Source organism: Linepithema humile, chromosome 3 (assembly GCF_040581485.1).
Source record: "Linepithema humile isolate Giens D197 chromosome 3, Lhum_UNIL_v1.0, whole genome shotgun sequence".
Taxonomy (NCBI): Eukaryota; Metazoa; Arthropoda; class Insecta; order Hymenoptera; family Formicidae; genus Linepithema; species Linepithema humile.
In genome coordinates this window covers 13,552,821-13,624,909 of record NC_090130.1, presented here as the reverse complement: position 1 = coordinate 13,624,909, position 72,089 = coordinate 13,552,821, and the positions used below count along the sequence as shown (strand labels likewise).

Below are 72,089 nucleotides of genomic sequence, written 5' to 3'. Positions count from 1 at the left end.
CCCCTTTTTCTTCAGAGAGGCTCCCTCCTCCGGGCGGCAGGTGAAGCGTTTTGCGGGAGGATGCGAGAGCCATTTTGGGGTTTTGGTCTCCCAGCCCGGCCCGATTAACGGGCATCGGACTTGGGTAAGACTCTCGGGTCAGTCCTAAACGACTGACCCGACTTTTGAGAGGCTCCAGGGAGCGTGGGGGAAAAGGATAATTCCCCCCCCCCTCCATGCAACCTCTGTGAGCCGACCCTCACAGCCCCCCCGAAAATTCCTGGGACGAATCGGGAACGGGGGGCAACAAGACAAAAGGGAGTTTTTGATCCTCTGCGGGCGGGATGTCAAGCGGCGCCCGCTCCCCCGCCTGTAGGCGGGATCGCCGGGCGCAAGCCCGGAGCTGAGTTGCGCTGAGGGTTGGAGGGGAACCTTTGTTCCCCCCACTATTAGACTTTCGCCGGAAAACCGGCCCGCCGGGGGAGATTGCTGGATTGGGAGTATGCCGATTGGCGATTCCCGGCATCCCCCCAATCCGGCCGCTGACGGCACAGCAACGAGGGTGGGGTTTAGTTGGTAGGCGTCTGGGGGAGCAGTGGTGTCGCAAACCACTCCCCCAGACGAATCCAACACTACCCTCTGGCAGTGGGTTTCCTGTTAGAAACTCACATTGCACGCCAGAGGGTGTCTTTTGGAAGATTCCCCACCCTCGGTGAGGAGCTCGCCCCTCCCGCAAAAAAAAAAAAAAAAGCACTTTAATTATCCGGGCAGGACGGGCTCGTTAGTTTTGGTCGACAACCGTCCTAGTGAAAAAAAACCACGATAAATACACCCGGAGAAAACAACTCCGTGAAAAAATAACAAGATGATTGAAGGGGGAGAGGTAGGGGCTTGTCCCTGCTCCCCCTTCACCGGTTTTTAAAAGAGGCTCCCCCTTCCGGCGCGGCGGGGCTTCTGCGCATTGTGCGAACCCTGCCGCTGATTCCGGGGGAAGAGAGCCACCAAATGGTTACGGGTCCCCCGAGCCCGGCCCGATCTGTACCGGGCAACAAACGGGCTTGGGGGGGACCCCCGGGTCAGCATGGGGCTCACCCGACGACCCCCTAGGTTTATGGGGATGATCCTTTGCGGGCGGTTATGGCACGACGAAGGGACGCGGGCCGCCCGCAGTAAGGATCGCCGGGCCGCCCGCAGTGAGGATCTCCGGGCCTCGGCCCGGAGCAGGAGAGCGACAGCGGGTGAGGGGAGAACACTTTGGTTCTCCCCACCTTTGAGATTAGCGCCGGGAAACCGGCATCCGGGGGAATGGCTGGATGTCATGCGATGCAGTTCCCAGCTATCCCCCACAAACGGCAGCTTATGGCCAAGCAACGGGGGTGGAGTTTAGTGGGTAGGCGTTTGGGGGTGTATATGGTGTCGCAAACCATACCCCCAGACAAATCCCACACTACCTTCTGGCAGTGGGTTTCTAGTTACGAACTCACATTGCACGCCAGAGGGTGCGTTTGAAAGATTCTCCACCCCCGGGGGGGGGGGGGGGCTATCGTCCCCCCACAAAAAAGCACTTTGATTAACCTCCTCGTTGTGCGCCACCTTGTTGTGGTGAGGAAGCTCACCGTGGGGTGGCCCGCTGGGGTCATTCTGCGGTGCTAAGAGCGCAGTTTTCTCTATGAGGGGAACGGGAGCCCGGCGACTCCCTTAGGGATTTGTCCCAATCGCCGGTAAGGGTTGGCGGCCCTGACTTCAATCGCCCGGGTGCCTAGACCCGTTAGGAGTGTTTTTCACTCTACCGGGATAGAGGAGTAAACCTCGATAAAAAAATCCGGGACCTAGCCAGTTTTATTAGCACGCCGGTGTTCCGGCATAACGACTGGCTTCCCATTGCACGTGGGGAGGCGGAGCGTCTCATACCGTAACCGCAGCTGTGAGGCCGGGGGCCGGTGCTTGCATTGAGCTTGCACGGGCCGCGAGGGTGGCAAAACCTCTATAAAAAGACCCGGGTTGGTCGGACTCGTTAGCCATGGTAGGCAACCGGCCTAGGAGAGGGAAACTCCGAGAACAAACCAGGATTAGGGAGGGGAGGGGAAGGTGCGCTGCTCTCCTCCCCCGTTGTACCCGGACTCTACGCATTCGGCCGGGGGTCGTCCTTCCCCCGGGCGAGCGCGATTTATCACACACACTCATACACACACACACACTCTTGGTCCCCGCACTTTCTGGGCGCCTTCGTTGCTGCAAAGCTGCTCGGAAGTCGGGGACCATGCATGCATTCGGCGGGGGGCCCCCGCGCATCGTTATGATGCGTGGGATGCCACTTCCCGCATGCATACACTCACACATTCATTCATTAGTCATACACATACACACACCATTCTTTCACACACACAATCTCACCACATCCACACCCGCCCGGGTGGGGACCTGTGGTCCGCCCCCGAGTCTGGGGAGCCCGGGCCGGCATGTGATGAGTGGGCGGCGGCTGTGTCGGGACACGTTTCTCGGGGGAATCCGCATTCTACCCGGGGGCGCGCTTTCGAGGTACGTCGTCGCCCGTGATCCGCTGCATGTCGGGCCTCATGCAGGCGGGTGGTAGGGCGGGTCTTCCCCTGGCCGGTCGGTGGCGTGCGCCGAGCGGGCCAGTCGCTTTTTTGGAGGTCCGTGAGGCGTGCGCGCCGATTGATGCTATGAGTCCGGGACAACAGCGCGGAAGTCTCAAGCCAAGGTGGAAGGCATCGTGCCGAGGTCTGAATGGCCGCAGAAACTCTAAAAATGTGTGGTCGCAAACGATCCCTGTGGGGCACCTGGCGCAACCCCACAGTATATTAGTCGCCTTATCCCGGCAAGCTTTGCCGGGATGGACTGATTGTTTTCTACCAAATTCGTGAGATCAGAAATGGAAACAAATACACAAAACAAAAATAAATACAAGGGACGGACAAAACGCTAACAACATGGCAATTCACGAGGTCGTTGAAAGGACACTGACGGAAACAAGAGAGGGAAGGGGCGAAACAGCAGGCCAGTTCAAGGTGGCCGACAAATCTAATGTCGACCGACTAAGGAAGGACTCAAGAGTAGGGCTAACGGGGATTCTTCCCCCGCTTCACAGGTATATTGTGATCGAGGCCTCGATCACCCCCACCGGACAGCTCGGCCGTCGTCGGCGTAGCACCCGACGGAAAGGTTGGGTCCTCCGGAAGATAGAGGACGACGTCCTGATGGCGGTTGTTCTGGCGGAGTCCTGGCCGATGCCATCCGGCCAGACCGTGGCTTGGAGGAAAAAGCCACGAGGGTCGTGAGCATGGTTGAGGACGCGTGTGAGGCGTCCAAGCTACGATCTAGATGGTCCCCCGGTAAGACAATGCACTGGTAGACCGAGGAAATCGCCCAGCTTAGGCGTCTCTCCTCGGCCGTCAGGCGCATATTCCTGCGTATGTGCAAAAGGGGGGATCAGCTGGAACAGCTATAGCTCTGAAGAGGTTTCGTGCCGCGCGAGACGCCCTCCGAGCCGCCATTAGGACAGCGAAGGCCAGGGCGTGGGAGGAGCTTACCTCCACCCTGGACCGGGATCCGTGGGGGCGACCCTTCAAGATAGTTTTTAGGAAGCTGAGACCAAGGGAGCCCCCTACTGCGGAGAGACTGAAGTCGGAACTCCTCGAAAACATTGTTAACACATTGTTCCCTGTGGTGGGATCTGTCACCCCCCCCCCCCACGGTAGATGTGGCCCGAGGAGCCGGCAGTCTCGGCAGAGGAGATGTCCGCAGTGCGGGCCAGGCTTGGCGGTGCAGCCAAGGCGCCTGGACCCGACGGAATTCCCGGCAGGGCATGGGCCCTGGCGGCGAGGGTGTTGAGTGACCGGCTGGGGCGACTATTTACCGCTTGCCTTAGGTCCGGCACCTTCCCCTTGCGGTGGAGGAGAGCAAATCTGATCATCCTCCACAAAGATGGCAAGCTGCCAGAGCAACCTTCCGCATACCGGCCTATATGCTTGCTGGACGAGGCGGGTAAGCTCTATGAGCGTATCATCGTAGGGCGCCTCGTTCAGCACCTGTCTCGGGGGGTTCCCACATTGAGTGAGAGGCAGTACGGTTTTCGGGAGGGGCGGTCTACTGTGGATGCAATACGCCACGTCCGCTCCTTCTCGGAGGCCGTAGTGGGAAGTGGGGAGAAGGCACTAGCGGTATCGCTAGATATAGTGAACGCCTTCAATTCTCTCCCCTGGGACTGTCTGGGGGCAGCGTTTGAACATCTCCAGCTGCCCCCATACCTCCGGGCGGTCCTATGGGACTATCTTCGGGGCAGGACTTTCTCATATAGGAATGGGAACGGCGAGGTATGCGAAAGGCTGATGTACCGCGGGGTTCCACAGAGGTCTGTTTTGGGCCCGACACTGTGGAATCTCGGGTACGATATAGTGCTCCAGTCGGCCCTTCCCCCGGGCTGTGACGTCGTCTGTTACGCCGACAACACTCTTGACTCGGGGGAAGGATTGGAGAGAGGCCGCGGCTGTAGCAACCGCAGCCGTGGCCAGCGTAGTGCGCGCTATACGGAGCCTAGGGCTACAGGTAGCTCCTCAGAAGATAGAGGCCCTGTTCTTCTATGAGAAGGCAGGAGGGAGACCACCCCGACATATATCAACGTCGGAAGGTCCCGTCTCCCTGTGGGGTCCAAGATGAAATATCTGGGCCTCACCCTGGATGGACTCTGGGAGTTCACACAGCATTTTGATGCTCTCGCTCCCAGAGTGGACAGGATGGCAAACGCGTTGTGTCGCCTCCTGCTCAATCTCGGCGGTCCAGGTGCCACAGTTAGGCACCTCTACACGAACACCGTCCGGTCAGTGTCTCTTTATGGGGCACCGATTTGGGGAAATGACCTGATGGCCAACAAACGCGCCAGTGCCTTGGCACGCAAGGCCAACAGGCGTATGGCCATCAGAGTCGCCCGTTGTTATCGGATGATGTTGTACGTGGCGTCCACGACCCTGGCGGGGGTGCTCCCGTTTGACCTAGTCGCTGCCTCGCGCGCTGAAGCCTATCAGTGAGGTCGGACGGAGTGGTATTCCCCCGGAAAACATCCTGAGGAAAGTGGAGAGGGAAAAGACGAGGGCCCGGAGATGGGCGCTCAGGGAGTGGAAACACCGACTGGGCGAACACAATACTCCGGGTCTTCCAGGACTGAGGACCGTCGAGGCCATTCAGCTCTGCTGGAGTGGGTAGGCAGGAGGAGAGGAGGAATTTCGTTCCGCATGGCGCAGGTTTTCACCGGGCATGGTTGCTTTGGTGACTACCTATGCCGGATCGGAAAGGAACGCACCACGCGATGCCACCATTGCGCGGCCGACCGGGACTCAGCGCAGCACACGCTCGAGGAGTGCTCGGCGTAAGCTGTGGAGCGTCGGGTCCTGATCGAGATGGTGGACGAAAACCTCTCTCTCCCTTCCCTTGTTAAGAAAATGTTGGAGGGGGAGGGTGTGTGGAAGGTAATCTCCTCCTTTTGCGAGACGGTTATGTCTCGGAAGGAGGAGGCCGAGAGAGAGAGAGAGGAGAGGGGAAGGAGGGTTGACCTCTTCCCAGAGAAGGAGGAGGAGGGGCCGGGGGGGCGGCCGGTCTAGGACACGCCCTCCGCGCTTTGGCGCTAACAACGCGCCAAGGTAGCGACGGAGAGGAAAGATAGGGAAGCTTAGCAACCTCTCCCATCTCTCACTCCGGCAGGCTCCGAGGGGTGGTCCGCTGGAATCCCCCTTCAGAGTCTGTTGTGTACGGTTCCCTCGCTGGAGGGAACGCGTGGAGCTCAGCGACTTCATCAGGGACTTGTCCCAATTGCTGCTAGGAGACGGGAACTCTGATTCCAAACCCCCGGGTGCCTGGACCCGTTAGGCGTGTTATTCACGGCACTAGGATAGAGGAGTAAATCTCGAGAAAAAATCCAGGTCTTAGCCAGTTTCGTTAGCATGCCGGTGCTCCGGCATGACGGCTGGCTCCCCATTGCACGAGAGAGAGCGTGGCGACTTACACCGTAACCCCAAGTATGGGGCCGGAGGCCGGTGCTTGCATTGAGCTTGCACAGGCCGCAAGGGTGAGAAACCTCTATAAAAAGATCGGGGCAGAACGGGCAGAACGGGCTCGTCAGTCTTGGTCGACAACTGTCCTAGTGGAAGAAAAACCACGATAAATACACCTGAAGAAGACAACTCCGTGAAAAAATTACATTATATGAAACGGCATGTCGAATCACGATTCAAACTTACCGCAGCAGGGGGTAACCCAGCTGCCGGCGCGGATGGGGGTATTGTCCCTGCCTCCGTCGCGTCGTCATCTGACGAAGGGCCAGCCGTGAGGTCTACCCCGAGCCTCGCGGTGGAAACCACGATCGATGGTTTCTCCTCTGGAAAGGAGATAGACGTAGGGGGGAGGTAGCCCCTCCTACTGTGGAGGGCCTCCCTTTGGAGGGTTTGATGGGGGATAGGAGCAGAGGACGCCTCTCTAGAGAAACTCGCAGAAAGGTTAGGCCAGGGATCAGCCCGCCCTCTCCAGAGGGATGCGGGCGATAGGCAGCGGCTGCTCTGCAAGGGGCGGGGCAGGCCGCGAAAAGATGGGTCAGGCCCTTTCAGCCCCCCCCCCCCGGTGCTCCCGTCGGATTCCGACTCCGACGGAGAGGAGGGGGCCACCGCGGGGACATCGACGACGGGCAGTGCAGCGGAAGGCACTGCACTGTCCGGAGCCGGCAACTCTGGGGAGGGGGATTCAACTCCCGGAAATCATCCCGCCGGCATTTACCGGCCCTCAAAAAAGGAGGGCCGACGGGCCATTAGCCTAATAGAAAGAGGCACCTCGGAGGAGATGTTTGTTAGCATCGACCGGGTGCTCCTCTCCATAGAGGAGGTTCGCCAGAAGGTCGCTGGCTTAAAAGGCGAGCTGAGTGGGAAGTTAAAGTTTGGGGTCTACGTCCTCAGAGAGGCCGTCCGGACACTTGCCGGGCGGGCCTCTGAGGGCGGGGACCCCGGCCTCTGGCACGAGCGGGTCCTGGCGCTGGAGAGAGACATGGAGACCCAAAGGTCAGAGAATGGCCGTCTCCAGCGCCGGATCCGTAAGCTACAGGCCGAGATGACTAATTGGTAGGCCGGAGAGAAGCCATCCTCGCCGGTGGTTAAAAGTTTTCCCCCTAGTTCTGGGCTGGCAGGGGGAACAACTAGGGAGGTGGAGGTGGGCGGGAACTGCTCTTCCCGCCCCCCGTCAGGCAACCCGCACGTCGCGGCAAGCCTGGCGGGAATCGCCGAGACCCTGAGAGGGTTCGGCGATTGCCTCAAAAGGCTGGAGAAGAGGGCGGCGATGCCCCCTCCTCCTCCGCCAGCAGCCCCTACCCCCACCCGCCCTCGAAAACCCCCCGCTGGGGGGTAACACAGGACAAGAGGAGGAGAGGAAGGAGAAAGGGGGGAGCCATTGGGGTTGTGGTGCCTCGGGGGGCGGGGGATGTTTTCCGTCCCTGTCGGAGGTTCCCACGGGCTCTGCCGCCCCCTCCCCTCCATCTAAGGCGTCGAGTGCGCCGGAAGCGGTAAAACCCGCGTTGTGGTCCACCGTTGTCCGGCGCAAGAGAAGAACTGGTAAGGCCGGTGGAGGGCCTTGTCTCTCCTCTGTCGCGCCCCCAGCCAGGTCGGTCCCCGCGAAGGCGGCCCCCAAGGGGGTGGCACCGAGGGAGAAAGCGGCGGCGGCCAGCAAGGGCCAAAAGCGCCTCCCGCGCACGGCGGCGGTCTTGCTGACCGGCCATGGTAACCTGGCCGGAGCAATGGCCGCCGCGAGGCAAAAGATCCGCGAGGCAAAAAATCGAGGATCTTGGCCGGTTTACCGGAATGAGGCGCGGAGGGCCTTCAACGGGGGTCTCTTTTTGGAGATCCCCGGCGGCCAAAACGCGGAGGTCGAGACAAGTCGCCTGGCCTCCGCGATGCAGGTGGCCCTGGAGGGCTTTGAGGAGGTCACGGTCTCCCGACCTTCCAAAAAGCTCGACCTCCGTCTCACGAGGGTCGAAGAATCTGTCTTCGGGGAAGAGATCCGCCGAACTATTGCTAGCATAGGCGGATGCTCTGAACCGGAGATTCGATTGGGCCCGATGCGACCGGCTGTCAGACGGGTGCGGACAGTTTGGGCGCAGTGCCCTGCAAGGGCTGCAATAAAGGCATCGGAAGCTGAGGCCATCCAGATCGGATGGACCTCCGTACGGATGGAGCTGCTTAAAAGCAGGCCCACCCGATGATTCCAGTGCCTAGCACGGGGCCACGTGCAGCAGAGGTGCCCGTCCAAGGTGGACAGGGCCCTCTGCTGTTACAACTGCGGGGAAAGCAGGTACAAGGGGGGGGAGCATGTCAGCGCCCCTCCCTATGCTCAATTTGCACGGTGGTGGGGAGAGAGGCGAGTCACAGGGTGGGGTCGGAGAAGTGCCCTCCAGTCCCCCCTGCGCCTCCGGGCTCCCCCCCACAACTCCTCTCCCAGGGCATGGTAAGGCCACCACGAGAGTTCCGTGACTGGTCCTCACCAATATCGGGGGAGTGGAGCCACCGCGGGCGACATCCCCGGAACCGGGCCCCTCCAACAGGGCCGATTCGAGCAAGGGGGCAGGGTAACGAGGGCGCAGTTATCGCGGACCCTGGGAGAGAAACGCCCTCGGGGTAGTGGGGGGAGAGAAGGCAAGCTCTCTCTCCTCCAGCCCCAGAAGGTGCGGGCCCTCTCCGCACCTCGATTACCCACGGGTAAACCGGGCCCGAGGTGTCGGAAGGGTGAGGGAGGGTCTCCTACGGGTTGGGCAGTATCTGACCACCCCCCCTCGGATTGAGGGGGGACTTCGGTCGCTGTCCGTCCCCGTAGGCGGGACAACCGGGCGTTGACCCGACGAGTTTTTACGCGGAGGATGGGGAGGAACGTGGGACTTTCCCCCACACATTTTTGATGACGCCGGGCAACCGGCAGTCGGGGGGATGGCCGGATGTAATGCGTTGCGGTTCCCGGCCATCCCTCATCAACGGCGGCTGACGACTACGCAACGGGGGTGGAGTTTAGTGGGTCGGCGCCTGGGGGGTCTCTCGGCTTCGTATCCGAGTCCCAGGCGAATCCCACACAATTCTTTGGCAGGGGATATTTTTTCACATTGCACGCCAGAGGGTGTCTTTGGAAGATTCTCCATCCCCGGGGGGGGGGGGAAGCTATCGCCCCCCCGCAAAAAAAGCACTTTGATTAACATAATAGATACCCAATAAACATTTGATATCCTATGTATATACATGAAATATCCATAATGTGAAAAAAATATACTGTATATATACATACTATGTACATACATATGATATACGCTGATGCAGATACATTTGTGGATATACATAAGATATCTTATAGATATACATAGAATGTATATTCAAACGAGATCGCTGCCTATATATACATAGAATATACCTCGTGTACATTTAATGTATATACATGTAACGAACATACATACAATATACGTTGAGGTAGATACATTTATGGATATACATAGGATATCGTATGGATATACATACAATGTATATTCGAATGAGATCGCTGCCTGTATATACATAGAATATACCTCGTGTATATTCCATGTATATTGTTGTGTGTCGAAAGACTACAACGAGATATTTTAATTTAGCAATACTATTGTTTAAAGAATTAGCAAATAAAACTTTCAACTCGAAGCACGTTCTTAGAAAGACGAATAAGGTATTTAAAATTAACAAAGATATTGACCAATGCTATTCTTTAGACAAGTAACAATCGATTATAATTAAACGCTGAGGCGTTAACCGCATGAGGAAACGATCGGCGGATTGCCTCACAAACAAGCGAAGTAGATCAGCATTCACGGAAAGCAGACGTTGCTAACCTAGATACTGATCCGTATAAAAGAAGGTGACTCGATCGTCACCACGGGTTTTAAGTTTGATCTAAGCACGAGCTGCACGTCGGTATCGCGAACTCCGAGTTTGTATCTTGCGCGATCGTAACGACTGTGAGGAAGCCGTTAAATAAAGTGTACGCGAGTGTTAAGTGAATAAAGATATTTTATTTCTAATTGAACATCGTTCAATAATTATCTCCCTTGGATCAACCCCCTTGGCCCTACACGACGGATCCCGAATCCTGCGTTGGCCCGCGACGAGATCTTTGAGTCACGGGCACGGCGTAACAAATTTGGTGGCAGCGGTGGGATCCGTCTTCTTCACCGTAGTCCGGCTGTTGGTGGACACCCTGGTGGCCTGGGCACGGCAGCAGGACCAAGACGATCAACCCGAGGGAACAGCGTGGCCGAAAACAACGCAGAAACTAGAAGTGCGAAAAGTGAAAGTGAGAAGAGAAAATAAAACCTCCACGAGGAAGCGGTCCAGTCAAGGCAGTTCGAGCAATAAGCAGCTGAGAAAGTCCCACGGAGCACAACGACCAAGCAGAGTCAGCGAAATCCGAGCAAGGGCCACTGCACAGCGAGAACGGGACGTGACCTACCTCACCACGAAGCACTGGGCAGCGAGCAACGCAACACCATGCGAGCGAGCGTATTAATGTAAGTCGAAATAAAGACACATTAGTAAAATAAGAGCGAATGTCCGAAAGACGCGAAGGACACGGTTTTTCATATTGGCTAGGCAGTAATCCGAGTCAAAACGACCCCGGTTTACAACCGAATCAATCCTGGTTGTTAAGCGACCAAGGACGACGCGCAATAAACGTTTTGAATAACCCCGAGAGGGAACCGCGCGAAACACCGCGAGAATTCGTAGTAAACGATAGAGACGAAAGCGTCGCGAACGTCGACGAAAACGTTGAAACAACGCGAGAATATTCTTTCCGCGAATTAGATAACAGCTTAATATCCGGAGTAAGCGAGGATTCGCGCCAAGATAGGCCTACAACCACGAGGCCATTGAGTAGAATATCGGAGCGCACTGAGACTGCATCGACTACGTACGATAGTAGTATCTTTGATCCGCGAGAGTTAAACTACGAAATAACAATGGCACAACCGTCAAACGACGTTACCGCACGAATTGAGGACAGAGAGCCTCCGCGGCGACAGATCAACATAGACGGGGATGTGACCAATGCCACAAACGACATACAAGAGAATTTAATAGAGACACAGATCGGAGTACTAGCAGACGCGATAAGCGAGATGCGAACGCAAACGCAAGTGCTGCAAGAACATTTACATGAACAGATACTTAACTTGCACGAACGATTTAACGCACAAATATACGGTATACAAGGGCAGCAACAGGGACCAACTAGTAACCGTGAATTAAATAACGCGTCACGGGGAACGATGAACGCACCAGAAATAAACGTATCGTACGGCCAAGGCCCCGCTGACGTAAGGAATAGGCCAACCCATTCTAACAACTATATGCAGTTGAAAGAAGCCCGAAGCCTAATACCGGAAATCGACGGAACAGCATCAAATAGAATACAGGAGTTTTTAAGTGCTAGTACCTACGCGATGGAAAGCATAGATCCAACAGAGGAGCTACAATTACTCAAGGCTATACTGTGCACAAAACTGAAAGGGAAAATCTTACTTGATTTCCAAACGAGAAATATCCAATCGTTCGCCCAATTGAAACAGGAAATAGAAAGGGGTTATACTACACATAAGAGTGTTACGCACCTACAATTAGAGTTTAATACCCTGAAGCAAAAACAAGGCGAAAGTGCTCAAAACTTTGGTTCGAGAGTGGACCAACTCGCTATGAAACTCTATGAATCAATGATAGAGGGAAAAACTCACACGATTATGGAGAAAAACACTATTAAAAACACCGTACAAAACTTGGCGTTACAAAATTTCCAGATAGGATTACAAGATAATATTAGAACTATTGTACGCGCAAGGAACTACGGAACGCTACAAGAGGCTATTGCTGTGGCAACGGCTGAGGAAAAAATACAAGGACCAAGCCCAGCGTTAAATAAATATAATGCCTATTATAAAACCACGAATAAAGCGCGGGAAAAGACACCGCAATGTGCAAAGTGCGGAAAATGGGGGCATATCGGGCGTGAGTGCCGTACAAGTCGTTTTGCGAACCGATTCAGTTTACCGAAGGCTGACGGACACAGAGTAAACGCATTAGAAAAATATTGCAAATATTGCAAAAAGCCCGGACACTTTCAGGAGGAGTGCTGGCAATTAAACGGTCGACCCGAAAAAGGGAATGCGAAAGAGAACGCGCAACATAAAACAGTTAAAGAGAATAAGGCAAAGAAGGCCGACAGCGACGAAGAAGATGACGCAGCAAACAAGAAAAAGACACGGCCCATAAAAGCGTTGTTAGCACATACAGATAAGACAGCTAAAATACACGCAAATCTAGATTTAATCGCGTTACCAATAGTGGAAGCGAAAAACGAACACGCAACAATGCTTGTGGATACTGGAGCTACACTAACTCTGATTAAAATAAAAAGTTTATTAGAAGAAACACCCGTATATGACGAAACGGTAACATTAGTCGGTGCCACGGGACAGAAAGCTGACACGTTAGGCGTGATAAAAGCGCATATAACATTAAAAGATAAAACAATAATGCATAAAATGCATGTAGTAAAAGACGACTTTCCGATAGGATACGAAGGTATTCTAGGAGCGGACTTTTTAAACAAATACGTCACGAAATGGGACTATCCCGTAAAGAAATTGACGGTCGAGGGAACGACATTCAAACTATTTCAGCATAACAACATAAAACTAGCTCCCAGAAGCGAGACAATAATTAAAGCATCAACAAGCAAAAATGCGCTGGGAATAGTGCATGCAATGGAAACACAACCAGGGGTGATCATCGGTAGTTGCATAGTGGAAGCAGAGGACTACTGTTGCCCGGTTAGTGTCATTAATACTACGGACAAGGAAATAGACTTACAAACGCCCTTCGTGAACATTGAAAAATTCGAGGAACTAAAAGAGGAAGTACACACGATTGGAACTGTTAAGGAAGAAACAACTCCAAGGTCACGTGAAAACAAGGTCAAGAATCTTTTAAGAATAGACCATTTGAATGAAGAAGAGAAAAAAGCAATACTGGAAATAAGCGAAAATTATTGCGATATTTTTCATCTCGACGGAGAACCACTGTCTAGCACACAGGCGATGAAACATGAGATCGCCACGCGAGCCGGAGCAGCGCCCGCGAATACGAGACCTTATCGGCTGCCGGAGAAACATAAGGAAGAGGTGAGCCGACAAGTGACAGAAATGCTAAATAACAAAATAATAAGGCCAAGCTCGAGTCAGTGGAACGCGCCACTTTTAGTAGTGCCTAAAAAACCAGATGCATCAGGAAAAGCCAAATTACGAGTTGTCGTAGATTTTAGAAAACTGAACGACTTAACGATCGGAGATTCTTTCCCGTTACCAAACATTACTGACATATTAGATCAGTTGGGAAATTCAAAATATTTTACAACGTTAGATTTGGCATCTGGTTACCATCAAATTCCAATGGCGGAAAAAGACAGAGAAAAAACAGCATTTTCGACGCCGTATGGACACTACGAGTTCAACAGAATGCCGTTCGGACTTAAAAATGCTCCAGCGACATTTCAAAGATTAATGAATACAATATTGGCCGGAATTCAAGGTTTACGATGTCTAGTATATTTAGACGATATTGTCATTTACGGCACTAGTCTAGAAGACCATAATCGCCGCTTAACAGAAGTATTCGACAGAATTCGCGAAAATAATTTAAAATTACAGCCGGACAAATGTGAATTTCTTCGAAAAGAAGTAGTTTACTTAGGCCACATAATAACAGAGGGAGGCATTAAACCTGACCCTGGAAAGATCCAAGCGGTAAAAAATTTTCCAACACCGAAAAAAGTAAAAGATATACAGTCATTCATTGGATTAGCCGGATATTATCGAAAATTCATAGAAAATTTTTCTAAAATAGTGAAACCTCTCACTAAATTGACAAAAAAAGGAGTAAAATTTGAATGGACGCAAGAGCAAGAAAACGCGTTCGAAAATCTAAAAAAGCAAGTTAATTACTGCACCGGTATTAAATTACCCTGATTTTAATAATGAATTTATAGTCACGACAGACGCATCTGATTTTGCGATAGGCGCAATATTATCTCAAGGAAAAATAGGACAAGATCGTCCAATAGCGTACGCTAGCCGACTTCTCTCAAAGGCGGAACAAAATTATAATACGACCGAAAAAGAATTACTGGCGATAGTATGGGCGGTCAAACATTTTCGTCCGTATATATATGGTACAAAGTTCAAGATCATAACCGACCATAAACCACTAGTATGGTTATTTAATGTAACCGACCCAGGCTCACGATTAATTCGATGGAGATTAAAATTGGAAGAATACGACTATGAAATCGTACATAAGGCCGGGAAGAGCAATACAAATGCTGACGCGTTAAGTCGCAACGTCGCGCACGGCATACACACGGTCGACGGAGAGAGAGAAAGCGAAGAAGAGGAAGAAGAAGAAGAGGAAGATAAGAAGGAAGAAAGAAAGATATATACAGAGGGAGAGAAACAACAAATATTATATGAATATCACGATGCACCGATCGGCGGGCATCAAGGAATCCAGCGCACTATCAAGCGCATACGATTAACGCATAATTGGAAAGGATTGACGAAAGACGTCGAGAAATACATCGCAAAATGCGAATATTGTCAAAAAAATAAATTAAAGATAAGGAATAAAGCACCCATGATTCTCACAGATACACCGGATAAACCGTTTGAAAAATGCGCATTGGATATAGTAGGGCCAATGACAGAAACGGAAAGCGGAAACAAATACATATTAACCTTCCAAGATCATCTAACGAAATTCAGTAAGGCAATGCCTATAAATAATCAAGAGGCAAGCACGATAGCGCGAGAATTTGTGACAAAAATCGTTTTAGAATATGGAATCCCTGAAAAAATCCTGACTGACCAAGGAACAAATTTTCTCAGCGAAGTATTTAAGGATACATGCAAGTTGTTGAAGATTGAAAAAATTAGAACCAGCGCGTATCACCCAGAGAGCAATGGTGCACTGGAAAGATCACACAGAACATTAGCAGAATATTTACGCAATTATATAAACGAAGATCAAACCGACTGGGATACCTGGTTACCATTCGCCATGTTCGCGTATAATACTACGCCACATACAGCCAAGGGATACACTCCATTCGAGCTGGTATACGGGCACCGCGCAACACTCCCTACGGCTCTGATGCAGCCAGCAAAGAACACGTACACGTACGATGATTACATAGCAGAATTAAAAGAAAAAATGCGCGCGGCACACCAAGTAGCAAAAGCTCATGCACAGGAAGGAAAAATAAAAGCGAAACAAACATACGATAAGAAGACTAAAGAAAATAGTTTTAGGGCAGGAGACAAAGTGCTGCTATACGACGAGGCTTTGCGACGAGGCAGGTCGAAAAAATTAGATGCGTTATGGAGAGGTCCGTACTTAATAATTAAAAAGAATTCGGACGTAAATTATACAATAAAAGCAGCCAGAAAAAGCTTGGTCGTACATGCTAACAGATTAAAATTATTCATAGAAGAATAAACAATACTATTATAACAATGCAGGATAATAATAATAACATATAATAATAAAAACACTCACTTATAAACTACCCCAATCCGCCCACATCTGCACAAAGTCATCCTCCTCAAGTAGCACCAACGGAGGAGATTCCCGTCGAACAATAGGAACTACCGTCGCGACCGGCTTCTCCACAGAGCTGGGAGGCTTGGGATTACTCGTAAAACTAGGGGGCAAATCCCCCTCGAATTGTGCACCACGCAGCCTGAACACGCGAGTTATAGGTGGGAAACGCACGGCCAAAACACGCCGTGTTCCCGAAGCTACGTCTAACGAGACTACGTACGAGCACGAAGGCATGGTCAAACACATAATGAATAACCTTCTTTCGGTAGCTTCGCGACAGGTAGAATAAAAAATGCTGCGCCTGCAGAAGATAATAAAATAAAGAGAATTTCGCTCGTAGGTACCTCGCGTTAAGCGGAACGTTGACTTCAGCGACGCAACCCGAAACGGGCCTGCCGGTGGGAATAATAAAAGATTATATAACTTAGATGCACGAATTTGGAATGACACATTGTTAGTTATTAAGAGCGAAGAAATAACAACGCGACGTACAAGACGCCTATGATTTTATAACGTACGCAGAACACGGAATGTTGAATCCTAGAGTAACCCCAACAGAACAAATTCTTAACGAACTGCGAGCGATTACGCCAAAATTACCTCAGGGAACGCACTTTCCCTTCGTTTTAGAAAATAGCGGTTGGCATCTAATGGAGCAAGTTGTTACTGTAACTGCGTTTGTAGCAAATAATACTGTGTATTGTATAATAAAATTTCCATTGGTATCCTATCCTAGATACAAATTAATAAAGGTAATTCCTCTACCTGAAAACAGTATATTTGTAAGTCAAATAGTCCAGTATATAACATAAATCAGAGAGCACTGTGCGAAGTGCAATTATATGCGAAGCTGGCTAAGAAAAACACGTGCGACATAAGATTCATAAGATCGAATCAAACGATTTGGATTGCTCTAAACACAGAAAACGCGTGGCTATACTCCGCGAATAAAGAACAGGAAATAACGATACAATGCGAGAATCGTGAAAATGTACAAGTAGTAATAAGTCGCACGGGTAGAATAATATTAACAAAAAATTGTAAAATAATTACGACGGACATGACCATTAAAGCCTTTTCGAAAATGCGGGATACAAGCATTCAAGCCTTTTTACCGCAATTTAATTTAACATTAATAAAAGAGACGGCCACAAAGAAAGACAATGAAATAATAATACGGCCGATAAAATTAAAGAAAATTATTCAAAATCCTAGTGAACTTATGGAATTAGGAGAAAAGGCAAAAGATATTTATAACGAACTAAAAGACAGTGAGACGATACAATTTAATAAACCAACGTTTATATATCCTATGGTCACAAGTTCAGTAGCCGTCATAATTATTATAATAAGCGTAACAATAGGCGTAATTATAGTGTTAATTAAGAAAAGAAATAAAAATTAAAAATATAAACTTATAAGAGATGCGAAAACTCCGTTTAAAAACCTTCGTTTTCTTTTCTAACGGGGGGAAGGATGTTGTGTGTCGAAAGACTACAACGAGATATTTTAATTTAGCAATACTATTGTTTAAAGAATTAGCAAATAAAACTTTCAACTCGAAGCACGTTCTTAGAAAGACGAATAAGGTATTTAAAATTAACAAAGATATTGACCAATGCTATTCTTTAGACAAGTAACAATCGATTATAATTAAACGCTGAGGCGTTAACCGCATGAGGAAACGATCGGCGGATTGCCTCACAAACAAGCGAAGTAGATCAGCATTCACGGAAAGCAGACGTTGCTAACCTAGATACTGATCCGTATAAAAGAAGGTGACTCGATCGTCACCACGGGTTTTAAGTTTGATCTAAGCACGAGCTGCACGTCGGTATCGCGAACTCCGAGTTTGTATCTTGCGCGATCGTAACGACTGTGAGGAAGCCGTTAAATAAAGTGTACGCGAGTGTTAAGTGAATAAAGATATTTTATTTCTAATTGAACATCGTTCAATAATTATCTCCCTTGGATCAACCCCCTTGGCCCTACACGACGGATCCCGAATCCTGCGTTGGCCCGCGACGAGATCTTTGAGTCACGGGCACGGCGTAACAATATACATGTAACCAAGGTTGGGAAAGTTACTTTATAAAAGTAACTCGTTACCGTTACCGTTTTTTTTTCTAAAAAGTAACTCGTTATTGTTACTCGTTACCAATTTTAAAAAAGAACTCGTTACCGTTACCGTTACTCAAAAAGTAACGAATTGTTACAATTTCCGTTACTTTTTTTATATATAATACAAATTTTATGCACAATTTTTCTAATACAAGATTAAATTAAACACTACAAATTTAAAGTAAACATTAAAAATTTTTAAACATTATTTTTCATTAAATTAACAAAAATGATATAATTTTAATAATGATATTGTATTAATATTGTATTAATATAAAGTGTAATAATTTTAATAATATATAATAAAAATAATAATTTTGATAATAAGATATTTTAAATAAGAAAAATTTTTAATAAATTGTAAACCAGCTTTTTTAAACATTTTTAAATGCTGTAAATATAAATTAAAAAGTTTTCTTATTGTTAGTTTTTCTATAAATTCGTAGATATATAGAGTAAATTTGAAAAATGTAACGATAAAAATAACTGTTAAATTCGTTATCGAAAAATGTAACAAAGTTACTTTTTTCGTTACAAAAAAAATTTGTAACGCCGTTACAGTCACCGAAAAAAAATAATTGTAACGGTAACGGCGTTACAAGTAACGCGTTACTTTCCAACTCTGCATGTAACATACATATATACGATATACGCTGATGTAGGTACATTTATGGATATACATAGAATATTGTATGGATATATACATAAAATCAGTCATTAGTTCGTTCGCTTGCCGCTATGTGACGCATTATGCGCTATCTATCTTGCATTTAAGTTTTAATCATGAAAACTATATAAAACTTGCAAAAAGCGGGTAATAATATTGAAGTCTTCAATTTGAGGATGTAATAACTTTTTCTATCAGTTTAATATCTGAATCCCAACACAGGGAATTTAGATAAACTAATTGTTCAAAAATTGGGTAGATAAATATCCGAATAAATGAAAATTGTTTATTATTAAAAAACGTACTGCATATACTATGTACATACATAGAATGTACCTCATGTACATGCCACAAATGTGTATTGCACATCCTCGGAATATATCCTATGTACATACTGCAAACGTGCACTGCACATCCTCGGAATATACCCCATGTATATACCACGAATGTACACTGCATATCTTTAAATTATACCTATTTATGTACTATGGACATCCTATGTACATACATGTGGTAATTATTTCACATACATAGGATATGCGCTTTATATACTTTTCACATTCTCTGTATATACATAGAATATACAATATACATATATGTATAGACATAGGACGTACATAGAATGTCCTAATGTTTATTGAGTAGCTATTTTAAAAAAAGAAAGGTCATTATTAAGTCAAAGTTTAGGGAAACAAATAGCTATATGCAAAAAGGTTGTCCACAGGGATCAATAATAGAACTCACAATGTGGAATTTCTGCATGAACGCCCTACTAAATAAATTAGAAAAGGAATTGAATAGTGAAGAGGCAGAAACAATTGCGTACGCGGATGATTTGGTCATATTAGTTAAAGATAATTCTAGAGCGAAATTGAAAAAAATAAGAAATAGAGTAATTGACATCTTAAACGAATGGTGTAAATCACATAAGCTGAAAGCTTTGTCCACTAAAACAACAGCCATACTAATAAAAGAAAAGCTCGATAAGGAAAGAATGCCTAAACTAAGATTAGAAGGAAAAAATATAAAGTTCTCCACGGAAGTTAAATATTTGGAAGTAATAATCGATGAAAAATTCAACTTTATAGCATATACAAAATATTTAAGGGAAAAATTGGTCAAATTTATTATGTTAATTAAAAAATTAGTTAGAGATGAGAGGGGATTAAAGAAGAGCATATTAAAGACATTATACAAGGCCGTAGTAATACCAATAGTTACTTATGCAGCAGTATTTTAATACGATGGTCTTCCATAGCTCCGTAAAATCTGTTGGCGGCACAAAAAATGATTTTGCTGATTATGATCAAGGCATGTAGAACCACTTTGACCAGCTCTATGCAGGTAATCAGTGGCATTATGCCACTGGTATAATGCCACTGATCGCTCAAGGGCTCGGTGGTGGCCTCCGTTTCTTTGAAAGCGCCTCACCGAACTGTGCCCAAGCGGGTTTGCGTTGGACGCGGCGGGGCATAGTCCCAGGGTTGCAGTCTTCGCACTGTCCGCATTGTAGTAGGAAGATGTAATAGGATAGCGCGTGTAATAGGAAGTCGTACAGCCCACGTAACATTAGAAAAGTGCGATAGGCTTATAGAGATTAATAGTATGTTAGGAAATGTTAGGCCACGCGAGACAAAACAAGTAGGTAAAAAGAAACGCGTTAGATTCGCGGATTCTATCCAGATCCACCTGGAAGACTCATCAAATAATGTTAGCTCGTCTAATTCAGCGGAGAACTTAGTAGTGGCCACGGAGCCAGCGGTAGTTTGCGCGTGGTCCACGGGAATTAGGATACTACAGTTGAACATGCGTCATTCACAAGTAGTATCAGGTGAGGTTCGTCAACTGGCCTTTGAGAAGCGACTTGACGTCTGGTTATTGCAGGAATTATACGTCAGGAAGCAGAATTTAAGCCATGTATTCTATGGGCTAGATAAGCAAATTAAGGTGGTTGCTGTTCGTTCGCAACGCCCGTGAGAGGCAATAGCCATAAGTAATTCAAATCTAGAAATGTTATTTGTCTCGCGGTTTAGTACTACGCATTGCGTTTGAGCGGAAGTGCAAGCTTCCAATTTTTCGTTCTCCGTCGTGTCGTGCTACTTCCAGTACAGCGACGAGATCGAGAAACACCTCAGACACCTCGGAATGGTGTGTCATTCGCTGAGGGGGAAGAGAATGCTAGTTGCGGTAGATGCCAATGCGCAGATGTCTCACCCCTCTGAAGTTAGCCCCCCATTCTTTAAAAAATTTATTTTTTTTTTAGAGTTCTGTATAGATTTCCAATAGTTCCAGAGTTATTGATAGTTTTAAGAAATAGGTCTGACCATTAAAGGCGCGAAAATGCGTTTTAAAGAATGGGGGGCTAACTTTACGCAGCTCTCCATTCTCGAAAAAAATTATTTTTTATTAGAGTTTCAGATAGATTTCATATAGTATCAGAGTTCTTGATACATTTTAGAAATAGTTTCGTTTGAGAAAATTAAAAAAATCAGGATTGAATATTCGAAAGTGGTACAAAAATAACGGTATTAAAATAGTCACAACTTTAAAACTATCAGTTTAATGCAATTTCTTCATTAAGATTTTTGATAGAACTTTGCGAAGGCTATCCAGAACTCTCAACAAAACTCCCAGAACTTTTCAAAAATTTTTTCGAACTTTAAAACTACCCAATAAACATTAAGACATTCTATGTACGTCCTATGTATATAGGTACAAATATGTATATACATTGTATATTCACATGTATATACATTGTATATTCTATGTATATACAAAGAATAAGAAAAGTATATAAAGCGCATATCCTATGTATGTGAAATAATTACCACATGTATGTACATAGGATGCCCATAGTACATACATAGGTATATTCCAAAGATATGCAGTGTACATTCGTGGTATATACATAAGGTATATTCTGAGGATGTGCAGTGCACGTTTGCAGTATGTACATAGGATATATTCCGAGGATGTGCAATACACATTTGTGGCATGTACATGAGGTACATTCTATGTATGTACATAGTATACGCAGTACGTTTTTTAATAATAAACAATTTTCATTAATTCGGATATTTATCTACCCAATTTTTGAACAATTAGTTTATCTAAATTCCCTGTGTTGGGATTCAGATATTAAACTGATAGAAAAAGTTATTACATCTTCAATATTATTACCCGCCTTTTGCAAGTTTTATATAGTTTTCATGATTAAAACTTAAATACGAGATAGATAGCGCATAATGCGTCACATAGCGGCAAGCGAACGAACTAATGACTGATTCTATGTATATATGGATATATCCTATGTATGGATATATCCTATGTATATCCATAAATGTACCTGCATCAGCGTATATCGCATGTATGTACACGTACTGGCACGTATGGTGTCCCTCGCCGGCAACGGTATACGTGTGTGAAACAACCGAAGACGTCACACGCATTCACACAAACGCGTATTTGACGTGTCGCTTGAAGCGAGGAGCACAGCGAGCAGCAAGGGGAAAAGTAGTGGGGGATATTTTCATCTTGCATCCTTAGCGCAAATCGGACGATCGAGAAAGAAAGTATTACAAGACGTGATGTCAAGTTAGTGGTGTCCTTATAGCTGTCTTCCTCATGCGACCGTCTAATGAAGGAAGTGCGAGCGAGACAGTTAGAGCAGCTCGGTGTCCCTATCGATGTCTCGTTCGCTTTAACACCTATGTGTCGTGCTTTTCTTTCTTTCCTTTAAGAAACGTAGCTGAGCCGCGTGCACCGACCGCCGGCATTCATTCCATTAATTATTATATCATATAAAGAGGCTTAATTTAATGAAGAATAGAAATTTGTATTGAAATGTTTAATTATACGAATATAAGAATTGTTTGCTTCCGTAACAAAAATACACGCTCGTCCTGATTAATTATTGGTTCGTTTATGATTGCGTAATTAATAACTTCTTTATTATAAGCAAAATTAGTAATAATGGAACAGGATAAGTCGCTAGAACATACTGTCTCCAATAAATGTTCAAATATAAGATTTATTCGAAAATATATATATCATAGAAAAATTGTTTGGTTGCGCGAGAGATATTCTAGACATCCAGGCAGCACAGTTTGTTTCAAGTGGAGGTCTCTTTCCGAGATATGATCACTTCTACTTTTTGAAAGCCGAACCATGGTTTTTTTTTAAGTTAATTCCTTTCATCGTTCTGCGTAGAAAAATAATTAAGTTAGAAGTAAATTCTTTACGAGGTATTTTGCATCTTACCCTAATATTTTGAGTCTTAAATACGAAATATTTGGTAGTCATTTCTCGATGATTTTATTTTTATGCTTTCATACGTAGTATAATGAATAGAATACGCTGATGATAATAATTTTCAGATACATCAACTGTTCAGATATATCAACTGGCGTGCTAATTTCGCGAATATATCATGACCTTTTTTTATTCTAAACTACATTAATTAGCTAAAAATTACGACTTTTGACAATACGTCCCGATTGTTCTACGCAAGCGCTTCATTCTGAAAGTCATTTTTGTGCAGAGTTTCGCAAATTAACTATTTCTAATATCGTAAACAATTTTTAATATCGGTCGCCAATGAAGTAGTACACACACACACACACACACACGCACGCACGCACGCACGCACGCACGCACGCACGCACGCACGCACGCACGCACGCACGCACGCACGCACGCACGCACGCACGCACGCACGCACGCACGCACGCACGCACGCACGCACGCACGCACGCACGCACGCACGCACGCACGCACGCACGCACGCACGCACGCACGCACGCACGCACGCACGCACGCACGCACGCACGCACGCACGCACGCACGCACGCACGCACGCACGCACGCACGCACACACACACACACACACACACCTATAGGCGTTTCTATGTCACACATACACAAACACACACACATACATACATTCATACATACATACATACATATATATATAAAATATATAGAAACACTTGCAGACATCTCACTTGTCCGAATGCGTAAGTAACACGTGAGTGGACTCGTATTCGGCGAGTGAGACGCCTATAGGCGCTTCTATTCGCGGTGTGAAAGTTTTATTGGCCTTAAAAAGGGCCGATCATGTGACTAGCGCGGAAGCATCTTAGTAATCCGTCCAATATCCGAACCGGTCAATAACTTGATTGATTCGACGGGGTATCGAATCAATTAAGTTAGCGAGAAAGTCTGATCAGAACCGAAGTTCTTCCCAGATTTCTCTCGCATGATTAACTAGCGCTGCTGCCGTTCTTTTCCTTCTTGGTTCCCATCGTCGAACTATTTGTGCCTAAACATTTTCGATCAAATTTAGATCTGGTGAACGAGCAGACCAGTTAACCAATTGGATCTTTGGATGATTCCGAAACCATGTTTGTGTTTCATGCGATGTATAGACTGCGGAATTATCTTGCACCAATCGGATTACTGGCATGTCCTCTGCGGAGTAGATTGCGCGTACTGATGGAAGAAGAACATCTTCCAGTATGCGAATATACTCCACAGAGTTTATACGTGTGGGAATTTCCACCAGCTCACCAATTGTAGTGCCGGAAATCCAGCCCCACATTGCGCATGAAATCCTTCCACTTCTGTGGATAGGTACAACATTATTTAGATTAACCGTTCACCTCTTGGTCGCCATATGTGAAGTTGGCGGTCAGCACACGATACAAAAACCTTTTCATCGGTCCAGATCGTGGCCTCCCACTCTTCACGGCTTGTTACCAAGTTTTCCAAAGAAAACGCGATACGCTGTTTTCGATGAACGGGAGTCAGCGAAATTTTGCGGGCTAGACGGCAGCAATGATACCCAGCTTCGTTGAGACGTGGGCAGTCCTCTCGGATATGTGGACGTTCGCCGTGTTGATAGTCTCCTGAACGGTACTGAAGGAGTTATCAGAAACTGCGGCAACGATAGCTTCGTCTTCTTGTGCACTGGTCTTACGAGGACCACGGTTATTTTGACGATGATCATGCAAAGCATGATCACCATCTTCAATAAACCGTTGGATCCATCGTCGGACAGTTTTTACAGAACAAGGAATAGCAGCAGCAATTTCAGCCACTGCTCTTCCTACCTGCCACTGTCCGACAATACGACCTCGTATCTCAGGACACAAGTTCTGAGGCATCGTTATATTTATCACGATTCACGTCCGCTTGATGCTATGACACAACGATAATTAATTTAATAACAAAACAAAACAAAAATTAGAAGCGCGGTCTCCTAGTAATAAATCAAGAAAAAAGAAAAAAGAAAGTGACACATAGGTGAACAAAAGTGCGATATTCTACAACTATTTCATTGGCGGCCGATATTAAAAATTGTTTACGATATTAGAAATAGTTAATTTGCGAAAAATTAAACTCTACACAAAAATGACTTTCAGAATGAAGCGCTCGCGTAGAACAATCGGGACGTATTGCAAAAAGTCGTAATTTTCAGCTAATTAATGTAGTTTAGAATGAAAAAAGTCATGATATATTCGCGAAATTAGCACGCCAGTTGATATATCTGAACAGTTGATGTATCTGAAAATTATTATCATCAGTGTATTCTATTCATTATACTACGTATAAAAGCATAAAAATAAAATCATCGAGAAATGACTACCAGATATTTCGTATTTAAAACTAAAAATATTAGGGTAAGATGCAAAATACCTCGTAAAGAATTCACTTCTAACTTAATTATTTTTCTACGCAGAACGATGAAAGGAATTAACTTAAAAAAAGCCATGGTTCGGCTTTCAAAAAGTAGAAGTGATCATATCTCGGAAAGAGACCTCCACTTGAAACAAACTGTGCTGCCTGGATGTCTAGAATATCTCCCGCGTAACCAAGCAATTTTTCTATGATATATATATTTTCGAATAAATCTTATATTTGAACATTTATTGGAGACAGTATGTTCTAGCGACTTATCCTGTTCCATTATTACTAATTTTGCTTATAATAAAGAAGTTATTAATTACGCAATCATAAACGAACCAATAATTAATCAGGACGAGCGTGTATTTTTGTTACGGAAGCAAACAATTCTTATATTCGTATAATTAAACATTTCAATACAAATTTCTATTCTTCATTAAATTAAGCCTCTTTATATGATATAATAATTAATGGAATGAATGCCGGGCGGTCGGTGCACGCGGCTCAGCTACGTTTCTTAAAGGAAAGAAAGAAAAGCACGACACATAGGTGTTAAAGCGAACGAGACATCGATAGGGACACCGAGCTGCTCTAACTGTCTCGCTTGCACTTCCTTCATTAGACGGTCGCATGAGGAAGACAGCTATAAGGACACCACTAACTTGACATCACGTCTTGTAATACTTTCTTTCTCGTTCGTCCGATTTGCGCTAAGGATGCAAGATGAAAATATCCCCCACTACTTTTCCCCTTGCTGCTCGCTGTGCTCCTCGCTTCAAGCGACACGTTAAATACGCGTTTGTGTGAATGCGTGTGACGTCTTCGGTTGTTTCACACACGTATACCGTTGCCGGCGAGGGACACCATACGTGCCGGTACGTGTACGTTACATGTATATACGCGGAATGTACACGAGGTATATTCTATGTATATACAGGCAGCGATCTCGTTCGATTATACATTGTATGTATATCTATAAAATATCTTATGTATATCCACAAATGTATCTATATCAGCGTATATCATATGTATGTACATAGTATACCCACACGGAACATAATATCCAATGGACGTCCATATAATCTCCATAATTCCATACTACATCTATCTCTACGATGGATATTACCCATACAGCACAAAACATTGCATTTACATTGCAGCAATGTTACAATCTTGCAAGTTACAATGTAATATTGTTGAGAGATTATTGGAACATTGAATTGTAATATTTCATGAGAATGTGACAGCAACATTGCAAAAACATTACAAGAGCAATATTCGGTAATCGCTATCCAGGGAAAAATACAGGTCGAAGAAACGTCTAATAGACATCGTCTATAGACGTCTATAGACGATGTCTATTAGACGTTTCTTTGACCTGTATTTCTCTCTGAGTAGTTCGTTCGTTTACCGTTATGCGACGCGCGTTGCAAAATCTATCTCGTATTTAAGTTTTAGTCATGATGATATAAAACTTCACTCAAAGAGTGACTAGTAAGATTAAAGACCTTAGTAACTATTTTTATCAGTTAAATTTTTCTGATACGACCCTAACACAGGGAATTCAGATATTGAACTGATTGTTCAGAAATCGGACAAATAAATGTCCGAATAAATAAACATATATACAACATTATTCTAAGATTGCAATAACAATGCATTATTGCAAATTCATTACATTGCAATATTACTGTAATATTTCGTTACAATCTTCCTAAAGGCGGACATTTTAACGTTGTTGCAATCCCACAGCAATGATGCAACAACATTTTGCAGTAAATTTGCAATATTGCAACATTGCGATGAAAGATTGATGCAATGTGTATGCAATCTTTGTGTGCTGTATGGGCTTTTTCGTACGAAATATCATAATCATTCGCATCTCCACATAAAATAAATAATAAATTTATTTGACATTCTCTGCGTTGAGAATATTTGCAATTTCTCATATCGATTATATGTAATACACATCAATTATAACTTATTAATAAAGGTTTATTAATAAAATCGAAAAATATTTATTTTTAATAAAAAATTATATATATTAATTCACAGGCAATAATTAAGAAAGAAAACAATTATTTATAAATTGTTGGATATGTTATTTTATTTATTCATTTTCCTGTTTGTATAAATATAATTATATTGAAAACAACTAATATATTTTTTATTTTATAATAGAATCGATTCCTTTTTTTAAAGAATCGATTCTTTTTTATGATTGCGCTATTTTAACACGCAATATAATACAGGATTGACACTGTGCCTGACGATATGACATGCGACTTCCGATATCCAATAAGAAGCTTTCATTTCTAATTTCTAAGCACCAAAATATGAGTGAATTTCCACTGTCTCACTGGGCGCGTCATGTCATCATTTTATATGATGCAATAAAATAGGATGTTTTGATTGGCTAATGGCTCCAGCAGACCAGCGCGATGACGTGACACGCGACGCGCGATAACCCAATTGAGCATACAGCTTTTCGATCGTGGAAGGTGAAAACTATATGTTCATTGGATTATCGCACGTTGCGTGTCGCGTCATCGCGCTGGTCTGCTGAAGCCATAATTCGTGATGCAACGCGTGATGCGCTCAGTGGGAATTCACCCATATGGCCAGAGTCATTAGAAAACAAAAAACAAACTCTCGCATGTCACATAGAATATCGGTCGTCATACATAGAAAAAGGTTAAAGGTTGAATAAGAACAATTATTTAGGATGTAAAGGTGTTTTTGTAAGTTAAATATAAATAATATAGCAATGATAAAATTATGATTAATCTTATTAGCTCAAATAGTTATATTGAAAAGTCTCTAAAGTCTAAAGTTATATTTGAACATATACAAGAAACAAGAACCAAAAATTGGTTATGTAATTAAAAATATCAGTTATATGAGTGAGATTAGAATGTTTCAATGTTTATTACAAAAATTGTTTGCCACAAAAATTGAATTTATTAGATTATTTTATTTTTGATTAACAAAAAGATATACACAAGATATAATTCAGTCAATATAAATCTAGTAAAAGCGTTCATTTTGAGATTGATAATAATTATGCGTCACGTTTGTTGATGATAACCAGCCTTTAAAGTTATATTGTTGTTTTTAGATAAATGCAAATAACATCTATAAACAATGAATAATAAAACATCAAGAAAACGAAAGCAATGTAAGGGGATAAGAGAATACTTTCAAAGGATTGACAGTATATCTTCACGTTGTCGTTTGTGTCATTCCATATACAAACATTATGGAAACACAACCAATTTAATTAATCATATGAAGAGAAAACATGAGGACATAATTACCAAACATCCACTCCAAAAGAAAATTTCTTATTCAGAAAATCGAGATGACAATGACAACATTGATATTGATGATCCAGACTTACACAACGTGCCTTCTACCAGTAACTCAGAAGATATCGATGTAGTATTACCTTCACAATCTTCACTTACGTTAACATCAGACTCAGAACTCAATAACAATGATGTAATTTCTAATCTAATTTCGGACAGTAGAACTAAAAAAAAGCCTGCCCCTGCAGCCTCTATTACTGCAGCTTTCAATAAAATAAATTCATATGCAGGTATTTACAATTTGTACTTGTTTTAATCTACAGGGTGAGGCAAAAGTATGGAAACCCCCGAATAAGTTTTGAGGAAGGCATTTTACGAAAAAATGTTAAATACAAAAGTTTTAGGAAATTTCTCTGGCTTTTCAATGGTGACCTTGGATTTGACCTTGACCGTGACTTTGAAGGTCATATGAAAATCAAGTCCATTTTTTTAAATAGGAACCCCCATTTTTCATCGTAGATTCAGAAAGAGCGGAAAATTTTACATCGGAATATGACCTTGACAGTGACCTTGAAGGTCATATCGAGGTCACGGCCATTTTTTCAAAAAACGAGAACGTCTATTTTTATCGTACATTTGGAAAGTTTTAAGATAAATGTCACATTAAGCTCCCCCCCCCCTCCACAAACGAGAGGAAGATATGTTTTCCTATGTATTTTGACATGCTGATTTCAAATCCGGAGCAATTTTTTGGCACTGTTCAGTAGGTTCCGAGAAAAACGTAAAAAATACCAAAAAAATTGTATATAAGTGAGTTCGTTAACCAGGAATGCCTGTTATCACCGGACACCGCGTGAAGGTGAACTCTTGTCCAGCGCGCGCGCGCGTGTGTGTGTGTGTGTGTGTGAAAATGCGATCGTTTCCGGTCTGAAGCTTTCAAACCCACCACCGTGGCGTGATCGATGCCTTTAAGGACACTCTTAAGGCAAGTGTTCAAAGTGTCTTCCATCGACTATTTGGCAGCGCCCTAGTCGAATATAAAAATTCTTAATAGCACTGAACACCATTTCAGGCGGTATTTGTGTGCAAACATCTACGATTTGCTGTCTCAATTCTGCTAAATCACGAGGTTGGGTTATGTAAACTTTACTTTTTATGTAACCCCAAAGAAAAAAGTCAGGTGGAGCCAGGTCAGGGGACCTTACTGGCCATTCGATTGTTCCTCTCCGACCTATCCACCGATTCGGGAATGTAACATTCAAGTAATCTCTTACAATATTTCGATAATGCGGTGGTGCACCGTCTTGTTGGAACCAAACCTCATTAAAATCATCGCCAGTTATTTCTTGTATAGCTGAAACGATGTCGTTTATGAGCAAATCCAGATATTTTTCTCTATCCAAATTGCCTTGTATGAAAAAAGGCCCAATTATTCGATCTTTTATTAAGCCTGTCCATACATTCAACTTTTGTGGTGTTTGTGTATGAGCTTCAAGTAGCCAATGAGGATTTTCATCGCTCCAATACCTGAAATTATGACGATTAATTTCCCCATTAAGTTGAAATGTGGATTCATCTGTAAAAGCGATAAGGTGCAGAAAATTAGGATCCTGATAAATTCTATCCATCATAATTTCACAAAATTGCACTCGACGGTCAAAATCATCTTCATTTAACTCTTGGTAAAGATAAATTTTGTAAGGATGAAATTTTACGTGTTTTAAATTCCTAAGAACTGAACGTTGGCTCATTCCAAGCTGTCGAGCTCCATTTTTAGTAGATAATCTACGATTTTCAACGAATGATAGGGCTACTTCAAATTGATGTTCTTCGTTTGTTTCGGATTTCGGCCGTCCAGGTTTTGGACGACTTTTATTACTTCCAGTTTCTTCAAATCGCCGAATAGTTTTAGAAACAGTTCCCTTAGAAATACCTGCTTTGCCAACGCGGAACGTCGCATTAAATAAATCCACAACTTTATTGTACGATCTCTGCCTGTCCCCCCAACCTCTCATCATTAAAAGAGAAATTCTTTCTTGCTCTGTTAGAGAAGCCATTTGGAAGTAAACTACCAGAGACAGTGAAACCGTGTGAGCTTCGGCGGACGCGGAGTAGCTCGCCGGAATCCAAGTTCGGTCGGTTGGGGGTATGTCAAATAAACCAAATGCTCGTTTATATAACAAAATAATGAAACAGCGTTTATTCAGAAAGATGTAGATATGGTTTGTCTCGAATGATCTGCTTCAATGCTCGTGTATACATGCGAAGCGTGTGCAAGATGAATTCGAAAGAGCATACAAAATAGCCAAATATCGGTGAAATAATTAACAAATGATAGCGAAATAGTTCTTTAAAGCGGCGTGGAATGAATACAGAGTAGCGTGAAGATAAATGCGAAATATCGTTAATGGTGAAATAATTATTTGAGCGGCGGTGAAATAATTATTTAAGGTGGCGAAAAATAAATGCGAAGTATACGTGAAAATAAATGTGAAGTATCGGCAATAATGAAATAATTATTTGAACGGCGGTGAAATAATTATTTAGTATGACGTGAGGCGTCCTGGTGCGGTCGGCGAGAGCGCAAGCGCGGGCGATTGTGTCGCAACGGTTGGTACAAGACGGAGCGCTTGTCGGTGAGTGCGTTCGTAGTATCGCGAGTCTGTTCGATCGTAGATCGATGCGGACTATTCGGCGGCGCGGATTGGTCGACGCGGTTTTGCTTGCCGGACGGATTACGGTTTTGAAATCCCGGCGAATAAACGCGATAGCAGGACTTAGGCTGCCGATTACGCTCGGCGGGAGTACGAGGATGCTCGTACGAAGGCGGAATCTTAGAACGGCGACTTAGCTTGGTACGCGGAAATGCCCGCAATACGAAGTTCGGTGGCCTAGAGGAGCCAAGTACGCTCGGCGGGTATACGAATAGATTCGTATGCGGGAATCAAGAATACCGAGGACGCTCGGCGGTACACGAGGATACTCGTGTGCTGGAACAGGTATAACGAAAAACCGAGTATGCTCGGTTGAGGATTACGAGGACACTCGTAGAGGGATGTTCGCTGTCTATCAGCGAACGGAGTCTGGTGAGAAGACGTTCAGCCGGGCGTCTTTTATACCCGGCTGGCAGCCGAACGGCTTTGAATCGGCAAGCATCGGCGGTTTCGGCGGCGAGTCCCCCACAAAACGGAATTTCGGAACGGTCGGGTGTGGGGGATTTTCGGCGGTTGACCGCCGCTGTTTTTGACAAAAAGCTTATCGGCGCTCGATGCGCCCTTGGTGGGCTACGGACGATGGACGGTCCGTAGCCGTAACGATGCAGCTTGCGGGCTGCACCGTTACATCAGTAGTAAGGAAACAGAAAATGTCACACTGAAGTGATCTTTTATTAACCCAAAAGGGACCTTACAAAAATTACTGTGTCGTATTCTTCACTAACTATGGTACCCTGACAAGAACTGTTACTCTGCTTTTCGGAGGACTATGCAATTATCGTGAAAATAAATTTTAGAACTTCTTCGCACTTTGCCAATGACCAAAGTACCAATAGATAACCACTTGTCCCAATTCCTAGAAGGCCCCTTGGCATACTAAATTGACATGTAATACAAGGGCCTTCTAGGAATTTTTTTGGTATTTTTTACGTTTTTCTCGGAACCTACTGAACAGTGCCAAAAAATTGCTCCGGATTTGAAATCAGCATGTCAAAATACATAGGAAAACATATCTCCCTCTTGTTTGTGGAGGGAAGGGGAGCTTAACGTGACATTTACCTTAAAATTTTCCAAATGTACGATAAAAATAGACGTTCTCGTTTTTTGAAAAAATGGCCGTGACCTCGATATGACCTTCAAGGTCACTGTCAAGGTCATATTCCGATGTAAAATTTTCCGCTCTTTCTGAATCTACGATGAAAAATGGGGGTTCCTATTTAAAAAAATGGACTTGACCTTCATATGACCTTCAAGGTCACGGTCAAGGTTAAATCCAAGGTCACCATTGAAAAGCCAGAGAAATTTCCTAAAACTTTTGTATTTAACATTTTTTCGTAAAATGCTTCCTCAAAACTTATTCGGGGGTTTCCATACTTTTGCCTCACCCTGTATAATAAACTTAAGTTTTCAAGTGATGGTATTATGCTATCAAATAAATAATACAGGGTTTGTAAACACACGTATGTAGTACGTGGACAATTAGTATTTAATTTACAATTCATAAGCTTAAAATTTAAAATTGTTTTTCTTCAAACAAAATTGGGATATTCTTATTGTTTTTACTCTTTATATACTCATGTTTTTATATTCATATATAAATGTTTATATTCTATTTTATATTCATATATATATGTTTATATATTCATGTGCAATATGTACACATTAATAGGATTCAAAGATGTGGATAAAATTTTATTACAAAAATAAGCATCAACATTAAATTTTCAATTTTTGATTTGCATACGAATGTTGTTAAATTTCAAAAAATTCTTTATTTTTAGATGGAGGAACTATAGCTGCTCAGCTTACTAACAGTATTGTATATATGATTGCTAAAGATCATCAACCCTTCTCAATTGTTGATAATGAAGGTTTTAGAGCAGTTATGAAAGTAGCAGCACCACTATACAAAATTCCTAGCAGAAAAACAATTACAACCCGTTTGGATGATAAATATCATGTTATACAAAGCAAAATTAAAGCTATCTTGTCAAGCATCAAGAATTTGTCTCTTACTTCGGATATATGGACTGATCCATACAATACGAAAGGATTTTTAGGTATAACAGTGCACTGTATTGACTTTGAAAACCTCACTCTAGAATTAATAGATCTTGGAATGCAAGAACTTGAACACCGACACGAGTCAGCCTATATATCTCAAGTTTTCAAAGATATTTGTGAAGAATGGAGTATACAGGATACAAGTATACGTGCTGTAATCACTGATAATGCTGCCAACATGAAAAAAGCTGTGTGCGATACATTTGGAAGTAACAAACATGTTCTATGTTTCGCCCATTCATTGAATTTGATGATACAAGATGCTATATCTTCAACACAGGAATTGAAACCAGTAATTAAAAAGATCAAACAGATCGTTACTTTTTTTAAGCGCAGTGTTAATGCTACAGATGCACTTAAAAAAATGCAAAAACAGGAAGGCAAAACGGATGATAAAATTTTGAATCTAAAACAAGAATGTGAGACCCGATGGAATTCAATGTTTCTGATGCTATCGAGATTTTTGCAGTTAGCAAATCATGTGAGCACGGTACTTATCAATAACTCAATATTGGGAATAGCAAATTCACCAGAAATGATAACTCATGCGGAATTGAAAGTCATTGAAGATGCGTGTAAAATACTTTCTCCAATAGAAGCAGTTACAAGAGAAGTTTTGGGAGAAAAATATATAACATGCAGTAAAATCATCCCAATTGTTAACTGCTTAATGGTGACTTTCAATCGGATAATTCCGAAAACAGAAATATCTACATGTCTCCAACAGAACGTTCTGAATCAAATACAACGCAGATTTTATTCAGAAAAATCAAATATAGAAAAAAATAGTTTTTTTAGCAATATCAACGTTGTTAGATCCACGTTATAAAAAAATGCACTTTCAAAGTATTACCGCAGTTTTATATGCTCAAACAAAAGTAATTGAACTTATGAAAGAGATATTTGAATCCGAAAAAGAAAATACCCCAAAAAATAACAATACTAATCTGAATATCGAAAGCAATATTAAAAAATATGATTTGTGGAATGTACACGACGAACTGATGACATCTAAATCTAAAAATTTAGACGAATTTGGAGAGAGCGGAGGCATACCGGCTGATTTTCAACAATATCTCAACTCTCCAGTAATGGACAGAAAAGAGTGCCCTTTAAAAACTTGGCAGCAATTGAAAGCACTGTATCCACGTCTGTACCAAATAGCTTTAAAATATTTGGTCGTCGTTGGTACCTCCGTACCATGTGAAAGATTATTCAGTAAAGCCGGTGATGTCATTACAGAGAAGCGCAATCGGTTAAAGGGAAAAAGGGCTTCCAAAATTATATTTTTAAGTTCTTTAAACAAAAAGTATTGGTGATCGAACAGAACAACTGTACATAGTTTATTTTATGATTAAAAAAAAGATATTTGTTTCGTTTTTATTGTCAGATTTAAAAAAAATATATATAAGTATATACCTAGCTGTAGGTAATATATTATAATGAACATAATTTTTATGAGAGAAGAGAGAAGCGCAAATTATTGTAAAAATAATATATTATAAATACATACCTAGCTCATTTAGCTGTGATATATTATAACAAATATAATTTTCATTTATGCTGTGATTGTAATAAATACCAAAGTTTAACAATAAAAAGTAATAATTTTATAAACTTATTTTGTAGATCTTTTTTTAACAATAACAACTTTGATTCTCATTTCATATTATTAAATAGAATTTTTGATTTAATTGAACTATTTTAAAATTTTTATAATTTTTCCTTGCTTCATTACATAACTATATTTTTCTCATTTTTCCGAAAAGTGGCAACTCTATGTCAATATGTAATATGTAATATAATTTAAAAAATCGATTTTTTTTGCAATCGATGCATCGATTCTAAAAATCAATTCGATAAAAATAAATGAATCGATTTTTAGAATCAATTCTTTCAAATTTTCACATCACTACCCCACATTAGTCACGACATACGCTCCGACTACCGTGTAAAGAAATAGTTATGTTTATAAACAGATCATCCAGTTTAATACAAAGGTCGTAAGAACAGTTTCGGGTTACTCTATACTCCTTCACTGTTCGATCAGGCTTTTCACTTGTTAGTGAGGTGCAAGGGAGGAACACGAGACTTCGATAGTAGGGATCGGCGGCTCTTTTCCCCGCACTGCACCTCGCGCTGACAGTCGAGCGGCGAGCATCTGGAGAGGGGGAAATTCTCGCTCTCCACTTTGACTCCGGAGCCGGCGTTTGGACATGTCTAATTTATTTTATCGACGTACCCCCAACCGAACAAACCCGGATTCCGGCAAGCTATACCGTGTCCGCCGAAGCTCATACGGTTTCAAAATTAAATATTTTATAGCTACTATCAGTAATACTTTTAAATGAAGACTGTAAACGTTATTTATATATTTTTTGATAATATTCATTCTGACAATATTATCCAGCAATAAGTTATGCAACCTAGCTGCCCAAGGTACACCACGCGGAGGTTATCGTCAAATGTCGATACTTGAAGTATATTATTGACTGTGCTTCTCGGTTTTTTTTTTGTTTTTTATTTTTTTTTGTCTTTTGTTTTTACTTTTTTGTCTTTTTTAGGTTTTTACTTTTTTGTTTTATTTATAACAATATTATACCTATATACCTCCCGGGGGTTGAGCTACCCACCGGGCGCGTCTCCAAGGTGGCGGATAGGAGGACGCCCAGTAGGTTTGAGCTCTCTGAGGGGACTCAGTGCTGCTGGGTAGTGGCGGTTATAACCTGGCCCCACGGAAGTAAAACCCTGTGGAGGCTAAGGGAAGACCGTTGCCGCGGACCAGCTCCCCAAGCCAAGTTGTAAGCCATCGTGGCGATGGCTGCATGTCACTGAAGAAGCAGTGTCGCGAACGATGCCTCTGGGGAACCGGGCAAAACCCCAGAGTATCCAGCCTTACCAACGCATGCGGGGCTCTGCGTGGGCGAACCGTGTAATTCCCTAGCTGCTCGTGGGACCACTATGGACTGTCTTAATTTAAACTTAGAGGACAAAGTGGGAGATCGGGAGGGCTCGCGTGACGGGTCTCCGAGGGAAAGAGCTGGGACGGTGGTGACGGACGGGATCCTTAAGGGCTCCGGAAGTGAAACCGGCCCGGCTGCGCGGCAAGAGGCTTCACCTCCAGTTAAGAAAAACCGGTGCGGGGCCTAAAGAAGGAGGGCAAAGCGGATGAGAGCAGGGGCTCTGGAAGGGGCTCGCTCTCTTCCCGTGGCTCCCCTTTGTACGCCGGCGGAGGTGGTGAAGGGGCACACCGATGGTAAACGTCGGAAGGGCTCCAATGAAACATCGGGCGGCCGTCCGCTGAAGAGGCAAAGGGCTCATGGGCACCATGCCTATTCGGACGCTGCTGACCCTCTGGCGAGGGTGATTGTGGCGGAAGGCTACCCCGAGGCAGAGATCACTGCAGAGCAGTTGACTCTGTTGAGGGGTGCGGTCTCGAAAGAGATCGACGGAATCCAAGAAGGTCCGGTGCCCAGATTCCATAGCACCTCTCTAAGGAGCGGTGTGGCGGTGGTAAGATGCGCGGACGAGGCGTCGCTGGGTTGGCTCGTGGGGCGGATCGGCGGCATCATTCCGTGGGAGGGCGCCAAGCTCAGGGTGATGGGCATAGACGCGCTCCAAAGGCAGCACAGGGCGGTGGTTTGGGTCCCGGGACCTCCCGAGGGCGCGATCACGGTCTTGAAGCGGCTGGAAAAGCAGAATCCAGGTCTTGTCACCGGGAGCTGGAAAGTGTTCGTGGAGGGGGTAGGGGCCACCAAGGAAGGTGGAAACCTGGTTCTCGGTGTCTAGTGTCCTCAAATTGAGGACACTGGACTTCAAACCATTCTTTGGGCTCAACAGGATTGTCTTTCGGGTAAATGAGGCCCAAGGGGGGGTAAGAGGAGATAAGGAGGAGCCCCCTTAAACGGTCTCGTAGTTAAATGGCGGGATCGAGAGGGGTGGCCTTCACCCAGATTAATCTGCATCACAGCAAAGGGGCCTCGGCTGTTTTGGCCAGGCAACAAGCTGGGAAGCAAACATGCATATCACTGATGCAAGAACCCTGGGTAATCCGGGGTTGCATCAGGGGCTTGGCGGCTTGCGGTAGGCTATTTAGGGCCCCATCAGTGGATCAGCCCAGGGCCTGCGTGGCCGTCAAGGGTATGGAAGCTCAGTTAATACCTCACCTGTGTTCCAGGGACGTTGCGGCTGTAGAAGTGGATTTCACTGCTGACTCCGGTGACAGGAGGAAAATGGTCGTTTGCTCGGCCTACTTCTCGCATGACGAGGGGGAGGCGGTGCCGCCTGCACCGGTGATAAAACTGGCAGAATACTGCCAGGAGAAGCGGCTTTCTCTGATCATGGGATGTGACGCTAACGCGCATCACACTGTGTGGGGAAGCTCGGACACCAATGAAAGAGGAAGGAAAGTGTTGGAGTTCCTAGCATCCACGGATCTGGAGATTCTCAACACGGGAGACGAACCCACCTTCTGCACTATAACGAGAAGAGAAGTGCTCGACATCACTGTCTGTTCCAGGCAGTTGATACAGGAGGTAGTGGAGTGGAGGGTCTCGACGGAGCCTTCGCTCTCAGACTACAGGCAGATCACCTTCAAGATAGCTAAAGCTAGGGGGAAGGAGGTCAAATTCAGGAACCCGAGAAGAACCAAGTGGGACTCTTATAGGGAAGACCTGGCCAGTAGTCTCAGAGGCTTCCCTAAGAGGCACGGGACAGAAGACAAACTGGAGACCTGTGTGGACTACTTGCAGAAATCTCTGGTAAACTGCTACAAAAGTAATTGCCCCGAAAGGGCGGTTACAAATAGTAGAGAAACTTCCTGGTGGACCCCTGGACTGCAGAGTCTCAGAGTGGCGGCTCGCAGGGCCTGGAATAGAGCTAGGAACACGGGCTGCCAATCCGACTGGGAGCTCTCTAGGAGGGCACAGAAAGAGTATAAAAACTCGGTGGTTAGGGCAAAACTGGAAAGCTGGAGGAAATTTTGCGAGGAAGTGGAGGGAATGCCTGAAACGGCAAGAATCTGCAAGATCCTCGCTAGGAACCCGGATGCGACCCTGGAAGCCATCGCACTCCCTGATGGGACGGTGGTGACTGGAGAGCGATGTCTGGAGCATCTACTGGAAGTGAGCTTTCCGGGCTTTCATAGGAAGCCGGGAGAGCTATTTGCATATAAGGAGCCGGGCTCACTCAGAAGTGCCCGACAAGCGGATTGGCGAATGGCGGCCAAGATTGTCATGCCCGAGAAGGTCAAATGGGCAATTAACACCTTTAAGCCCTACAAGTCAGCGGGACCGGATGGCGTCTTTCCGGCTCTTCTACAAGAGGGACTGGAACAGATCGTGGGCCCCTGACTCGAACCTTAAGAGCATGTATCGCGATGGGCTACACACCCATGGAAACTGGCCAGGGTAGTGTTCATCCCAAAGGCGGGAAGAACGAGCTACACCAAGGCAAAGGATTTCAGGCCAATTAGCCTAACATCGTTTCTCCTTAAGACATTGGAGAAGCTGGTGGACGCGTATCTGAGGGAGACAACTCTGTGGAGGTATCCTCTCCATAAAAATCAGCACGCGTATCGTCCGGGCTATTTCACCGAGACTGCTCTACATCAGACGGTAGCGTTTATTGAGGAGCAGCTGGAAAGGAAGGGCTACGCAGTGGGTGCTTTCTTGGACATAGAGGGCGCCTTTAACAACACATTGCATGAGGTAGTGTGTGAGGAAGCCGCTAGAAAATGTGTCCCGATGAAGCTCGTCGAGTGGATCCGGGGCATGCTAGGAAGGCGTGTGATGACTTCGCTGGGAACTGCGAAGGTTTGTGGGTGGGTGGGAAAAGGCTGCCCGCAAAGCGGAGTACTTTCCCCACTTTTATGGTGCCTGGTAGCAGACGGATTATTAAAGGCACTGGACGATGCAGGCTTCACTGCACAAGGCTACGCGAATGACGTGGCAATACTTGTGCAAGGCCCCTTTCTAGAGACGCTTCTAGAGCTCATATAGGGGGCACTGGAAGTCGTAGAAAAGTGGTATCAGAGGACGGGTTTAGCGGTGAATCCACTGAAAACTGGTCTTACTGTCTTCACTCGCAAATACAAGGTGGACACCATTGTGGGACCCACTCTTGGAGGAGTAAGGTTAGTTCCGATCAAATCAGTGAAATATCTGGGAGTTATCCTGGATAGGAAACTACTTTGGGAGGAGCACCTTCGTAGCCGGTGCAAAAACTTGTGCCAGTATTTTTGGATGTGCAGAAGGACCTTTGGCCAGACTTGGGGCTTGAAACCGAGTATGATACACTGGATCTACACAGCCATACTTCGCCCCAGACTCACATACGCAGCCGTAGTATGGTGGACTAGGGTGCGAAAGAAAACAGCCAAAGTTGCGCTGGAGCATGTCAGGGCTCTGATTTTGAGAGGGGCCCTGGGTGCTATGGTTACAACACCAGTGGCGGCAATGGGCGTAATGTTCGGCATCGAGCCGTTTCACCAGGTGGTAGTGGCTGCTGCAGCAATGGCGGCATACCGTCTGAGATGCAAACTAAAATGGAGCCGGGCATACGAGGCTGCCAGAAGACGTTCTGTTGGATCCGATATTCGAGATGCGACAGCACAGAATACCTATTATTCGGGCTTCTGATAGGCGCTTTAAAGTGCATATACCGAGGCCGGAGGAGTGGGAAAAGGAAGGTGGAAACTTGGGGGCTCAAATGCGTGGAGGGGATGTCTGTTATACGGACGGCTTCAAGACGGACACGGGCTCCGGGGACGGCTTCTTTGGGAGTCGAGAGGGATGGAAGGAGAGCATTTCTTTTGACAGTTATGCCACGGTATTTCAAGCGGAAATTGTGGCTATCCTAAGCTGTGCTCAGACCGTGCGGAGTAGGGAAGAAGCGGAAGAGCACATCAGAATTTGTACGGACAGCCAGGCGGCCATCAAGGCGCTGGGGGCTCCGACAATAACATCGCGGTTGGTTTAGGAGTGCAGAGGCGTTCTGGACGAATCTGGCGAGAGAAAGAAAAGTCATCGTTACCTGGGTGCCTGGTCACTCAAGCATCCAGGGTAATGAATGTGCGGACCAGCTGGCAAGAGCGGGTTCAGAAATAACAATGGTAGGACCGGGGCCGGCTCTGGAAATCCCCTTTTGTCTATGAAGGATACTGGATATCTATACTCTATTTTTCAGGTGCAAGCTTGTTTTTACAAAAAACTGGGTTGATCCAGTGGACTCGGTTTATCCTGAAATATCCTGAAACACAGTAAAAATTGAAATTATTAATATTAATTTTTTATTTCTTATATTTTAGTTAATATAGATATAGTACTTACTTATTGGTATCCAATATCCATAATTTTTTATTTATTTAACTTTAAATTTCTATTTCTTCTGTCTCATCCGCACATCTGAAACAAAAAATATTCAACAATTGATTTTGTGTGCGCGCGTGTGTGTATGTGTGTGTGTGTAGCATATATAGCATTATACTTACTAATACGGTATCCAGTATCCGTCATTGTCTATAACTTGCTGCAATCTTCTTGGCATTGAATTGATTAAGTTTTGCGTGTAATCTTGTCGCTGCGATAATTGCTGCCAAACTTGATGCACATTATTCCGTAAGGCTTCTTTTGTTCGGAGTTCGCCAGCTCTCCATGATGATACCATTTGACCCCACACATTTTCTATTGGATTTAGATCAGGAGACTTTGCTGGCCATCAAATTTTTTGAATGTCTGGATTTTCGTCGAACCATGCTTGCACCAATCTTGATGTATGGACGGCACTATTATCTTGCACTACTTTTATAACTGGATATTGTTCTTCCGGAAAAATTCTTCTAATACCAGGTTTTAATACTTCTTGAAGAGTTTCCACGTATTCTTCGGCATTCATTTGTGAAGATATCTCTTGTAGATTTAACAATCCACTTGAAGTCATACTTCCCCAGAATCCTAATGTGATTCTGCCGCTTTTTCCTGATGGGATAACATACTTGGGATTTAAACGCGATCCATTTAGTCGCCAGACTCTACGTCGCCCATCTTCTGAGGATGAAAATACTTTTTCGTCCATCCAAATGACGGCATTCCATTCCTTTTGAGGTGTATTTAAATATTCTCTTGCAAATTGTACTCTTTCCATCCTATGTTGCGGCTTGAGCTCTATTTTCTTTGTTGCAGGATGTGAGTGTACACCTGCAGCACGTAGACGGCGTCTTACGGTTTCTGTAGAAATATTTAATTCCCTGTTCCTTAATACGTTTGCGACTGGATCGAAGGAATTTTCGTCTACAGCTCTTACTATTTCCTTATTCTGCTTCGGTGTAGTCTTCTGTGGAGCACAATTATTTTTTCTGTGATCTTCAAGATTCTTCACTTCTCCTTCATGTTTTTTAACCCACAATGAAACAGTTTGACGAGAGCATCCAACAATTCTTGCAATTTCTGCCATTTTACATCCTGTTTGGCGCAATCCCACTATCTTGCCTCTGTCTGCCGGTGATAAATTCGAGAATAAATTATTACGATTCATTTTTTGATTTTTTTTGTGCCTCCATTTCAGTGTAATTAGGTGTTATTTATTATAATATTACGTTACCATGACAATTTAAATAATCTGTGCAAAATATTTCGTATTTAATTGTGTATTACTATGTATTATTTTTTTATAAATTTTTTCTAACTCACTGTAAATATAATTTATTATATAAAAAATATATATATAATACCCAAAATAAAAATATATAACACCCAAAATTTTTAACCTGATTGTGGGCGTCCTAGGCATCGAAAATAAAGAAACCAAATTTTTTTATTTTTTAAGAATATGTTAATATCATTTTTTATTCAAAAGTTAATATATATTTACATATTACATTTTTATAATATATATTACATTTATAATGTATATGTATGGACAAAGTGATAAATGAGGCATTATGCATAATGTCCGAGACCAGTCATGATGGTCGGTTATCTGGCAGAGTGATAAATAAATAAATAAATATATATATATATATATAATAATTGTCGATTAATATTTGTTAATTTTTAATTCAAAAATCGCTTTAACCAGGCAATATAAATATAAATAAATAAATATATAAATATACAATATATATTTACTAATATTTATTTATATTTATATTGCCTGGTTAAAGCAATTTTTAAATTAAAAATTAACAAATATTTATCACTCTGCCCGAATGATCTCGGGCATTATGCACAATGCCACATTCATTACTTTGTCTAAAACCTAATATATCTATACACACTCAATCTTTTTCCGCTTCATTGCTCTTGGTAACAGATTGGCTTCTAGAACACCTGAAAATTAATAATATGTAGTAAAACTTCTGTAATAAAAAGGATCATGTGTGAATATAAATATAAACTTATCTGCGATCATGTATCCTAATATCAACAGGCCGCGATTCACTTCTTCACGATAAACTTCTGTCTCTTTCTCTGAAAAAAATTAATTTAATAAAAATTTTAAAAACTTAATAAAATGTAGCGCGCAATTTTCAAGTGTATAATATTGTGGCGGCTCACCGCCACACCGCTGCACTGACGCGGTATAATACGCCGCGGCGCCGCTACGCGCCGCAGGCCGTCTACCAAGTTATGAGCTTGCGGAGACACCGCCAGGTTGCGCAGGCGGTGAAGAGCTTTCTCGCGATCAAGCTTCGATCGAAGAGATATAAAAGAGCTGCTCCGCAGATCTTTCCTCACTCACTCGCTTCAAGGCGAGCTCTCTCCAAGGGCCCTTGATCTGAGTCGTACTCTGCTTTAGCAGAATTTAACCAGAGGCATATTGTCTCGCAGTTTTTCTCACGCTGCCTCGCAAGGCACGTAAAAGGAAAACAGAGTCCCAGCATCGGCCGCACATTTCAACCAAGCGGCCCGCGGATACTCCAGTTTCGCCGTCACCTCCTCAATCTCTAGTTTGGAAATTAATTCCACTAGAGTTCTGCGTCCGGTTGACTCGACCACCAAGGGACACACTTGCACCAGGCGACATCCGAATTCGGAGACCTCTCTCTCCTCGATACACGAAGCAATCCGTAATACCGAGAGCCGAGACGGTTGCAGTTACCAGCACACCAGAGACTCGTTCCGTGGCCATACAAACTTCGCCGCCGAGAGCCTGCTCAGAGAGCAGTTGCCAGATGGAAGACCACTTCCCGAACGGAGTTCCACCGACGCCGGGAAAGGGGCTGCAACGAGCTGTTTCAATTGAACCGTCCTTTTTAGGACCCGTTCAACATACTAAGACGCGGCCGGTAATCTCTTATCGCGCCCGTCAATTTTTCTTTTAATTCTCGGTCTTACACTTCTACCGAGAAAGCGCCTCTGGCGCAATCAACTAATTCAAACACAACTTGTACATATACTCTCATTCTCTGACGAGAAAAATAAATTATATTTTTCTAACACAAAATTGGTTTTATAAACTTACAACCGAGTCGAACATGATCCTTTAGGCGATTCGCCTATAATATATTAAATCTTACCTTACTCCGGTGATGCAAACTCGAAACCGCTGACACCATGGCATCGCGACAGGGGAAGCACGCACGCAAGCAAAAATCGTCTACGTCACGTGTCCGTGTGTGCTTAGCCGTCGGTTACCGTCACACGGACGCGTACGTAGGCGATTTATTAACCTAACTTGTCACATTGCTTTACTTCACTCCAGCTGCTTTCACACAGCCACAACAGCGTTGCCGGATGTCACAGTCATGATGTAAAAATATATAGAGTCGGAACACGCCGACTCGATATGCCTTGACACTCGGCAATTTCATATGTCAAGGCATTTGTGTGACCTGGTGTACTCAGCAACTGTCCTGCACATGCAGGGCTGAGACACAAGATGCTGGGCTCAGCACTACTTGGGTCCGAGCATATCAGGGAGCTGCCGGTGAGGAATAATTCTCTTTTTATTCTTCTAATTCTCTTTTGGAGGAAAACAGGTCTCTCATGAGTAAGTTTATGAGGGGAGGCACAATGGACAATGTCTGGGTGCCGCGGGCGGTGCTTCGAAAGAAGAACGCCCCCCCGTTACGTTATATGTTATGTTATGTTATACCTATATACCTATATATTATATTTCTATACCTATATATTACACCTATATTTTTATAACTATATGACTATATTATATGGGAAAAGAGAGAATAAGTATAATTGTTGCAATACAAAAAAAAGTTTTGTGATTTGAACATTTGTATCTTAATCAGATATAACGTACATTAATACGTGTGGTCTTACATCTTCGAGATACATGTCTTTTTGGTTTGGATATCATCGTATTTTTACCAGTTTAGACCATCATAAATGAAAACTGTATAATGTCCGTCGTTTGTTTCTTGATTATATGGTCTGTAGGACACAAGTCCTGCAAGATCATATTTTTGGTTGCCAATAATGACGACTTTCGGTATTGATTCTAAATAGCATATTACTATTTCCATATTGGAATGTTCCAGATAGTTTTTATCAGTAATAATGCTAGTGTCAATGTTTAGGATCGGGTCAAACTTTCATCAGTATCGGTTGCAATATTTTGAAGAATCCGCAAAAACTAATCTCGCGTGGCAGCACCTCTCGGTACGCACCGCGAGAGAAGAGAATTGGGCCAATTAGAGTGAGCCACGCGTTACCGTCGCGCCGCTCGCGATCGATAGAAAAATCATTTTGGAGCAGAAGAGAAGTATCTGAAAAATGGTCGGCGAGACAGGATGTGCTCTCGGTTCGATCGACAAAAGTTTCGCTTAACCGCATTTTCGCGTTCGCGAACATTTACCATAAGTGAGAGATCGAAATCTCATGTGGTATTTCTAGTAGTCTCGAGTGAATGAGAATTGAATTCCGGAGTATGCGCGCGCGACATTATCGTCGACGTGTTCGCGACATAAATACCGGAGTTTCGTGGCACGTGTCGAGTACGTGTGATAATGACGAACAACGATTCTTGAAAAATCCGTTGTTCTCTCGTGTCGTGTAAAGACGAGTTCATATTGGGAATTCGCTCTTTCCAAATCGACACCAAATTGAGAAAATCTCGGCTGCGAAGTAATCGCAAGGATTATCGCGCCGTCTTCGCGGAAGGTTTAACGCACCTGCCGCGCACGTGAACAGCGAGTGCTTCTCGCGAAGTCTTGCGGCAGCCGCGCACGTGATCAGCGAGTGCTTTTTGCGGAGTCTTGCGGCAGGAAAAGTGATACCTTTTCTTTTGCGAGCGCACGCCTAGCGCCGTCTTGCTAAGATCTTCTGTGTGAGAAACATTTGATAAATAAAAAGACAGTGTTTGTGACAGTTAAACCTTTAAAGTTGTTTCGCCTCTTTCACCTCAGCTCCTTGCTCAATACATCACTTTCGGTGCACACGCAGGTGCGCTACTATCCTACAAAATTATATACAGTCCACTTGTGATTCCTATCGCCTCCTACGATTTGCAATCACCAAAATCGAATCCAAATAAATTTATTGGCAAGTGAATCATTGCGCGAGACGCGGCAAAAAAAAAAAAAAAAAAACCGAGCATGCTCGCTCAACGAAGCTTCGCATCGGACCGGCGTACTTAGACGCGCGTCCGTAACATTTGGTCCTTCGAGCCGGATACCGAAAGTGATGATGAAGTGAAAGATAAACAAAGTGAAGTTCAATTGAAAATAAAGTGACATTTTATTAAAATTTAAGTGAACACGGAACAGTGACAAGGAAAATTCAAGTAAAATCGAGTAACATCGATTGATCAATTCTCGATTCATTACAGTGAGAGTTCTGTGCGTTAAAGAATTTAAATTAACGATATTTCTCTCAAAATGGAGGAAGTTCTTGCCAGTCAACAAACTGTGTTTTATTCTGTGGCTAGAGCCCTCGATAACTTTAAAAAGATCGGTCGAGCCAATTTAACGGCCGCAAAAATTCGTTCGCGCCTTGCAAGCCTACAAGACACATGGACACAAGGTGTTCGCAATCACGCGAAATTAATTCAGCTGGTTCCGGATGACAAACAGGCATCGATTTCCTACTTCAAAAGGGAAACGTTCGCATTTCACGAGGATCTCTACCAATCAGCCGTGGACCACATGAACGAGTGCTTGGAGGAGCTGGTTCCAGTCGTAAGTCGTGAAACATCTTTAAATACATCGTACGCGCAAATAGACTCTGCGTCTCTTTCGTTAAGGCATCTCCCTCCCATCAAATTGCCGCCGTTCACCGGAAAGAATGAGGAGTGGGAGACTTTTCGCGACCGTTTCCAATCGCTCATTATCGACAATCGCGAATTATCGAACTTCAGTCGCATGCATTTTCTCGTATCGAGTTTGACAGGTTCAGCTCGCGATGCGATATCTGGAATTAATGTTACCAGCGATAACTTCGCGGTTGCGTGGAAAGCGTTGACGACGCGTTACGAAAACAAACGACGGTTAATCGAGATTCACATCTCGAATTTATACAATCTTCCAAGAATGACTCGTGAGTCAGCTGTCGAGCTTCACGCGTTACGGGATAAATCAGAACAGGCAATTTCAACATTGCAACGTCTTAATAGGTCGCCAGACGAGATCGTCAGCGACATGTTAGTTTATTTTGTTTCTCAAAAATTTGATTCCGCCACACGTCGGGCGTGGAAATTAAAAACCAGTGATAATGACAATCCGCCTACTTACAAAGAACTGTTACGATTTATCTCATCGCGCGCTCTCGCATTAAAGGAACTTCACTCTCGCGATAGCGATAAAGGCAAGTCACATGTAAAAGTGACTAGTGCAACTGCAACTGCGTCTTCGAATTTAACGTGTCCAATGTGCAAACAATCGCACGCTTTTTCAAAGTGTCCACAATTTGCCGCAAGGAGTCCGAGTCAGCGACGCGATTTAGTTAAAAAATTTCGACGGTGTTATAATTGTTTAAGTGACAGACACATGTCAATAAATTGCAACAGTAAATTTGCTTGTAAAACGTGCAGTAAAAGACATCATTCGATGCTCCACTTTGATTCGGAATCATTGCAACAAAGCAATAATGCGAATCAAACTTCAAAAACGAATGAAGTAACTGACAACGTGCCGAACGTTACGGCGCTCTCATCCATTGCGATGACAACTGCTCCGACTCCAGTGGTCTTATCTACTGCGAAAGTAGTTTTGCGAGCGCCGTCTGGACGATCATTAGTTGTCAGAGCCTTGATTGACAGTGGGTCGGAGCTCACATTCATTACGGAGAGCGTTGCACAGATTTTACGACTCAAGCGTATGCGAACGCTTACTTCAACGTCGGGGATTAGTTGTGCCGACACCGGTACATGTCGATCCGCAGCTCTGATTCATATCACGCCTTGTAACAAACCGAAACCAATTTTCACAACAATCGCCTATATTATGAAGACATTAACGAAGTACGCTCCCAGAAGCGCTTCACGATCGCAAGATTGGAAACATCTTTCCAATTTAAAAATGGCCGATGATGATCCTACCGGATCAACTTCAATTGATCTCATTATCGGGTCCGATCTTCATAATCACATACTGATTGACGTACGTAACGGACCGCTCGGTCAACCAGGTGCTATCAAATCGCATTTCGGATGGATTCTGTCTGGAGCAACGTCCATGCCAAATCACGTCATTCAACATTCTCATGTAGTAAGCTCTTCTCTCGTTATTCCGCACGTCAGAGATATAAATCACGTTGCGCCTTTAGCAAAGTCTAGTAAACGTTACAATGTAGTCGCTCATTGCTGTTCTCTCGAGGATCAGTTGGCTAAATTCTGGGATGCTGAGGAAACTCCACAATATTGCGAAATGTCTCCAAATGATAGAAGGTGCGAAGAGCATTTTCAAAAAACACATTCGAGAACTGAAGATGGGAGATACGTCGTACGTTTGCCGTTTCAAGAAGGGCCACCCATCAATATCGGTGAATCTCGCGAGATAGCCGCGCGTCGACTCTCGTCGTTACTTCGGAAAGCTAACAGTCAACCTGCGGTAAAACAGGAGTACCTCGAATTTATGAACGAATATACACAATTAAATCATATGAGAGCCGTCGCGCCGGTAGATTCAGCTAATACACAGGTAGTATATATACCTCATCATCCAGTTATTCGAGAGACTAGCTCAACGACTCGATTAAGAGTCGTATTCGATGCATCATGCACAACCTCTAACGGGACGTCGTTGAACTCTCACATGCTTACCGGAGCTAAATTACAGATAGATTTACAGGCGATTCTATTGCGTTGGCGACGACACAAATATGTGTATTCCGCCGATATCGCGAAAATGTACAGACAGATATTGGTCGACCCGCGAGATAGGGATTACCAACGCATATTATGGATAGACGAAAACTCTAACATTCAAGAGAATCAATTTCTCACGGTCACATACGGAACAGCCTCAGCACCGTTCTTAGCCCTTCGAGTTATAAATCAGTTGAACAATGACGATGGAGAATCGTTTCCATTGGCGTCTATAGTGTTGCGCGAAAATATTTACGTGGACGATGTTTTATTCGGTGCTGAGGATATTCCTCTCCTGAAGCAAACTCGTGATCAGGTACGCGACCTTCTAAAGTGCGGTGGATTTGATCTTCGCAAATGGGCAAGTAACAAATCGGAATTGTTATCAGACATTTCACCGGATAATCATGGGTTAGCACAACCCAAACTGTTCGAAGTTGAAAACAGCTTAAAGGTTCTCGGTATAAGTTGGAATCCGACGCATGATAATTTCTAATTTCAAGTGGAGCTACCGGAAAAACTTCCTTCTACAAAGCGAACGATTCTTTCCACTATAGCTAAGCTATTCGATCCCCTTGGATGGGTCACGCCAGTGATTCTCAAGGCGAAAGTTTTTATGCAGAACTTATGGAAATATAAAGTAGGATGGGACGAAGGTCTCTCGGACGATCTCGTATTGCAATGGAAGGTAATTTACGAGTCACTTCCTTATATTTAAGAGATAAAAATTGATCGCTGGATCGGATGCGATTCAGATGCAAAGAGTGTTGAAATACACGGGTTCGCAGATGCATCCCAAGTAGCTTACGCCGCAGTAGTTTTTTTGAAAGTTACTACCCTCTCAGGTAATACAACCGTCTCGTTACTCGCTGGACGATCAAAGGTTGCGCCTATCAAACCTCTTACAATCCCTAGACTCGAATTATTAGCCGCGGTTTTGTTAGCGCGCTTAATAGACTTTATACGAAATTCGCTTCATTTGACAAAGTTGCCTGTTCATTGTTGGACTGACTCAAGTATTGTTCTCGCTTGGCTGAACAAACATCCGTCGCAGTGGAAAATTTTTGTTGCTCATCGCGTAGCAGAGATACAATCTCGTGTGCCTGACGGCATGTGGCATTATGTAAGTACACATGAAAATCCCGCTGACTGTGCGTCTCGCGGTTTACTCGGTACGGAGCTTAAAGCTCATGAAATGTGGTGGCGCGGACCTACGTGGTTAAAGCTTGATCAAGAGTACTAGCCGACATCTATGTTGACTCCGCCGGATACACAGTTAGAGATGAAATCGCGTAACGTACATCAAATTAACGTCAAAGAAGAATGGGATCTCGCTACTCAGTACTCGTGGTGGCCTAAGCTAATACGCATTACCGCGTACGTTTGTCGGTTTGTGAATAAGTGTCAGAAAAGACATAAAATGGAGTCATACCAGAATCTTCTAACTCACGCCATCACAACGACGGAATTTACAGCAGCTCGAACATTTTGGATAAAGGTCATTCAGTCAGAATTGTTCAAGACTGAACTTAATTCGTTGAAATGTCACCAACCTCTATCAACTCGCAGTTCTATTCTCTCTCTCAATCCGTTTCTGGATTCAGACGGTATTATTCGCGTTGGAGGGCGATTAGAGCATTCGTCGTTAGCCTTTCAGGCTAAACATCCAATTCTGTTAGCTGACCATCCGATCACAACAATGATTATTCGTTACTCACATATAGTATCTCTCCACGCAGGCCTTCAGTCTACTCTTTCGAAAGTTCGACAAGAGTTCTGGATTTTACGAGCTAGAAATTTAGTTAAGTCGGTCATCCATAAGTGCATAGTGTGCACTCGTGAAAAGGCTAAAGTAGCTAGTCAGCTAATGGGTCAACTACCTACCTATCGTGTATCCGCGCCCACTAGGGCGTTTCTGCATTGTGGGGTCGATTATGCCGGACCAGTTCACGTCCGCGCTTCACCCGGCCGAGGAATTACTTCACGAAAGGCGTACATAGCACTTTTCATTTGCTTAGCTACGCGCGCGATTCATCTAGAATTGGTGAGCGATTACTCCACTCCTGCGTTTCTTAACGCATTTAAGAGATTTTGTGCAAGACGTGGATTACCTGAGGTAATCTACTCAGATAACGGTACCACTTTCGCTGGAGCCGATAAAGAGTTGTCGCGAGCGTATCGAGACGCTCAACGCGACGTCAATTTTCGCAACCACATAGTGACAGATAAAATTACTTGGAGCTTTATCCTTCCTCACGCTCCACACTTCGGTGGGCTGTGGGAAGCGGGGGTTAAAAGCGTTAAGCATCATCTTCGTCGTGTGCTAGGAGCTAACACCCTCACATTCGAAGAATTCACGACTATGCTTTGTAGAGTGGAAGCATGTCTGAATTCAAGGCCTCTGAGTCCGTTGACAGATTCAATTGACGACTTCGAGTTTCTCACTCCAGGTCATTTCTTGATCGGTTCGGCAATTACAATCAATCCAGAACCTTCTGTGTTGCAAATTCAAGAGAATAGACTGGCAAGGTGGCAGTTGTTGCGGCAGATCGTGGAGCGCTTCTGGAAGCATTGGCAAGCTGATTACGTAAATACACTTCAGCAACGAACTAAATGGCGGAAGGCAAGGTCATCAGTACGAATTGGTTCAATGGTCCTTATTCAGAATCCCCATCTTCCACCATGCAAGTGGGAACTTGGGCGCGTGACCCGCTGTCAGCCAGGCTCTGACGGTTTAATCCGCGTAGTATCTGTAAAAACCGCGACATCGGAGTACAAACGCCCCATAACTAAGTTATGTGTGCTTCCGATCGATATTGAGGCTAGCAGTTCCACTAAGGAACAACCTCGACTATCAAGCGAATAGTTTAAGTTAGTGTTTAATAAGTTTGCGAGTTTAGTTAAGATTGATTTATAAATTCTATTGTATTCAGTATTTTAAGTTACTTCGTGTAAGTATCGTCGCCACGGCGGGCGGCACTTACATACATGCGTTTGAGGCGATCAAACCATTGTGGATAAAATCACTTTGCTTGCGCAAGACGGAGCAAAGCGACTTTAGCGATACATTTCGAAATTGAAATTTCGAGGCGGGCGGTATGTTTAGGATCGGGTCAAACTTTCATCAGTATCGGTTGCAATATTTTGAAGAATCCGCAAAAACTAATCTCGCGTGGCAGCACCTCTCAGTACGCACCGCGAGAGAAGAGAATTGGGCCAATTAGAGTGAGCCACGCGTTACCGTCGCGCCGCTCGCGATCGATAGAAAAATCATTTTGGAGCAGAAGAGAAGTATCTGAAAAATGGTCGGCGAGACAGGATGTGCTCTCGGTTCGATCGACAAAAGTTTCGCTTAACCGCATTTTCGCGTTCGCGAACATTTACCATAAGTGAGAGATCGAAATCTCATGTGGTATTTCTAGTAGTCTCGAGTGAATGAGAATTGAATTCCGGAGTATGCGCGCGCGACATTATCGTCGACGTGTTCGCGACATAAATACCGGAGTTTCGTGGCACGTGTCGAGTACGTGTGATAATGACGAACAACGATTCTTGAAAAATCCGTTGTTCTCTCGTGTCGTGTAAAGACGAGTTCATATTGGGAATTCGCTCTTTCCAAATCGACACCAAATTGAGAAAATCTCGGCTGCGAAGTAATCGCAAGGATTATCGCGCCGTCTTCGCGGAAGGTTTAACGCACCTGCCGCGCACGTGAACAGCGAGTGCTTCTCGCGAAGTCTTGCGGCAGCCGCGCACGTGATCAGCGAGTGCTTTTTGCGGAGTCTTGCGGCAGGAAAAGTGATACCTTTTCTTTTGCGAGCGCACGCCTAGCGCCGTCTTGCTAAGATCTTCTGTGTGAGAAACATTTGATAAATAAAAAGACAGTGTTTGTGACAGTTAAACCTTTAAAGTTGTTTCGCCTCTTTCACCTCAGCTCCTTGCTCAATACATCACTTTCGGTGCACACGCAGGTGCGCTACTATCCTACAAAATTATATACAGTCCACTTGTGATTCCTATCGCCCCCTACGATTTGCAATCACCAAAATCGAATCCAAATAAATTTATTGGCAAGTGAATCATTGCGCGAGACGCGGCAAAAAAAAAAAAAAAAAACCGAGCATGCTCGCTCAACGAAGCTTCGCATCGGACCGGCGTACTTAGACGCGCGTCCGTAACAGTCAATAATTACTTGACATCCGTAAACAACGTCAGTCTCAGACTAAATGTATTTGTACTTTTTACACGTAATTTTTTGTTTTTTGAAATGTATACTTAGAATGCACACGGACACGTGACGTAATCGGTTCTCACTTGTGCACCGAGCAGCGTGCAGCACCGTGCGGTGCTAGCCTGCTCGATCTAGCATCACTGCTGCACAGTGCTGCCAGTCGGGCCGGGTTGCCCCTCCGTTGTTTAAAGTCCCGCGCGCGTAACCATGGTAACCGCAGTAACGTGTTATGGGCGCGCAGCTGTGGCGTGACCGCGTGATCCCAGTAAACAGATAGGCGGTAGACGGTAAGACGCAAGACAACGTGTGATGGTGTGATGTGACATGAAGAAGAAGAAATAGGAAAAACAAATAGGTAAGTAATTGTGATATGTATATCTGTGATAATTATTTGTAATTATCTGTGATATTAGCTGCAATAGTAGTAGTAGTAGTAGTAGTAGTGTAGTAGTAGTAGTAGTAGTAGTAGTAGTGTAGTAGTAGTAGTAGTAGTAGTAGTAGTAGTAGTAGTGGTAATAGTAGTAGTAGTAATAGTAGTTTGCAATATTATTTGTGTAATATATATATATATATATATATTATTTGTGCAATATTATTGTGATAAATTTTAAAAATGAGTAGTTTTAATAACGATAATAATAATATTGAGAAAGGAGCTATTAAAAAAAAAGTTAAAGTTAGAAATTTTAATCAGTCGTGGTTAGAGGAAGATATTTTTAAAGGATGGTTAGCTCCCCATCCAGAAGAAAATAAAGCTTTGTGCGTTATATGTAATAAAACTATCAGATGTTGCAAAACGGATTTAAGACAGCATTCACAGACGGTTACACATATATATAATATGAAGGGTCAAACTCAAAGTCTCGATAATCATAACAAGCATTCTTTGCAATATAATGAAAGAGTAAAACGCGCGGAAATAAAATTAGCAGCTTTTTTGCCGACCATAATGTAGCTTTTTCTACTGTAGATCATTTAATACCGTTAATAAAAGATATTTGTTTTGAACCTAAAATTGCACAAGATCTTACACTAGGCCGAACTAAATGTATTCGTATTGTTAAAAATATTATTTCAAAGCGCGAAGAAGAAAAATTAATTTCCATTTTGCAAACATGTAAATTTTCCATTTTAATTGATGAAAGTACGGATATAACAAATACAAAATTCATGTGCCTGCTTGTTAAATATGTTTCGCCAATTAATAAAAAAGTAAAAACACAATTATTAAAGTTATTAGCATTAGATGCTACAAACTGTACTGCAAGTAAAATTTTTAAAGTTTTTAAAACATTTTTAGAAGAAAAAAATATTAATATTAAAAATATTATTGGAATGGCAAGTGATAACGCTGCAGTAATGACCGGGTGTAATAATTCTTTTTTCTCGCGTTTAAAAACTGAAGTACCTGGTGTGGTATTATTAAATTGTATTTGCCATTCATTCGCGATTGTGGCTAGTAAAGCTTGTGAAAAATTGCCACAAAAATGTGAAACTATCATTAGAAATGTTACAAGTTATATTTCGGGTAGTGTAAAAAGATGTGCAATTTTAGAAATGGTTCAAAACTCTTTAAATGTTGAAAAACATAAAATGTTAAAATTATCTAATACAAGGTGGCTTGCTTTACACCAATGCTTGACTAGACTTCTTGATAATTGGGAAGTTCTGCAAAATTACTTTCATTCGGCCGTTGTAGAAGAAAAATCTGGATCTGCAGAAACTATTCTTGCGCAATTAAATGATAATGCCATTAAAGCCTATTTATTATTTTTAAAATATTCGTTAAATTTTTTCAATACATTTAATGCTCTTTTTCAGTCACGCAAAATTTTAGTACATGAGTTATATTCTAGTAGTCAAAAAATAATATTTAATATGGCTGATAATTTTATGATTTTAGAGACTTTGGATGACATTTCTACTTTAAATGTAGATGATGAAAATAATATGAAACAACTGACCGATATATGTGTGGGACCATTATGTGAAAGCTTTTTGCAAACTCAGCCTTTAGAATTTGTGCAAGTAAAATTAAAATGTTTAGATTTTTATAAAACAGCTGTTAAAGAAATGATGAAACGTTTACCTTATAACGATCCTTTATTTCAACAATTAACTTTTTTAAATCCTAAAATTGCACTTTATCGTGAAGGTAGAGTTCAAATTAAAGATTTGTCATTTATTGCTACGCGTTTAAATATTGAAAATATTGATATTAGAAAATTAGCTGTAGAGTGGAGAATTTTGCCAACTTCTTTTAATGATTTAGAAAAAAAAGAATTAGTTATTTTAGAAATCGATGAGGTGTGGAAAAAAATATTTGATCTTAAAAATTTTAATGAGGAAAAGATGTTTCCAAATTTAGAGTTATTAGTTGAGTCCGTTCTTACTTTTCCTCATTCAAATGCCGAAGCGGAACGGATCTTTTCAATAGTAACGGACACAAAAACTAAGAAAAGAAATTGTTTAGCTGATGATACAATTTCCGCTATTTGTAAAATTAAATCTAGTTTTCAGGCTGAGAATATTACTTGTGTAAATTTTGAAGTAGATTCGCGACATATAGAATTGCACAACACGCAAAACTTATATCCGAAGCAACATACATCTGATAGTGATTAATTTTTTTATTTTAATTTTTTTTAATTTTTTTAAAATTTAAATTTAAATTTTCATAGTTTTAACTTTTTTATTCGCACATGTAGCAATTTTTTTAATTAATTATAAAATATTAATGTTCTTTTTTAATTTCAGATATTCTTGTCTAGTCTTTAAGATCTTTTTATTTTATTTTATGATAATAATATATTTTATTTCAGACAAGAATATTTTATTTTAGTCGTTCATAATAATTATAAAGTTTCTTTTATGTTATGAAAAAAGATGAAAAAAGACTGATAATTTATAATATTAATATATTAATATAATATTAATATGTAATATAATTTATAATTATATAATTTATAATATAATATTTTATTTTAATAAAATGTTTATTTTTATGTTATAAAAATATTATAATTTTTGTTTTCATGAATACTGGTAAGGTTTTTGGCAGTTTTCCTTACCCTTGTAACAAATGTTGGTATTCATTATTTATTATTTCTGCCAAATAAAGCATTTCTTTGTAATTATAAAAATGTGTCTTTACACTTATTTTCCTATTATATTCTATCCTATCCTATTCCTTTCTTTTAAATAAATATTTTTATCGCTTCCTATTCTCATTCTAAAATTCTTTCCTTATTATTAAAAAAAATAAAAATTTAGATTTATGTTTACTGGGATCCACACATCTTACAATACAGTACTGTGCACGGCCTGGTTTGTGGAGGGGATTGGAGGGGCAACCCGGCCCGACTGGCAGCACTGCTGCTGCAGCATTTAAAATCCATGTTTGAATATAAAATTAACATATAGGGCCACTTTTTCCAACGTCGGTTAAGTCTAACCGTCTGTTAACTTTTTAGAATAGCCAACTTAAAACTCGAAATTTGTACATATATGTCGTTAATCCTGAAATCTTAGTATATTGATATAAAATGTATAGAAATTCACTGTAAAAAAAGGTTTTGCAACTAATACTATATTATTATATTATATATAATATTTAGCTTATAAGAGAAATTTTTTTCTTTAATTGCAATATTTTATTCTTTATGTTGGCAATCCTGTAACCTGTTGGTTAAAGTTGACCGACGTTGGAAAAAGTCAAGATCTATAGAGAGAAGGTTACCTCAGGAAAACCGGTTGTGGGCGAGGGACGATGAAGTAAGGGGGGAGCTAGAAACAGCTTGGTGGCGAGGGGCGATGAAGGAAGGGGAGAGCATGATGATCTCATCGACAAACAGTAGCTGTCTGAGATAGCTTCTGTTTGCCGATGAGATCATCATTGCCCCTCTTGCCGCTCGCCCCGCTCAGCATTTGCCCCTCTTGCCGTTCGTCCCTCTTTGCGCGTGAGGTAACCTTCTCTCTATAGATCTTGGGAAAAAGTGGCCCTTATTGTCAATATTGGATTTTTGAGACAAGAAATGTGCGAGCATTTTGAACACATTGTGGTTGTCACACAACTAGGACAATCTTGAAATAAATATTCGGCTAGATGTGCCGCATTACTATTTACATTTAGTGATTGTATTTAACGACGCGTGTTTCTTTTTTCAAAAAGTCCTATTGATTTTAATATTTGCGCCCTTTCAACATAGTTGTTCAAAATTGTAAAAGCCTTGCGAGAAAGATAAAGCAAGGTCGCGGATATTTTCACCGCCGAGTTGTTATTCCGCGTATTTTCGATTCCGAGCGCGAGAAGTTGACAAAACGCGCCTTTGTCTCGAGCCTTAGCGCCCGCGAGGAGCCTCGCTAGCGAATCACGTTTCGGCACGCGCGTGCCACGCGTCAACCGAATGATCTATCGACTGCCGTTGCCGTCGATCCTGCGTATTTTGAAAATGAGTCTGTCCAAAGAGCTCGGTGGAGAAAGACTATCTCCAAGGGCTCCTTCAATTATTTCGAGAGCAGTGCGTAGAGAGCGAATCGAGTTTATCTTTAATCCGAGCCTTTTGAATAAAGTCACATATATAAAACCAACGTCTAATTTATCCCGATCACATCCTTCCTAATCCGTATTAATAAAAGAACCGGTAATCAAATAAATATTTTCCGTTCTGTGAGAAAAAAAAAAAAAAATTAATCGAAGGTTTCTGCACAATAGTCGCTAGCTTGAATCATTTTTCTGTTTAAGATCTTTCGTGACAGTTGGATCGTGTGATTCAAACTATCAATTGTTTTATTATTATATGATCAAGAGACACGGTAGTGTCTCGCGCCAAGTTCACGCGCAGCGCAAGACCGACCGTGTATCTTTACGCGAGCCCGAAAGTTGAGACGAGCCGAGATTATCGGATCTCAATAACGGCTGGGCCGATTGAGTTGTTGTTGGGCTCAATCGATAGCGCATACCCAAATTACATAAGAAAAGTATGCTTGTTTTTACTGTTGGTGCTGTAGAAAAAAAGTTATAATAGTCCAAAGTCGAAATGTCTAAAATAGTACGATAAAAATGTCCAGCTAAAATGTCCATGTTCCGATTTCTGACGTTAGGTGCGCTGATGGCGCTGAGAAGCCGCGCGGCGCGCGCTTACGTTGGCATTTGCATTTATTTATCAAGAGACACGGTAGTGTCTCGCGCCAAGTTCACGCGCAGCGCAAGACCGACCGTGTATCTTTACGCGAGCACATGAGCTGATAGGAGTCGAGATTTTCATATCTCAATAATGCGTGGACCGATCGAATTTATAATAGGCTCAATCGATAGAGCACATGCGATTTACATAATAAAAGTATCTTTACTTTTTTTGTACATGCTTTCTAAAAAACTATATTAATTGCCAAAGTTTGCCAAAGTTTGCCAAAGTCGAAATATGCCGAAATCTATGTAAGGCTTGGTCGTCGTCGTCTGTTCGTCATCCTTCTCTAATATATAAGTTTTTCCTTTGTCAACTAGAAGCATCAAAATGCGACATGGTTGTCCTTTTCTACATCCCGTGAAATGTCAATTCCCGCATAAGAGCGTCTTTTTTCTTTCCTTTCTTTTTCTAAAAGATGTCTGTCCTTTTTCAACATGGCGGCGCTCAGACCTGTCAGCTCGCAGCTTTGATGACACTAATCACATTGATATAATTAATATCGGTCGTAAAATGTATATGTAACGTGTTGTGGAGACGAATAGAGATAGTGTATATCAAAATAATAGTATTCTTTATAAAAAAAATTTTTCTCGTCTTGAAGTGCAGAAGTGTAGCAACACACATGCTGACAACACTCTTAAAGGGAACGTTCACAAGTGTCCCCTCCCGATTTGATTCTCCTTGAAATATGTTGTAAAACATACAATTTGAGAAGACACGTATTTTTTTATAGCGGCCCTAACTCAAATTTAAAGGGTGAAACACCCTTTTGAAAAAAACGAGTTTTTTCTTTGTGTGTAACTATCGCCAAAACCGTAGGAGATATAAAAAAATGTTTCAAGTAGAAGTTGTATGGCTTGTAATGGGCTTTATAACTGTGTAGTTGGATTTTCAAAAATGTAATTTTTTTTAATTTACTCTTACCCCTTGGTATTATTTTTTCGAATTTCAAAATTTTTGTAATGACAAAAGTTGTAGCATTTTTTACGCTAAATTCAACCATATATGATTTTATTATGTTCCGAAATCGCATCTTTCAAAAATAAGTCATCAGTATCATATTATATGCGTCGCGCTGCATGACGCATTGTTTATACCGCACTTGTGTTGCGCAATAGTCGTTAAATAAATATAAAAATGACATGTTATCATATATTTAAGGAAGAAAAGTTAACTAAAATTGTTGCTAAAGCATCCCTTCCACATTACACTCTTATAGATAATCGCTGCATTTCGTATGCAGCGCGTTGTCATATACAAGTTAGCTATCAGCGCATATTACACTTTGAAGTTTTGCTTGCAGTGACCACGGGAAAATAATTTATGAAACGAAAACAGTGAATGAATCACAATCTATTCAACATATATCCACCCTGACTCTACTCTCTTGGCCCGACTTGACTGACAATGAATAAAATTCTGTACATACTCTTTTTCAATAATTTTAATATACTGCGATATATTCTACATACTATTACATTCTATTAAATTATTACGATTTTTTTAAACTATGGTATATAAAATCTTGAAATATAAAATGTATATTATAAGTATAATTATAATATTATGAAACAATAAATACGCTTTTATATATATATAAGCTTATTTATATATATTATAATTATACTTATAATATACATTTTATATACCATAGTTTAAAAAAATCGTAGTAATTTAGTGGAATGTAATAGCATGTAGAATCACAGTATATTAAAATTATTGAAAAAGAGTAAACTGTACAGAATTTTATATTTTATTTCATTCTCAGTCAAGTCGGGCCAAGAAGGTAGAGTCAGGGTAGATATATGTTGAATAGATTGATTCATTCACTGTTTTCGTTTCATAAATTATTTTCCCGTGGTCACTGCAAGCAAAACTTCAAAGTGTAATATGCGCTGATAGCTAACTTGCATATAACAACGCGCTGCGCACGAAATGCAGCGATTATCTATAAGAGTGTAATGTGAAAGAGATGCTTTAGCAACAATTTTAGTTAACTTTTCTTTCTCAAATATATAATAACATGTTATTTTTATATTTGTTTTGCGACTATGCACAACACAAGTGCGGTATAAACGGTCATGCAGCGCGACGCATATAATGTGATACTGATGACTCATTTTTGAAAGATGTGATTTCGAAACATAATAAAATCATATATGGTTGAATTCAGCGTAAAAAATGCTACAACTTTTGTCATTACAAAAATTTTGAAATTTGAAAAAATAATAACAAGGGGTGGGGGTAAATTAAAAAAAATTTCATTTTTTGAAAATTTAACTACACAGTTATAAAGTCCATTACAAGCCATACAACTTCTATTTGAAATATTTTTTTATCTCCTACGGTTTTGGCGATAGTTACACACAAAGAAAAAAATCGTTTTTTTTTCAAAGGAGTGTTTGATCCCTTAAATTTGAGTTAGGGCCGCTATAAAAAAATACGTGTCTCCTCAAATTGTATGTTTTACAACATATTTCAAGGAAAATCAAATCGGGGAGGGGACACTTGTGAACGTTCCCTTGTTAGTATTCTGTAGTTAGTGGACAGAAAGTGTACTTTGTGCACATTGGTGGAATCGGCAGGTATGTAATGTTTATAGAGAAGAAATGTCTAACACTTGGATTGAAGCTGACGATACGCTAATTAAAAAAAGACAATGGCCTAGAGGTGCTAAAGATGTTTTTGTCATTCTTACAGAAATTTGATCAAAAGTAATCTGTTTTTATATATGAAAAAACGCAATAACTTAGAAATACAAATGGTTTTTTATACCCTTTTTATGATCACTAATAATTTTCTTATAAAACATGTTGTAAAATATAAAAAAAAATTATTAGGTTTGTATAAATTAAGATTTCTATAATCAAAAAGAGGATTGTCGTATTGAAAATATGACGGGAGTGATGGTGGGATATTATTACCATTATTTTTACTAAAAAAAAGAATCATATTTATTAAAATTATTTTTACTAAAAAAAAGAAATGATATCTCACAAAAAAACCTTTTTTTTAAAAAAGGTAAAAAAGGGCGCCAAGTACACGCCTTGTTATATTAAAAAAAAGTTTTCCTCATAAAAAAACCTTTCCAAAAAATTGTTTTTTTTTAAAAAGTTTTCCTCATAAAAAACCTTTTCAAAGAACTGTACTTTCAAAAATATATTATATTAAAAAAAAGTTTTTCTCACAAAAAACTTTTCCAAAAAAAGTTGTATATATCATAAAAAACTTTTCAAAAAGATTGTATTTTTTTTTTCCAAAAATATATTATAAAAAAATCTTTTTAAAAAAATTATATATATTTATTATAAAAAACCTTTCCAAAAAAATTGTACTTTTAAAAAAAGTTGTATATATTAAATAAAAATTTGCTACATATTCTGTCTATAAAAGAGGTGATATCAGAAAATGACGCCAAGTTTAAATAAAGAACCTTTCAAAAAAAGTTGCATGTATATCTAATTATTTATTTAAAAATGATATTTATGTTTATATCTAGTTAATTCTTTTTAAGTATACTTTTTAAAATAATTGCATTTGTATCTAGTTATTTTTTTTATATCTGTATCTAGTTAAATAAAAAAATTTTTCAAATTTAATCAAAATAAAAAAATATTACAAAATTTCGCAAAAAACTTGGCGCTGCTATAAAATAGCCTTCATTGCTCTATAATATTTTAAGATGTATAATAATATTTTAAGGCTATTTTATAGCAGCGCCAAGTTTTTTGCGAAATTTTGTAATATTTTTTTATTTTGATTAAATTTGAAAAATTTTTTTATTTAACTAGATACAGATATAAAAAAAATAACTAGATACAAATGCAATTATTTTAAAAAGTATACTTAAAAAGAATTAACTAGATATAAACATAAATATCATTTTTAAATAAATAATTAGATATACATGCAACTTTTTTTGAAAGGTTCTTTATTTAAACTTGGCGTCATTTTCTGATATCACCTCTTTTATAGACAGAATATGTAGCAAATTTTTATTTAATATATACAACTTTTTTTAAAAGTACAATTTTTTTGGAAAGGTTTTTTATAATAAATATATATAATTTTTTTAAAAAGATTTTTTTATAATATATTTTTGGAAAAAAAAAAAAAAATACAATCTTTTTGAAAAGTTTTTTATGATATATACAACTTTTTTTGGAAAAGTTTTTTGTGAGAAAAACTTTTTTTTAATATAATATATTTTTGAAAGTACAGTTCTTTGAAAAGGTTTTTTATGAGGAAAACTTTTTAAAAAAAAAACAATTTTTTGGAAAGGTTTTTTTATGAGGAAAACTTTTTTTTAATATAACAAGGCGTGTACTTGGCGCCCTTTTTTTACCTTTTTTAAAAAAAAATTCATATAACGCGAGTCCTGCTACTATGATCTGCAATATAAAATCGAATGCGCATGTTTCCTGAATAACTATGATTTGTTTGTTTATGATAACTAGATTGCATAGATTGCCATTGCGAATTAATGGCAATCCTACTACGCTTTTTATGTTGTCAGTGCTCTAATCGAGACATGAATCTAAATAATTTGGTTTACAACGTTTTAGTGAAACAGTTGAAGACGTAGAGATTCCTGTGTCGCCTTTTCTCTTCAATTTTTCATCTGATTAAAAGAATTATTGCTAATTTCTCTTCACGGTTATTTGTGACAGATGCTTTAGGTGATATTTTTAAAGAAGGTGATTCTTAGTAGCTAAAATCTGTAAACAATGACTGTGGTATAGTTTCAGACGACATCGTAGACAAACTGTATGCTTCTGTGTATACTTCATTATTGCAGCTCATATCAAATGTATTTTCGAGTTTTTCAGCTTCGTCAGAAGAGGTAGTTTTTAGATCTGGACATTCATTTATTACTTCATTTAAATCTGTTTGGGTAATAACAGTATTTTCCTTATCCGTAGCATGATCATGATGTTCAGCATTTGTTAGAAAGAGCTTCCCTTCAATATACTGTACATGTTGCAAAAGAAACTTGTCTACGCGTATTGGCAACTGACCTTTAAAAATTTTACATTTTAAAGTAGAAAATTCTGCTTCTACGGAAGAAGACGTAGCTGTTTTATCTCTAATCTTAAAATATTGTCTCATTATACCCGTCCAAAGAGATAAGGAACCCATCAGTAACCTGATTTTTTGTGCCACTTCTATATCATAAAAAGCGTTTAGTTGTCCCATTTAATGTGATGCAATTTATTTTGCTTGATTGTAAATAATTGTTACCCATTCTGCCCAACTTTCTGACATTCCATCATCATCAACATATTATGTAAGAAACATTCATTATCTGGTGTATTGTCGCCAATTGTTACACCTTTAATGTGGTTATTCGCGAACCGGAGGAACCCGAAGGTGAACTTCAGAATCTAGTAGCTTGCCATTTCCATTTTCACTGATCTTTTCGTTTAACGCAATTACTAGCACTGACTTCAACAACGTCTCTATTTCGGCTAGATTGTCGGACTGATAGACGATGCAAATACATCTTAGAAAGAACTGACGTATCTTTGATGTTTTTTTTTTAACATAGCCAGCGAACCACCAATGCAACATGTGACCAACATTCAATCGAATGAAACAGTCGGGCAATGTCGATGTACATTTGGAAAATATTATATTATAGCAAATTTCTAAATAGTTTTGCAAATCTCGACAATTTCCAAAAATTTGGGCAACAGCCACTAAAATTGCTTTTCCAAAATTGCTTATTACAAATCGCGATATCGGCCTGCCGCTTCTTAATATCTCAAGTAAGAAAAATGAAATTTGTGATGTGTGCTGTTTTGTGGAAATCATTTTAAAGGCGGGAAAATTACCTTTGTTTGTATCACACATACATTGATAAAGGAGTAAGTATGGTAATTTTTATCCATTTGGAAGTAATAGTTTATTAGCTATTCCTCCAATTGCATTGATTGTAAGAAAAGAATTTTTACCTTTGCAGGCGTTTTTATATAATATGCGATGTTCTTCGCTCCAGTATAAACAATAAAACGGATCGTAACCAATGTTACGGATGGTGCCTCGAAGTATTGAATGTTTTGCATTTTGTAAATTCTCGATAGGATTTGTACTTTGTATTTAAAGACGTATTGTATTTATCTAACAACTGTTGTTTTGCCTTTCTTAAAACGGTAGAATTATAAATTATGGACGGAACCGAATCCTCAATTTCCATTAAACGAATCGCTTCGTTGCGTCTCCATTCAGAAGCACATTTTCGCCCATCTACTAATTCGGTAGCAATTTCTCGGCGATAACCTCTCAATTGTCGTTTCTTTGAATGCAAAAAATTTGGCTGAAAATTTGTAACTTTACATTCAAATATCATGTCATTAGATTTTTGCGGTTTTTTGTGTAAGAATCCGTATATGATTGCGCTGCATTCTTTACATTTTCCATTAAATACAGCGTAACGCTTAACATTGCTAGTTACATAAATCTTTGCACGTTTGAAAGATAATGTGTAAGGATTTTGCCGGGGCAAGGGAAAGGAAAGAAGACCATGCTTCTCGTGACGTATTCTTTATTCTACTATAGCTAGAACCTGACTGATTCCTCTCCCTCGATCCACGCAGTGGATCGTATATCACTACGCGCTTTAGGCGCGTGTGGCGCCGTATAGGCCTTTACAAATGCACATTCAATTTTTGCCTGTTGGTAAATTTTTTCCCCAAACAAATCGGTCCATTTTTTAGGTTTAAAAACCTTATATTTTCGATTACCATAAGCAACTGTCTTTTCTTTTATTTTGTTCCACTTATTACCTGAAATTATCAGTCGAAAAAATTTTTCAACATTTTTAGACGTCTTTGTTTTGTTATAGTCTCATTGTCAGTTAGGGAATAGTTTAATGAAGCCGTGAAATTATTTGTCTCATTTTTAATATCAAACGCATTCAAAACAGCCGTGTACATTTTTTTTGCGATCAGTTCGAAGGATTTGATATATATGTTTTGTGGATATTTTACTATTGCATTCAAGCATTCTTTCTGAAATTTTTTTGTAAATCTCATGTGAAGAACGATATATTTTCCCATTATCATCTATTGTTTGATATTCTTTACAGGTCAATAAAGTTAAAAGCGTTTCTGTATCGTACATCGTATTCTATACTAAAAAAATCTAAATAAAAAACTAAAATTTAAGAAATGGAAACGTGCGCTATATGAACAAGATTTTTTGCTTTTAGAAACGATTTAAAACTGTGTAATTAAACCACACTTACTAAAGAAATTATTTAAATATTAAAAGAATACTAATATATATCACCTTATATATATGTGTGTAAATAAAGCAGCTCGTATAACAAATAAAAAATAAATTTTATTTGTAAATGCTATAAAACACTTAATACTAGAAGCGCAAGCATCAAAATGTACAGAATGGTGATGCGACTGTTCTGCGCGACGAAGACTTGACAAGCCAGTGTCTTCAGTAATGCTAGATTCGAACCGCAAACTGAAAAAGAAGAGGGCACGTCCCCTCCACTCAGCCTCTCTCCACAATCGCGCATTTACTGTTTCAGTCAAAGGTGACTAGAAGTTTCTTGACACTACGGCAATATGTATTTTAATAACTAACTTTTTGAAACAAGAAACACGCGCTGTCAAAGACAATCGCTAAACGTAAATAGTAATTTTCAATTTTCTACAAATTTTTTACAGATACAAACTTATTGCTGACTAATATCGTCAAGATAAAAGTTAACAAAAAATATATAAATATAACGTTCACAGTCTTCATTTAAAAGTATTACTGATAACTTTAAAATATTTAGTTTTACAAATTCTTTTGAGAATTCTGAGAGTTTTATTGAGAATTCTAGATAGCACTCGTAGAGTTCTATCAAAAATCCTAATGACAAAAATCTGTAAAATTGAAACCGAAAAAATTATGAATGATTACAAGTGTCGACTTTGTAGTTTTAAAGTTCAAAAAAATTTTTGGAAAGTTCTAGGAGTTCTGTTGAGAGTTCTGGATAGCCTTCGCAAAGTTCTATCAATGAAGAAATGAAGAAATGCATTAAACTGATAGTTTTGAAGTTGTGACTATTTCAGTACTGCTATTTTTGTACTACTTTCGAGTATTCAATCCCGATATTTTCTCGAACGCAACTATTTCTAAAATGTATTAAGAACTCTAAAACTATATAAAATCTATCTGGAACTCTAATAAAAAATGATTTTTTTCTAGCTGCGTAAAGTTAGTCCCCCATTCTTTAAAACGCATTTTAGCGTTTTTAATGGCCAGAACTATTTCTTAAAACTGTCAAGAACTCTGGAACTATTGGAAATCTGTACAAAACTCTGAAAAAAATTAATTTTTTAAAGAATGGGGGCTAACTTCACAGGGGTGGCCGTCTCTTTGGGGCTCTCAGAGAACAGACGAAAAAGGTGCCAAACTCGAGAACCTCATCCAGGCATTTGGCCTCCAGGTGTTGAATGACGCTGCTCAACCTCCCACCTACTGGACTGTGGAAGGGTCGTCTTATATATGGTAGATGTTACTCTCTCGTCCCTTACCATGAGTCAATTCATCGGCGAGTGAAAGGTGAGGCAGGATTGGACGAGCAGCGATTACAACTCCGTGGATATCAGAGTGAGGGTGCTCAGAACAACGGGCAATGACCGAGGGGCTGAGACCAATCGATTCGACACGTGTCGGGCCGATTGGGATCAGTTCGCCGACAGCCTGCGCGATCTAGGTCGCAACTCGAGGTCCTCGGTCTGCAATCTGCGGAGGATGTAGAGGTGATGGCGCAGGAGCTTACGGTGGTGTTCCAAGAGGCCCGTAAGTCTTCCATGCCAAGGAAACGAAGGTTTAGGAAATCCAATCCGTGGTAGACTAGGGAACTGAGTGTCATCAAAAAGTCAGTATATAGGTTGAGACGTGCCACCCAGATAGAACGAGGGAAGCTTAATTATCTCATCCTGCTCCAAAAGTACCGCGTGTCTTTGCGGAACTACAGCAGAGAGGTAAGAAAAGCGAAGCTCGCAAGCTGGTGAAAATTTGTCACGTCAATTCGCACGGCAATTCGGAAGCTTGGGACTACGTTTACACGCAACAAGCCGAGAAGCTCCGGGTTAAGAGGGTGCTTAACATTCTCCGGTGTGGCGAATACTCTACCAACACCGTAAGAGACACAGCTAGCTACCTTTTAGATGTCCATGCTCCAGATGACCGGGAGAATAAGGATACTGAAAATCAAAAGTTAGCTAGGGAAAATGCGCAAGTTGCGCCAAATACGGCCGATGCTCCTATCTTAACGGAACAAGAAGTGGTCGAGGTAGTTAGAAGCTTTAAAAATTATAAAGCATCCGGACCTGATCTAATCGAAGTCAGTGTCTTGAAGGTAGCTTGTAGAATAATCCTAGTCAGTCAGATAGTTAGGTTATTTAACGGGTGCCTTCAGTGAAGGCGTCTTTCCTTCGACTTGGAAGGAAGGCTCATTACAAGTTCTTTTGAAGGGCAAGGACAGGGACGAGAAGGACTCGAAATCCTATAGGCCCATATGGCTATTCTCTGTAGTAGCAAAACTTTTCGAAAAGCTTATCAAGCTCCGCCTAGAGGACACGTTGGTGGGTAACATTTCCGGCCGACAATTTGAGTCCACACCCGGAAGATCGACGGAGAACGCTATCGTAGATTTGCGGAGGATGGTCTCTGCCTCTGAAGAGAGGTCGCCCTACTCTTCGATATCTCGGGTACTTTCGACAATGTCTGGTGGCTTGTATTAAATAGCTTAAAAAATAGGAACTGTCCCAAAAACATGTGCCCGGAGCTACTTCAGCGATCGAAAGGTGCAGATAGAGTTAGGACCCGGGAAAGTTTCCAAGCAGACCACAAGGGGATGCCCGCAGGGCTCCGTTTTCGGTCCTACCTGCTAGAACGTCATGTTTGACGATTTGCTTAGGAATAAGAAGTATTAGTTCCGGATCGGTATACGGCATACGCGGATGATCTAATCGTAGTCGGCGGAAATTTACAAAAGGAATTAGAGTCGAGAGATCAGCAGGTAGTGGACAGAGTAGTAAAATGGTGTAGATTCGCAAAACTTGAGGTCTCACAAAAGAAGACAAAGGCTATAATTCTGTAAAATGAAGTGATACATAGGGCTCCAATAAGAAGAAAGGATGGAGATCGTCCGTATAAAAAGCGAAAAACAAATAGGAAAAAAGCGGATTTTTCGGGTAGGTCTTTGATAATAAAAATAGAAGGCAATAGTATTATTCGGTTTATAACTTGAAATCCGCCTTCTAGCGATAAATAGCTGTAACTTTGACAATCGTCAAATGTAATGGCTGAACAAGGCACATTTATAGTTTTAACATCTGTCAATAATATTCAGTATATAAAAGTTTGTGTTTGTGACAACAACATAGTTTTTTACTGCGAAGAAAATGTCTGAATGCCAACCAAATAAGCATCATTTGCGCGAAGCTTTGCTTTTCTGCTTCAATTTGAAGAAAACTGCTGCTGAATTTCATCGAATACTTGTTGAAGCTTATGGGGAACTTGCTCTATCGGAAATAACTTGCAAGGAATGGTTTCGACGATTTAAACTTGGTGATTTTGACACGAATGATAAAGAACGTTCAGGACAGCAAAAAAATTCCAAGATACAGAACTGCAAGCATTGGTGAATAAAGATCTATGTCAAACACAAAATCAACTTGCAGAAACGTTGAATGTTACTCAAGCAGCCATTTCCAAGCATTTAAAAGCCATACAAGGAAGGAAGATGGGTGCCATATGAACTGAAAGAAACAGACATTGAAAGGCGAAAAACCATCTCCGAAATGCTGCATGCCAGGCAAAAAAGAAAGGGGTTTTTGCATCGAATTGTGACTAGCGATAAAAAGCGGATCTATTTCGATAACTCCAAACGCCGAAAAACCATTTGCGACCTAGGCCAACCATCGATATCGACGCCAAAACGCAATATTCATGGGAAGAAGGCTATGCTCTGTATTTGGTGGGACCAGAAGGATGTGGTATATTATGAGATACTGAAACCTGGTCAAACAGTCACAGGGGATCTCTACCAATAACAAGTAATCCGTTTGAGCCGAGCATTGCGCGAAAAACGACCACAATATGAGACAAGGCAGCATAAAGTGATCTTGCTTCATGACAACGTTTGATCGTCACTAAGGCTGTCAAGAAAACATTGGAAACACTTCGCTGGGAAGTGTTACCCCATGCGGCTTATTCACAAGACTGTGCCGACTATCACTTGTTTCGGTCGATGGCACACGCACTTGCTGAGGAACACTTCAACTCTTATGAAAGCGTCGAAAAATAGGTCTCTGACTGGATAGCCTCTAAAGATGAGTCGTTCTTTCGCTGTGGAATCCGCTTATTGCCAGAAAGATGGGAAAAAGTCATATCTAACGATGGCCAACTTTGATTGATGTATTTTTTTCATTTGTTTCTTAAATAACATTCTTAATTTTTGCGGAAAAAGGCGGGTTTCAAGTTATAGGCCTAATAAATTTAAGAGTTCCGTTACATATCTTGGTGTCCATTTTGACAAAGGTATGGGAGTAGCGTCTTATTGTTAATATTTAAAGTGTTCGCTATTCGACTCGGTCTCGGAATTTCCGGGACTTGGAGTCCCTTCGCGAAATAGACAAAATGCTGCTACAGTCTATCTCTGCCGTACGAAAAGTCCGGCGAATAAAAGTAACTCTCATTGATGGTCAAAAACACAATTTTTATTCTTTTACTTCTCTGAAACGGGCGCAATAGTTGCAAATCAGCAGAAAAAAGATCTGGGATAGATCCCCAGGAATGGTAACACTGCGCGCGTACTATGCGAACGCTCGCGAATAAGAGAGCGATTGCCTGCACTCTCCCGAATAGAAGCTCTTTCCCCCGGCCCCGACCCTCGTCGCCCAACTCCTCAATCCACCGGAGCGCAAGTATCGGGCCGGAAGAAGAGGCCTCTCAAGTGCCTCGCGCAGGTCCCGCAAAGGCACGAGAAGACTCCGGAATATTCCGGAGACCCGGTAACGCGCAATGCGGGCGCGAAGCGCAAACATAAAGAATAAAATAAAGTCGCTATTCACAGAGTTAGGAAAGCTAGCTAGAACAACGTGGGAACTCAAACATAGAGCGCTCTCGACAATTTACAGGAGAGTGTTTGCTTCGACTGTAGCATATGCTGCGGCGAGGTGGGCAGATCTCTGTATCGAACATGATATTAGGACTTTACAAAGTATACAACGTAAGGCACTGATACCGGTAGTAAGTGCGTACAGAACATCGTCGCAAGACTCACTGTCCGTTGTCGCGGGCGCAGCTCCTGTCGAAATCCTTCTTCAGGAAAGCAGAGCTAAATACGAGATTAGGAGAGGTATGGACGCTAAGTTAGGAAATACCTTAGTTTTAGCAGTCGATGAGGATGCGGTAAAATGCATCAAAGCAGAGGATAGAAGAATGTGGCAGACCAAGTGCGACTCTTCGACGAAAGACCATACCATTTATTCGTTCTTCAGTGACATCTCTGAGAGGATGGGCGCGCGGTGGATTCGACCAGACCGGTGGTGGAGCGCGCAGGTTTTACGAGTCATGGTGATTTCCGGGCACGATTAGCGTCGCTCGAACTCATTGACAGTGGCGCCTGTGACTGTGACGGCGGCAATGATATTATACCGCACTTCCTTCTCGAATACGAAAGATTCGAAGCGCAGAGTGTCGCTCTGCGCAAAATGGTAGTGGTTGACAGTTGGAGATGGCCGGAAGTGGCACCCTTCTTGATGGTAATTCCAAAGGTTTTCCCTGTTTGGCGATTTCTGTAGAGAGTCACTTTGGCTGAAAGAATTTGATCAGGCAAACTAAGTAAAAATTACAGCTAGCGAAATGCGCGTGCAATATTGTAGATAGTCGTAGATTCTGGATCATTCATCCGTGGGTTGTCGGTACGTTCGGGCATGGGAACGCAGCCCTGTAAGCATCTCGGGTAAACTGCGTTACCAAATGGTTAGGGAAAAGATAGGTAGGAATTAGATACAAATTAGGTAGGGTTTCCAACCTTATAATCCAATGGCAGAGATGCCATGTTCTTCCCTCTCAACCATTTCCTCCGATCCCATGATCTTCATCCTTTTAATCCTTCCTCCATTTTCTGTCTAACAAGGTCAGAGCGCGTGTCTAGGTACGGGACACGAATCGGTAGGCCTCTTCGTGGCGCCGTGAATGTAGCTAGGGTGTAGGGGGTGACGGCTAGGCGCGTCCATCAAAAACAGGTAGGGTAGTGTGTCTGGACATTGAAATCCCCCCGGGTGTGGAAAGGGGTGGTGGCACCGGTTATGTCTAAACTGCTCATCCTGCATGCAAACCCGCAGGCGCTGCTAGATATTTCCATCACCTGGCTTTTGGGGTTTCGTTGGATAGTGGAGAGTATTGTGGCGTATAGCGTATCGCTCAAGCGCGAGGTAACAGAAGTTTTGTCCTTTCGGGAAGAAAGCCCTCACAATAAATGTCCTTATCTACTCCCCCCAGAGGCTGCAGTTGTTTCGGCAGCGGCAGTACGGGTATGGCGCACCCGGGGTGCTTGAAATAATCATACCGTAATCTCTGAGGATTTTCCGAAGAGAACGTGGGCTTGGGCTAATTACCTGTGCCGCAAAAATGGCAATTTCTCTAAAAAATATCTCCCAATTCTAAGTTATGGCGCGCAACGACAGGATGCATGACCGAAGGTAGTCTGGTCTCTAGCGGCCACCTCAGAATACCTGGCATCCTCCTGAGTACATGAGCCTTCTCTTCAGAATGGGCGTTAGCCGAAGAATGACATTTATTCGTCCCTACTCGTGGGAATCTAATGAATTAAAATATTAAACTTGGGGAATGAGGGGTGGGGGAGGGTTTACTTGGGGAGTGTAAGGAAGAGTCCTCGGCTTTTGCATTAGAGGAGATTGATGTATTAAAGGTACAAATAAGTTTTAAACCGTTTTTTTGACAATTCAAGATTTTTTTGCAGAAATTTAATAATACATTTAAGTATCAAAATATTCTTCTTATTATCTATGACCTTGCGCCATCTTTCGGGCAGCTTACGAATTCCGGCAGTGAAGAAAGTTTCGTCTTTTGATTTAATAAAGTCGTCGACCCATTTTCGCACTTCTTCAATATTCTGGAAGCG

The 72,089-nt window shown here is 41.8% G+C and overlaps 4 protein-coding genes and 1 pseudogene across 4 annotated transcripts; all 5 read left to right on the top strand.

Moving 5' to 3' along the window:
• Positions 1–4,652: 4,652 nt before the first annotated feature.
• Positions 4,653–5,024, top strand: LOC136998963 (uncharacterized). The gene has a single exon (XM_067352348.1). It carries the CDS (start codon positions 4,653–4,655, stop codon positions 5,022–5,024), a length of 372 nt encoding a protein of 123 aa, XP_067208449.1.
• Positions 5,025–31,398: 26,374 nt separating this feature from the next.
• LOC136998962 (zinc finger BED domain-containing protein 4-like) lies at positions 31,399–36,391 on the top strand. Its single transcript, XM_067352347.1, has 3 exons — positions 31,399–31,549; positions 32,959–33,882; positions 36,228–36,391. Exons 1-3 carry the CDS (start codon positions 31,399–31,401, stop codon positions 36,389–36,391), a joined length of 1,239 nt encoding a protein of 412 aa, XP_067208448.1.
• Positions 36,392–46,073: 9,682 nt separating this feature from the next.
• LOC136998961 (uncharacterized) lies at positions 46,074–49,742 on the top strand. Its single transcript, XM_067352346.1, has 3 exons — positions 46,074–48,960; positions 49,003–49,187; positions 49,488–49,742. The coding sequence occupies exons 1-3, from the start codon at positions 46,074–46,076 to the stop codon at positions 49,740–49,742; spliced, it is 3,327 nt and encodes a 1,108-aa protein (XP_067208447.1).
• A 39-nt stretch (positions 49,743–49,781) lies between these two features.
• Positions 49,782–51,365, top strand: LOC136998960 (uncharacterized). The gene has a single exon (XM_067352344.1). The coding sequence runs from the start codon at positions 49,782–49,784 to the stop codon at positions 51,363–51,365; it is 1,584 nt and encodes a 527-aa protein (XP_067208445.1).
• A 1,176-nt stretch (positions 51,366–52,541) lies between these two features.
• Positions 52,542–57,990, top strand: LOC136998367 (zinc finger BED domain-containing protein 5-like; annotated as a pseudogene).
• The last annotated feature ends 14,099 nt before the right edge of the window (positions 57,991–72,089 follow it).

Excerpts from the sequence above, each read along its gene's own strand:
- LOC136998962 (XM_067352347.1), top strand. The coding sequence starts at position 31,399 with ATGCGGGAATCAAGAATACCGAGGACGCTCGGCGGTACACGAGGATAC. Across the intron at positions 31,550-32,958 it reads CTATCAGCGAACGGAGTCTG|ATGGAGGAACTATAGCTGCT; the intron begins GTGAGAAGACGT and ends CTTTATTTTTAG. Across the intron at positions 33,883-36,227 it reads AGAAAAATATATAACATGCA|AGGACAAAGTGGGAGATCGG; the intron begins GTAAAATCATCC and ends ATTTAAACTTAG.
- LOC136998963 (XM_067352348.1), top strand. The coding sequence starts at position 4,653 with ATGAAATATCTGGGCCTCACCCTGGATGGACTCTGGGAGTTCACACAG.
- LOC136998961 (XM_067352346.1), top strand. The coding sequence starts at position 46,074 with ATGGAGGAAGTTCTTGCCAGTCAACAAACTGTGTTTTATTCTGTGGCT. Across the intron at positions 48,961-49,002 it reads AAACAGCTTAAAGGTTCTCG|TGGAGCTACCGGAAAAACTT; the intron begins GTATAAGTTGGA and ends TCTAATTTCAAG. Across the intron at positions 49,188-49,487 it reads ATCTCGTATTGCAATGGAAG|TTGCCTGTTCATTGTTGGAC; the intron begins GTAATTTACGAG and ends CATTTGACAAAG.
- LOC136998960 (XM_067352344.1), top strand. The coding sequence starts at position 49,782 with ATGAAATCGCGTAACGTACATCAAATTAACGTCAAAGAAGAATGGGAT.